The 68711-nt window shown below is 45.7% G+C and overlaps 5 protein-coding genes across 13 annotated transcripts; 4 read left to right on the plus strand and 1 right to left on the minus strand.

Moving 5' to 3' along the window:
• The first annotated feature begins 1652 nt into the window (after nt 1-1652).
• Nucleotides 1653-5234, plus strand: TUBB4A (tubulin beta 4A class IVa). Its single transcript, XM_020971443.2, has 4 exons — nt 1653-1816; nt 2719-2827; nt 2976-3086; nt 3452-5234. Exons 1-4 carry the CDS (start codon nt 1760-1762, stop codon nt 4510-4512), a joined length of 1338 nt encoding a protein of 445 aa, XP_020827102.1. The 5' UTR covers nt 1653-1759; the 3' UTR covers nt 4513-5234.
• Nucleotides 5235-8867: 3633 nt separating this feature from the next.
• Nucleotides 8868-19954, plus strand: DENND1C (DENN domain containing 1C). Of its 7 annotated transcripts, none has more exons than XM_078153963.1 (23): nt 8868-8957; nt 11413-11477; nt 11636-11679; nt 11910-11959; nt 12215-12334; nt 12616-12685; nt 12766-12846; nt 12994-13068; nt 13582-13635; nt 13766-13876; nt 14422-14522; nt 14632-14677; nt 14760-14861; nt 15636-15761; nt 16046-16147; nt 16236-16326; nt 16455-16495; nt 16645-16716; nt 17328-17372; nt 17454-17561; nt 17691-17761; nt 17832-18033; nt 18537-19954. In XM_078153963.1, the coding sequence occupies exons 4-23, from the start codon at nt 11916-11918 to the stop codon at nt 18930-18932; spliced, it is 2058 nt and encodes a 685-aa protein (XP_078010089.1). In that variant the 5' UTR covers nt 8868-8957; nt 11413-11477; nt 11636-11679; nt 11910-11915; the 3' UTR covers nt 18933-19954. The 7 variants fall into 7 exon arrangements, with proteins under 7 accessions (XP_078010089.1, XP_078010091.1, XP_078010092.1 ...); XM_078153961.1 differs by lacking the exon at nt 8868-8957 and adding an exon at nt 9606-10024; XM_078153962.1 differs by lacking the exons at nt 8868-8957; nt 16645-16716 and adding an exon at nt 9603-10024.
• Nucleotides 19955-20120: 166 nt separating this feature from the next.
• CRB3 (crumbs cell polarity complex component 3) lies at nt 20121-26674 on the minus strand. Its single transcript, XM_020971441.1, has 7 exons — nt 26593-26674; nt 23366-23455; nt 22738-22922; nt 22314-22472; nt 21415-21485; nt 21001-21144; nt 20121-20575 (listed from the first exon to the last, which is right to left on the minus strand). Exons 4-7 carry the CDS (start codon nt 22390-22392, stop codon nt 20495-20497), a joined length of 375 nt encoding a protein of 124 aa, XP_020827100.1. The 5' UTR covers nt 22393-22472; nt 22738-22922; nt 23366-23455; nt 26593-26674; the 3' UTR covers nt 20121-20494.
• Nucleotides 26675-27125: 451 nt separating this feature from the next.
• Nucleotides 27126-36042, plus strand: SLC25A23 (solute carrier family 25 member 23). Of its 3 annotated transcripts, XR_002321495.2 has the most exons (11): nt 27126-27675; nt 29910-30036; nt 30830-30917; nt 31248-31359; nt 32076-32234; nt 32429-32581; nt 32850-32957; nt 33578-33745; nt 33963-34113; nt 34262-34420; nt 35058-35147. XR_002321495.2 is itself a non-coding variant. In XM_020971435.2 (10 exons), the coding sequence occupies exons 1-10, from the start codon at nt 27502-27504 to the stop codon at nt 35240-35242; spliced, it is 1425 nt and encodes a 474-aa protein (XP_020827094.1). In that variant the 5' UTR covers nt 27126-27501; the 3' UTR covers nt 35243-36042. The 3 variants fall into 3 exon arrangements, 2 of the variants coding, with proteins under 2 accessions (XP_020827094.1, XP_020827095.1); XM_020971435.2 differs by lacking the exon at nt 34262-34420 and having other exon boundaries at nt 35058-36042; XM_020971436.2 differs by lacking the exons at nt 32850-32957; nt 34262-34420 and having other exon boundaries at nt 35058-36042.
• A 2485-nt stretch (nt 36043-38527) lies between these two features.
• On the plus strand, nt 38528-42251 carry SLC25A41 (solute carrier family 25 member 41). Its single transcript, XM_020971437.2, has 7 exons — nt 38528-38730; nt 39290-39445; nt 39634-39786; nt 40530-40637; nt 41014-41181; nt 41375-41522; nt 41910-42251. Exons 1-7 carry the CDS (start codon nt 38653-38655, stop codon nt 42110-42112), a joined length of 1014 nt encoding a protein of 337 aa, XP_020827096.1. The 5' UTR covers nt 38528-38652; the 3' UTR covers nt 42113-42251.
• Nucleotides 42252-68711: the final 26460 nt, after the last annotated feature.

Raw genomic sequence — 68711 nt, forward strand, 5'->3', positions numbered from 1 at the left:
TCAGTGCCAGACACTTCTGGGGAACCTGGGAACCACAGATATCTCATGAGGGAGGGGGACTGAATTTCCATGTTTCCTGCCCCCAGGTGGGAACCTGCAGATGGGTTTTCATCCTAACATCCCTACTAAGTCACTCTGTGATATTAGCTAAGTCCCTTCCCCTCTATGGGTCTCAGTTTCTCTATCTGTAAAATGAAGATGGGAGGGCTGAACTAGATGATCTTTAATGACCCTCTAAGCCCTAAGGACACAAAGACTGGGTGGGAAATAGAAGGCTGTGTTCTTGACTCCTCTCCTAGCACAGTGTGTCCAAAAGCAAAGTAAACTTCCCGACCCCCGAGACTTGGGGTCACCTATGAACCCTCCTCCAACTCAGGACTGGGCTGGGAAACAAAACAAAACAAAACAGCATTAAGGCCCAGCTGGAGGAGAGAACCAATAAGGTCGGAAGGGATTTGCAGTCTTTCCCAGGGGGGAGGGGACAGTATAGAGAGATGGGGGAGGAAGCATGTGTGGGACTCCAGGTGGCAGCAAGTATCTTGGGAGAAACTATGTGTCACACGTATGTTGGTTCCCCCACTGCAATACTCAAAAGAGGCTTATTGTAGAAGCATGTAGCTCTGAACACTATGTCTGTGGCACTCTGTGGAACGTGCAGGACCCATCCCCACCCTCAGCCAAGGAGCAGAAGAGCAAACGAAGGGCCTAGCTTAGCCACAGCGCTGGAGAGTGGGGGAAGGTTAGCATTAATTCTAATACTCCTTCCCCACTGGAGCCAGGGCCTCCAACACTGGTGACTCTGAGCCTCTATGAAGCTTTGATCCCCATGAGCTCCAGCACTCCCCATTCTGACCCACGCCCCCTCCCCAACACACACACACCCAGGAGCCTTTACCACCAAACCAATCTCCATGCCTCTGACTCCCCAAACTCCTACACCCTGAAGCTCTGATCCTGCTAAACCGACCCTCACCTGTAAACTGAAGGAGCGGGCATGGACTAGATAAGCTCTGAGGTACATTTCTGCTCCAAATCTTCACCTTCCCAAGCTTTCTTCCACCTCCCACCCCCCCATTACCCACGCCAAATCAACTCCACTCCAACCACTTTCTCCCAGGATCTCTGGTCCAGGAGCCTCGGGAAAGAACAGGTCCCAGATGTCTCCCCCTTCCCCAGAAGGGGAAAGGGCAGGGTCTAGAAGACGGAATTGAAAGCTAGTCCCGCCGCTTGGGGGCCAACGAGGAGGAGGAGGAGGAGGAGGAGGAGGAGCAGGAGGAGGAGAAGGGGGCTCCAAGGTCAAGTTCAGGGTTCGCAGCTAGGCCAGTCCCAGTTGAGCTGGGAGGACTTAGATCACGGCCGGGAAGGCGAGGAAGGGGCTGGACTCCGGAATGGTCACACCTCCTTCCGCACAGGGAAAGGGAGGCAGTCGCAATGCGCAAGGAGGCGCCCCCACACGGACCCACGAGGAGTCGCTTGTGGCCACGGCCACAGCCCCCGCCCCTGAGGTTGCAGGTGCAAGGAGATGGATCGCGCACGCGCCCTGGGAGAATTTTAGCTGGGCGGAACCGTGGGAGGGCAGTGAGCCGGCTCAGCAGGGAAGGAGGGGGCGGGGGGGAGAGCAAGTGACGTGAATGGTGACGCTGAGCTGCGCGAGGGGACATATAAGGGGCGGCCCGGCTGGAGAGACACACTCAGCGCGCGCCTACCCCTCCCCAGGAGTGTGAGGACTGGAGCGCGCGCGCGCCCCCCCGCGGCCACCATGCGCGAGATCGTGCACCTGCAGGCGGGCCAGTGCGGCAACCAGATCGGAGCCAAGGTGGGGGCAGTCCTCACTCCCTTCCAAGCAGCGCGTGCGCAGAGCGGGGTGCCTGGGGAGGGCCTGGGGCCCCAGGGTGGGGGGTAGGGGATAGAGAAAGGAGCAGAGCCTGCCCCCTACCCCAGGAAGGCTTATAAGGGAAACTGAGGCAGTATTGTTCTCCCTCACGGGGGTGGAGGGGATGGGAATCAGGACTCCTAATAAAGAAGGGGAGGAGGGGTACCAGGAGCTGCATGGGGGAGGGAGGGTATAGCTGGAGGAGGAAGGGTGTCCTTTGGAGGGGAGAAGTAAACGGGCCGGGGGACGACAGCGCCAGTGAGTTGGGGGAGGGGAACGTCCCAATTTGTGCGCCTGCAGCGGTGGTCACAGTGCCCGGGGGAGAGGAGGGGCTCCGGCCTTACAGTAGTGGGCCCGGGCTGCACAGCTGGCTCTTTCTGGCTCTAGCAGACCTTGCTGATATAAATAGACCCGCCCTTGTTCTCTCCGCCAACACCCTCTCCCACCCAGCACACACACACATACCCCGTTGTTGGGTCCAAGCAGCCGGGAACCCCCAGGGCGAGGGGTTTGCCAGAAGGAGCCAGCTGTTGCAGCCCTCCCTGCTTTCTCCACCTACTCTGTCCAGCTCTCTGTCTCCCCAGTGGCCGCTTGATGTCCCCTTTCACTTCTCCATGCCCCTCCCATGGATTGTCAGTCTCTGGACGCCTTCTATTCCTCACCACCCCATACAGTGTCACTGATTCTCCCTCCTTTCTCTCTTCACCTTGTATATGTAGGTGACTGAGGCCCTAGTTATATGGTGGGTGTGTTGTAAGTGTGTGTGTAGGGTGGGTTTGCTTAGGATCCTTCTTCCCTGTGGAGCGGCCCTGGCCCCACCCTCTTCATGGTTTTCCTTGCCCTAGTTCTGGGAAGTGATCAGTGATGAGCATGGCATTGATCCCACTGGCACCTACCATGGTGATAGTGACCTACAGCTGGAAAGGATCAATGTTTACTACAATGAGGCCACAGGTGAGCCAGTCTGCCAGGGGCTTAGTGGTCTGTGTCCCCAGTGGGGTGGTCTGCTCACATGGGTCCCTGATGGGAGCTGGGGTGGGGGTGGGGAATGGAAACAGGCTGAGAACATGAGTCCCCAGCTCTGAAAGAGATCTCTCCTCAGGAGGGAAATATGTGCCCCGAGCAGTGCTGGTGGACCTGGAACCAGGGACCATGGACTCGGTCCGTTCTGGCCCCTTTGGGCAAATCTTCCGGCCAGACAACTTTGTCTTTGGTGAGTCACAGAGAGACAGATGCATGATTATTATTATTGTGCTTACAAAGACCCAAGCAGCCACATGTGTCTCCCAAGAAGTAGGGGGCAGGCTTTGAGAGTCACCTTTTCTTTTTAGGGTACTAGGTTTCCAGGCTTTCCCTCTCTTCTCTCTCCCCTGTCTTCCATTGCTTCATTCTTAGCAGAAGTGAAACCAACTCAGAGGCTCTCCCCAAACAGTACAAGGCAGGAATCCTGCCTCTCAACTGCCCCTTTCCTCCTACAGCTGCTTACAGGGTAGCTGATCCATAAATATGGGCTACTTGCTTTAGGGGTCCCAACTCCCACCTCTTCTTGTGACTAAGGACTTCCTTTGTTCATTCCAGGCCAGTCTGGGGCTGGGAACAACTGGGCCAAAGGTCACTACACAGAGGGTGCTGAATTAGTGGACTCAGTCCTGGATGTAGTTCGGAAGGAGGCGGAGAGCTGTGACTGCCTGCAGGGCTTCCAGCTGACCCACTCGCTGGGTGGGGGCACAGGCTCAGGCATGGGCACCCTGCTGATCAGCAAGATCCGTGAGGAGTACCCAGACCGCATCATGAACACATTCAGCGTGGTTCCCTCACCCAAGGTGTCAGACACAGTAGTGGAGCCCTACAATGCTACCCTCTCAGTCCACCAGCTAGTGGAGAACACAGATGAGACCTACTGCATTGACAATGAGGCCCTCTATGACATCTGTTTCCGTACTCTCAAGCTGACTACGCCCACTTACGGGGACCTCAATCACCTGGTGTCTGCCACGATGAGTGGAGTCACCACTTGCCTCCGTTTCCCAGGCCAGCTCAATGCTGACCTGCGCAAGCTTGCAGTCAACATGGTCCCCTTCCCTCGTCTCCACTTCTTCATGCCTGGCTTTGCTCCACTCACTAGCCGAGGGAGCCAGCAGTACAGGGCATTGACAGTCCCCGAGCTCACTCAGCAGATGTTTGATGCCAAGAACATGATGGCGGCCTGTGACCCCCGCCATGGGCGCTACTTGACAGTGGCTGCTGTGTTCCGTGGCCGCATGTCGATGAAGGAGGTCGATGAGCAGATGCTGAATGTGCAGAACAAAAATAGCAGCTACTTCGTGGAATGGATCCCCAACAATGTCAAGACAGCGGTGTGTGACATCCCACCCCGGGGTCTCAAGATGGCAGCCACCTTCATCGGTAACAGCACTGCTATCCAGGAGCTCTTCAAACGCATCTCTGAGCAGTTCACAGCCATGTTCCGCCGGAAGGCCTTCCTTCACTGGTACACGGGTGAGGGGATGGATGAGATGGAGTTCACTGAGGCTGAAAGCAATATGAATGACCTAGTCTCAGAGTACCAACAATACCAAGATGCCACAGCAGAAGAGGGGGAATTTGAGGAGGAAGCTGAGGAGGAAGAAGTGGCCTAGAGTGCTTCCCACTGCGTCTACCTACAACACAGACCCCACATTACCCTCCCTAGTTCTGACCCTATGACATCCTCATTCTTGTCTGACACTTCCTCCCCTGAATTCTACCTTGACCCTACTATGTTCCCTCACTTTCTCTGCTCACATCACTTCATATTGTCCTCTGACCCCACCAAACCTTTATTCCCTCTAATTAATTCCCTTATACTGTCTCCCTAATTTGTCTTCAACCTCATCCACACCCAGCTTCTCTGATCCTACCCAAATTCCCTGACATTTTCCCCAATTTTTCTCCAACTTCTCTGACCTTGTATCTCCCTCATCTTCTCTGATCCCTCTAAACCTTAGCTTTCCTATTCTGTCTCTGAAACTACTCCTGAAAAGGGGGCCACGAGAGAGAGGGATTTAGACCTAGAAGAAACTTTAGAGATTACAAGCCCTTCTTCATAAAAAAGGGGCCTTGAGTCGTACACATAGAGTGAATGATGGAGTTGTGAACTGAACCCCTTAGTCCTTGGGTGTCTCCCCTCTTCCAAATAAATTTCTTCTTCTCCCAAATAACTCCACCCTATGCTATGTTGGGCACGTTTTTCATTTTTCCAAACAAGCATGCACTAACTCCCACCTTAGCTTAGTGTTGTGATTTGGATGGGGCTGGCAGGGAGGGGGTAGGGCTCAGTGAATGTCCCTAAACATTTACACAATAAAATCATGATAACACACTTGTGTGGAGAAGTCTTACTTTGGATGGAGGTGTGGGCTTCAGAGGAGGCTGCTGTAGGGGAGGAGGATCGTAGGGCCCTTGAGTAGGGAAGTATCCCTTTACCCCATTGTCCAGAGAAGTATGTGCCTGTCCCCCAACCCATATCTGGGACCTGGCACTTATGCCCAGCCAGCAGCTGGGCTAGAGAGTATGACCTGCCCCACCCTGCTCAAAATAGCCCTAGGCTGTGAATCTGGTCACCTGACACCAACCCCCAGCATGCTCTCTTAGGAGGGAGGCAGAGCTGAAAAGGGCAGAAGCCCAGAGAAGGGATATGGGACCAGCAGTCATTCAACACTGGAGGACCCCAAGTTTGCAGGAGTGGAGGCAGATAGATGCTCATAACACTTGGCTTCATACACTCCCTTTAGCCACCTGTCTTTAGAGCCAAATCCCAGCTATTGGATTATCGATGTCATAGGTTTCAATGCTGGAAGGGATCCCAGATCTAGTCTAATCCTTACATTTTACTGAGATGAAGAGACTTTCTTATGATTACACAGGTAGTCAGGATTAGAACCAAGATTCAAAGGTCCTCTGCTTCCTAACACTATTGATACCACACTTTAAAAAAACAAAATCTGAGGGCAGCTAGGTTGTACAGTGTATAGAGCACCAGCCCTGAAGTCAGGAGGACCTGACTTCAAATCCGGCCTCAGACCAATCACTTAACACTTACTAGCTGTGTGACCATGGGCAAGTCACTTAACCCCAATTGCCTTTAAAAAAAAAATCTATGTCTTTGTTTGACAGTATGAGTACTGAGAATTCGCCACAACACAACAGGTATGTTGGGTCCCTGACAAAAGGCTATTTGTCATTCAGTGGATTCTCTTTGGCAAATCCATGAAATTATGTTTGTATTCCCTATCTGTTCCTAAAGCTAATGGCTTGTAAAGAAAAGAGGATCATAGGTTTTAAAACTGGAAGGGACCTTGTAAAGGTCATCTACTCTGCCAACTTGTACCTTGGTTTCCCCACTGGCTAATGATTTACATTTCCATGCCAGAGAATCAGACTGGGCTGTGAGCAAGTGACTTTTAACTAAACAATCCACTTTGGAAACAAGAGCAAACAGATGCACACTTAGATGTATGTGTACATGTGAGTTTATGTATTGCATACATGCATATATGTGTGCATGCATGCACAGGTTTGTATATATACATGTATGTATATTGCATTGTACACTTATGCATCTGTGTATATACATGTGCATGCACACATATATTTTTGGAAGCACCAGATTGAACTGAATGTGGATGATCTGGGAGTATTCCACCTCCCCTGAAGCAAGAATTTTTTTTCTAGAATTGAATGCAATTTTATTAACACAGAGGCCAATCTTAAATGAAAAATAACGAACACACATAGATGTAACTTATATACCTATGATATTATAAGAATGTATTGGGTGGGCCTGTTTTTTGGTGCAAAGTTTCTTTAAAAAGTAATGGCTTTGATTACACTGCTACTCTTTCTTTTATAATCTGTCCCCACCATTATCTCCCCCATTGAGCTAATTAAAAAGAAAAGGCAAAATAAAGCTTTGGATACATGCATAGTCCGGCAAAACAAATTCCCATATTGACCACATCTGAAAATGTGTCTCTGTATTTTCAGTTCATGACTCCTGTCAGGAAGTAAGTGGCATGCCTCAGCATCATTCTTTTAGTTTATCTTTGTGCTAATCAGAGTTTTAAAGTTTTTCAAAGTTGTTTATCTCTGCAATGTTGTTTCTGGAATATATTCTCCTAGGTCTTGTTCACGTCACTTTGTATCAGTTCATAACAGTCTCCCAAGTTTCCTCTGAAGCTGTCCATTTTGTCACTTCTTAAGGCACAATAATATTCCATGATATTCATATACCACAATTTGTTTAGCTTTATCAAATAGAAGGACACCTCCTTAGTTTCCAGTTTTGGGCTAGGACTGAAAGGGCTGGTATCAATATTTTTTTTAACATATGGGTCATTTTCCTTTGATTAGATTTTTCACTAAATAAACTTCCCCCCTCCCCCTCTTAGGTGAATGAATAAAAAAGCATGGGTTAAGAGTTTAGAATACATCAGGCACTGTGCTAAGCGCTGAGGTTACAGATAAGTAGTGAGACTGTCTATCTCTTCAAGGAGTTTATATTCTAATGGAGGAAGACAACACAACTAGGGATATGGCTGAATGTTGACTAGAGAAAGGAATTTTGGTCTGGAAAGTTGCAGGGATTGTGATTGGAGCCATGGAGCAGTTCATTAACAGGCCCTTTACAAAAAAAGCAACAGTAGAATTGATTTGATTTTCATTCAGCGCAAGGAGTGGGGAGTATATGGGGAGGCTGCCCTGGCCTATTTGATAGGGGGAATAGCAAGATGGCCATAATGGACGTCGAGATGGGATGTGAAGCATCTAGCTAGATACAGTGAGCTAGGCAATCTTGCACTCATTCAGTTGTCCATCAACACAAGGCAAGCCCAGGGAAGGACTCCCCAAACTGAGTGGATTAACTCAAAGAAGGAGCAAGTTTTAGGGAAGTGGCAATCAATGCAGTAGAGCAAGTCCAGAGCTCTCCTTCCATCCCCCAGTCTCTTCTCCCTGATGCTCCCACCATCCAGGTTCCAAGCATGCTTCCCACCAGGACCGAGCTCTGTCTCTTTCCCTGTCCAGTCCCCAACTTTGTGCTCCCTTGCTCCCTTGCTCTCTCTCTCTCTCTCTCTCTCTCTCTCTCTCTCTCTCTCTCTCTCTCTCTCTCTCTTCAGTTCCATTCCCATCTCTCTCTAGGACATAATTTGTACATAGGTCAGTTGGAGTAAATCCAGTGCTGTTGACCACAGGGTGCCTGCTGCTCCAGAAACATGAACCCAGTCTCTGGATATGTCTATGTCACAGCTGCCTGCTTCCTGACAAATCAGTGTCCCTGGTGTCAGAAGTGTGGTGCTGTATGCATGTATGCACTCATTTCTTCTCTCCGTGAGGAACAGGAAATGGTGGGAAGGTGTGTGTTTATTTGTGTTTCTCTAAGTACCTCATTCTGTGTGTTTCCTCCCACTACACAACTCAGACTCCCTCTAGTGATCTTCCTGTACCTGGACAGAGAGGTGACAGAAGAACCACTGGGAGAAGGGACAGAGGGATAGAGATAGAGAGATGGAGGGACAGAGCAAGATGAAGGAGCCTGGAAGAAAGGGAGGGAAGGAAGCTCTCTGGATAGGTAGGAGAGTCTCAGCAAGTTGCAAAGCAATTGCAGTCAGCTATAGGAGTTCATCTAGCAGGTGACCAACTTTGCCCAAATGGTATAGATGTGATGCTGGCCTCTGGCTACTTCGGCTCTGATCTGGGCCCAGAGACCACAACTCAGCCCCACTTCCTCATGGGGGAGACTAGAAGGCAGTGTGCCTGGGTTCTGCAAGGGAGGGGAGAGTTGCCTCCGGGGACGTCACCCAGCAGACTTCCTCTCTAAGCCACACAGGAAGAAGAAAGGGCCCAGCACCCAGCACCCCTGGCCCATTGCCTCAGCACAGGTCCCAGTCGGGACCCCCAGGGAAGCCTGTCCTGGCCACACTGGGCTGCACCCATTCAGCAGGGGGACCATGGGATCCAGTATCAAGTAAGGCCCAGGCATCTCCCTATACCCCTCAAATATAGCCCAAGGGTGAGGACTTGAACCGAGAGAGCCCTTCTTGTTAAGGTAGGGGGGCAACAGGGAAAGGGAGGGAACAGATCTCATGATGAGGAGGAGAGTGAACTGTCTATAGCCCTAAGGAAGAAGAACAGTTCACTAAAGCCACCTCAAAACCTTCCTGTGCAGCCTCCATCACCTCTGGTCCCCTTCAGCCTGTCTCCAGGTCTGTCTCTATCGGCTTCTCTCTGCTGGTCTGAGTTTCTGTGTGTGTCTCTGTCTCCCTGTCCCGCCTTCACTTCCTGTCTGTCTCTCTCTCCATGTCTCCCTCTTTTTGTATTTATGTCTTTCTTTGTTCTCTGCCTTTACCTCTCCATCCTTCCTCACTTCTGTAGACTCTTCTGACTGCTATCCTAAGAGGTGACTGAAAGGGATGGATAATGGAGATAAGAGAACCCAGGTGTCTTGTGCCATCCCAGAAATACAGTGCAGTCAGTGAGAGATTCTGTGCATGAGGATGGAAAAAGGCACAAGAACAGAGACAGAAGACCCCCAGAGACCCAGGGACATGCACCAACCAATGAATCAATCAACAAACATTTATTGAGTGCCTACTAGGTATGCCAGGCATCTGTTAGGCACTGGTATACAAAAACAAAACTATCCCTACCTCAAGAACTTACATTCCAAAAGGAAGACAATGCACATATGTAGCTATTTATACAAAATAGATTCAATAAATGCACAACAGCTTAGGTGACCCTGGAAAGGCTTCATGCAAAAGATGACAGGAACCAAGACTAGAAGGAAATTAGGCATTCCAGGACATGGAGGTGGGGAGAAAGGGCATTCCAGGCATGTAGGATAGCCTATCCAAAGAGATGGAGCATCAACTGTGAGGAACTAGGAGAAAGCCAGTTTGGTTGGACTGAAGAGGGAGTAGAGGGGAGTAATGTGTAGTTGCAAAGGGCTTCATCTTTAAGGTTATAAGGAAGCCTGTGGAATTTATAGAGTAGGGGAGGGTGGCCCAATCAGATTCATGCTTCAGGAAAATTATATTGGCAGGTTTGTGAAGGTTGAACTGGAATGAAGAGAGACTTGAGGAAGACCGGTGGGGAGGCCTTTGAAATAGCCAGGTGAGGGGTGATGAGAGTCTAAACTTGGGAGGGGGCTGTGTGATTAGAGAGGGACAGATACAGAAATAGACCCCAACACAGGAACAGGGCCCAGGAGTTGAGCTTTAGAGCTGAAAGATCATCTAGGCCAACCTCCTCACTTAGCAGATAAGGAAACTGAGGTCCCAAGATCTGAATCCTTCCTGTTTACAGAACAAGCTTGATACTTAACCTAATAATATCTAAAGGGAGCCTTTGCTCACTTTGCTTTCTATACCTGGAAACTCCTTGTTCACACTCTCTCTCTCCACCCATTGACCTCCTACTTATCCTATAAAGCTCAGCAGTTGCCTTCTCCACGAACCTTTCCTGATTCTTCTTGTTAATAATCATTTTTCATCTTGGTTTGCACTTCAGTCCTTTGTACCTCCAGTCTTTAATTCACTTATCAAGTATTATTTGTGCTATTATTATTTATATGTAAATCATATCTTCCTACTAGACCTTAAGCTCCATGAGAGTAGGGGCTGTATGTTATTTAAACTTTTGTTGGTCACCCAGAGCTGTATGCAATGCTCTGTATAAAGTAGGCAATTAATAAATGTTTAATGGATTAAATTTTTTAAAAATTGGGTCAGCTAGGTGGTGCAATGGATACAGCACTGGCCCTGAAGTCAGGAGGACTTGACACTTACTAGCTGTGTGACCCTGGGCAAGTCACTTAACGCCAATTGCCTTTAAATAAATAAATTTTTTAAAAAGTTTTTTAAAAAATTGCCCGGGGTCATACTAGTAGTAAGTCATAGAACTGATACAGAAACACATAAAAATATGTATATAATATTTTAAGGTTTACAAAGAGATTTATAAGTGTTATCTCATTGAATCCTTACAACAACTTTGGGAGGTATATACCATTATTATCCCCATTTTACAGATAAAATAATAACATTTCTATAGTGCTTACTATGTGCCAGGCACTAGGCTGAGTGTTTTACAATTATTGTGTCATCCGATCCTCATGACAACCTTTAGAAGTAGGTACTGTTATCATCCTCACTTTACAGATGAGGAAACAGAGGCAAACAGGGGTTGCGACTTGCCCAGGGTCACAGAGCTAGAGTTTGCGGCTGGATTTGAACTCGGGTCTTTTGCCCTGGCTTCAGGCCCAGGCCCCCTAATTGTTAATGTGAGAGAGGTTAGATGATTTGCTAGGCTAGTATAGGTTCCAACTCAGGACTTCCTGACTTCAAGTCCAACATTCTATCCAGTGTGTTACCCATAGATAAGCAGGTGAACACACACACACACACACACACACACACACACACACACACACACACACTTGAGGTACCCAAATTCCCGAGCTGCTGGAGCTCTAGCCCTCCCTACCCCTCTTTGTTCCCCAGGGAGGATCCCAAGAGCACATTTGCTTGGTTCTTTGAGGCTGCCTACCCCACCTCCCTGCAGGACGGTAAGTTGAGGGAGTTCCATCTAGTCAGGTAGGGTCAAGATGAGGGGTAGAAAAAAAGAGTATAAATGGTGAGGCCCTTGAGCCGAGGCTGGGGGTGGCAACAGGGGAGTCTGGGTTGTTTGGGAGGCCTTGAGCTCACTAACCAGCTGTCCCTGCAGCACCCCCCATCTTGCGCCAATTCCCTAAGGATTTCTCTGATGAGGTATGTACCCATCCCTGCCCCAGAAGCCAGGGTCCCAACCCTACTATCCCTTCCCTCCTCCATGGGGGCCCCAACCAAAGAGAGGGATGGGGGAGGAGCAACAGAAGCCTGATGTCCAGGTCCTGATGAGGGGATAAAGAGGCCTCCGTGTCCAGGTCTGGACCTTCTCCACCCCCAACCCCTAACCCCTGCCCCTGGCCAAGCTGCTCTGCCTTTGTTTTCATCCCTAGGAATTAATGCAAACAGTACCCAAATTCTGTTTCCCTTTCGACTTGGAGAGGTGAGAAGAAAGAAATGGAGAAAAACACACAGAGAGACAAGGGAACACCAGGACACAGAGACATGCACAGTCTGAGACACAGAGATACAAGCACAGAGGAAAACAGCAGGACAAAGACACTGAGGCTGGGAGGGAAAGAGGAGAGACTGATAGATGGGATGGATTTGCACTCTGCTAAGGGGGAGTGGGCCTTGGAGCCTGCATGAGGTGGGTGGGGGCATTGAGCAGCTTTCCCTCTCTCCCCACATTCACCAGGGCAGGCCACAGTCTAGCTGCCCAGCACTTCACCTTTGTCCTAACCGACTTGGCTGGGAGCCGAAGATTTGGCTTCTGTCGCCTGGGGACCAGCGCCAGGAGCTGCCTCTGCATACTCAGGTTGGGGGTGGGGGAGACAGGGAGTGAGTGGTGGGCTGGAGGCCAGCAGGCCTAGATTGTCCCATGTTCTGTCACGGATTAGCTGTGCAACTTGGGTAAGTTCCCATCCCCTCTCTGAGACCCATCTGTCAAAAGCTAGAGGGTGGAGGGGAGCATGCCCAAATGACATACTCTTTAAGGTTCTTTCCAGCTCGAAAGTTCTATTCTAGCCTGGCTACCCAGGGATGGAAGGGGGATGGGATCCTGCCCCACACCGAGCCAGCTGCCCCTTTTTCCCTCAGTGATCTGCCCTGGTTTGAGGTTTTCTACAAACTGCTCAACAGTCTTGGGGACCTGTTAGCCCAAGATCAGGTGAGGTCCCTTTTCCTCTCCCCTCTCTCTCTTGCCTGCTTGTCCCATGCTTCCCTGAGCCCTCTTACCTCCACTCACAGGTCTCTGAGGCTGAAGAACTTCTTTCTACCCTATATCTGCATCCAGTACCTGGGCCAGAGGCCCCTTTGGGACTGTCCCTGGTATGTACCCTCTTCAGAACCCCTGGGTCTCCATTACTTCAGGGTTCCATCTGGGGGAGGTCAGCCTGGTAAATCAGCCTCTTGGGCTGGACAGGAAAAACTCATCAGCTCTGTTCTTCACCCCTACCTTTCCATTTGGATCCTCAGGACCCACAGGAGAGCAAGCTAAGAATTACCAGTCACCCCAGTTCCCTACCTCCAGCACCTGGGACCAACCAACTGGTAAATAAGGAAAGGGTTGGGGTGGGAACTAGGGTCTGGGGGCAGGGAGTGAAGCATCTAGGAAACTGCAGAGAATAGAGGGGACCTCAGGTAGGATCCAGTTACCTATCTTGTCAGGAAAACTGGTGGCAGAATCCAATGTGGATCTGGTCAATGTCAAAAGGGGACCTAGTAGGGAATCAAAGTAGGTTTTACCTCTCTTACCATTAATAGATCCAGTGGGATCTAATGAGGTATTTTGATGAGAATCTAATGTATTACTCGTGAAACTTCCTGGGAATTGTGTGGAAATTGTTGAGACTGGTGTGCTTCTTTCTGAAGTTGGTGTTGAAAGTCAGTAGAGATCAAGTAGAGGGCTCAGGTTAGTTTGGAGGGGGGTGGGGAGATCTGATATCAAATACCAGGAGTAATAAAGAAGGGAGTGGTGAGAAAATTATGGGGAAGCTAGATTCCTTTACATATCTGGAAGTCAAGAACCAAGATCTGAAACCCTGATATTCCTCCCCACCTCAGCTCTCCTGCTTCATTGCTCCAGATTCTGGACGCCTGCCCTCCATCCCAGAAAATGTGAGTTGAGGTCCAATCAGGGAGCAAGACTGAGATGAGCAGGGGTGAGGGCAGGAGCTTGAGCTGGCCAGAGGCAGAGGCTTCAGGCCCAGCTGGCACTTCTGTCCCTTGTGTATTCAACTGCTCACAGAGGAACCTGACAGAGCTGGTGGTGGCTGTGGCTTCAGAGAACATCGTGGGCCTCTATAGCTCTCTGCTCAGTGAGCGGAGAGTTCTGCTTACTGCCAGCAAACTCAGCACGGTGAGGCCCAGCTCTATCAATGGCATCCTAAAGACCAGATGACTAGGGATGAGAATTCAGGAATGGTGGCAGTGGCTCCAAGGTCCCTGAATCTCTAGGGTGAGAGGATGAGGATCAAGGCTCCTTTTGGTGGAAAAGGGAACACAAAGGATGGGTTGCTGGAGTCCAGTGGGAACCTCTGGACTAGAAGGAAAGGTCCAGAGGCCAGGAATTAAGGGTGGAGGGATAAGAGGATCTCTGAGGGTAGGAGAATCTGATTTAGGAATGTGAACAAGGGTGCTTGTATGAGGGGTCTAGGAATAGGGGCACGTATGAGAGGAAGGAGTATCTACAGATAAGAAATTAACTGGGTGTAAGAAGCTGGGATGATAGGGAGTAAATGTGGAGTGGAAGGAGTTCAGGTCCAGAAACACTGGAGAAAGGGACTGGAGGATAGGAGGGCCACGGGAGTCCTGTGTGGGAGGACCTCAGAGTCTGTGGGAGCCTGTACAGTTGGGCAATGGGCCCATAACTACTTCCTCTCTTTGGATCTCCATCATTCCCAGCTGACCGCCTGCGTCCATGCGTCCTGTGGCTTGCTGTATCCTATGCATTGGGAACACATACTCATCCCCACACTACCCCCTCACTTGCTGGACTACTGCTGGTGAGGAGTCAAATGGGGTGTGGAGGCAGGCACGCCTGGGGCATGGTGACCTCCTGGAGCTAGCTTTCCCTGTCTTCCCTTACCTGAGTCATTCTTCCTCTGCCTGCAGTGCCCCTATGCCTTACCTCATCGGTGTTCACACCAGCCTCATTGAGGTGAGTGAGTTTGGGAAACAAAGAAGCAGTTGGCTCTCTTGGCCCCAGAAATTAGAGGGCAAACCTGACTCTTTCCCCTCAGAGAGTGCGGGACAAGGCCCTGGAGGATGTGGTCATCCTGAATGTGGACACAAACACCTTGGAGTCACCATTCCAGGATGTGGACACACTGCCCCCAGATGTGGTCAGTCCTTCCCCGCCCTATGACCTTCTTCAAGGCTCCCTGTGTCTCTTTGACAACCATTTCCCATCTTGTCTCTTATGCCACTCCCACTCTGTCTGGGCAGCAGGTAGATCACTCTCCTTTTACAGATAGATGAGCACGATGGAAAAATTCCCAGGGACCCCATCTTCTTGGTCTCCCCTCACATTCCTAGAAAATGAGGCACTACCTAAGAGTTGTTGAAATAATAGACCAGGAGTCTGGAGACCTGAGTTCTTGCCCTTCTTTGTTCTGAACTCGAAGTGTGACCTTGAGTAAATCACTTGTTTATTCACACCCTAGGCCCCAGCTTCCCCTTCAGTAAAATATGGAGGCTGGATTTGATGAGGGAAGTATGGTGTGGTGGATAAAACACTAGAGTCAGGGAATCTGACTTCAAATCTTGATTTTGCTACCCTGGGTGACCTTGGACACTTCCCTTAACTTCTTGGGGCCTGTTTCCTCATGCGCAAAATGAGGGTGTTATATTGGATGATCTCCATGGTCCTTTACAGCTCCAAATCTATGAAGATGCCTTTCAACTTGACATTCTAGGCTCCATGTTCTGAAGTCTGTCCCAGCTCTGTCATTCCATGTTCTGCATAAACCACCCCCCCACCCAAAGACCCTTCATTTGGTCTACAGATACATTGTGGTCATATTCATGTTCTGGAGGGCTGAGTCCCTCATGCACCTGCTGGGGAGAGGAAGGAAATGTTCCTTCTAGGTCCCCTTATTCTACCTCTCCCGGAACAGGTGTCTCTCTTGAGACTAAGGCTAAGAAAGGAAGCTTTGGCGGCTGGTGAGGGAGTATCTCGCCTCTTCCTGAGGGCCCAAGCTGTGCTCTTTGGTGGCTACAGAGATGCCCTGATCTACAGTCACGTGAGCAGACATCTAGATGCACAGGCTGTGGGGGAAGGGATTAAACTACTGGTGCTTGGGGGGCACAGAACTCCTGAGTTGCTGAAACCACTGGGGTATGGGCATGGATGCAGACGGAAAAGGATTCTTGGGTTCTGTTACTTAATTTCCTTTTTAGTCAGCTCAACTAGGTGGTGGTGGTGATGGGCTGGAATCAAGGGTTAGTCCTCTGTGGCTGGGGTGGTGGTCAAGAAGGTGAAAGTATGAAGATAGGAGAGACATCTTAGGATGCAATGGCTCTCCAGGGACAGCCCATGAAGTTCAGTGAGGAGGCTTTTCTGGCTCAGAAGCCAGGACCCCTGCAGGCCTTCAGACAAAATGCCATCCACCTGCAACTCTTCAAACAGGTATGTCCAAGTCAAGGTCATGGGCCCTGGGGTGCTGATGTTCGGGTGCCAGGGCAGGCCATAAACCTGCCTGATTCTCCCTCCCCAGTTCATTGACGAGCGCCTAGAGAAGCTGAATTCTGGGGAAGGCTTCTCAGACCCGTTTGAGCAGGAAATCACTAGCAATGGGCTGGCCTCAGGTGAGACATTAGGCTCACAGCCCCAAGGCGATCCCAGCCTCTGACAGGGGGTGGGAGAGAGGGAGGAATAGGGAATAACAGATCAGTCTGGAGACCCATAGCTAAAGTCTCTTTCTCCCCCAAACCAGGAAGCCATCGATCCTATCAGCTCTGGGCAGACAATCTGAAAGTAAGAGCAATACCCCCCACCCAGGGCCTCAATTATCTATCATCTTCCTACCAATTCCTGTAAGACCAAGTCATTCCTTTCCTCCCAGCCCTCTTCCCCCTTCCCCCCCAACACTCCCAGCAACGAGCCTTTCCTGTGTCCATCCCCAGAAAGGTGGAGGAGCCCTCTTGCATTCTGTGAAAGCCAAAACCCAGCCAGCTGTGAGGAACATGTACCGCTCTGTAAGGACCATCCAGGCAGGAGGTGGGGGTGGGGCAGCAGAGACCAGAGCTGTGTGCCAAACTGGGTGGGGTGTGGGGGCAGAGAATCTAAGGAAGAGTACGGAGAGTGCAGCTAGGGCTCAGGGGCAAGGAGGGACCCTGGGAGCCCAGGCTAGGTAGGGAGGTCACCTGATAGGCATGGACAAAGGACAATCTGGTAACATTCCTACTAACTAGTTTCAAAGTCGGTTCAAGTAGTGAAAGTGTTTCCACAAAGGAAATGTAACATTTAAAAAATGTACAGCCCATTGTTACATTCTTGAACCCTCTAAATTTTGGTGCTTGAGGCCTTTCTGACCCAGTCCTAGGTAGCTTGGCTCAAGGAACAGTACTGGGTTGGGAACCAGGAAGATCTGGGTTCAAATCTCACACCTAAGACTCAGGGCAACTAATTTCACCACTTGGTTTCCTCATCTGTAAAATGGGGATGATACCAGTAAACTTACTTCCCCCTGCCGTGGGGATCTAACGAGGGAATGTAATTGACTTTGCAGACTTTAAAAAGGGCTTCAGAAAAGGCAGTCAGTATTAGCTAAGAATCCCCTCCAACAACATTCTTTTTCTCCTCCCAGGCCAAGATCGGACTCAAGGGAGTGCAAAATCGACTAAGGTACAAGGTAAGACAGAGACGGATTGATTGGAGGTCCTGGAAGTGGGTCTAGGAGAGATTCTCTGCTTACAGGCCTCCCTTCCCCCAGGATAGTGACCTCTTGCTGAAGAGGGGGGGTTCTCTCAGGGTCCCAGCCCTTGACAACCGCTCAGAACGTCTCCAACACCGTCTACCCATCACCCACCACTTCGGCCAGGTAAGGGACACCTCATTACCCCTACATATACCAAATTATCACCTGGATAGATGATCAATACCCAAGACCCACTTTGCACCCTGAAGAAAAGTGTCTGGGAATTGCTAACCCTCCCAATATACCTTTCAGTCCAGGCCCCTTCGTCCCAGGAGGTCCCAATCCCACTTTGAGGACGAGGCACCCCAGAGAGAGGAACAAAGGTAGGTTGGATTCCTCTGGGGCTGGGATTCTGGATTTGGGACTAGAAGCAAGTCCTCTCTCCTCCCTTAGGGAACCGCTGTCTGGGCCCAAGGAACCCTGGGGACTAGAAGACTTGGACAGCAACTTCCTGGGCTCAGGAGAACTGGACTTGCTTGGGGAGATTCTTGACAATCTTAGCATTGGAATGTCTGGGCCTGGAGAATCCCCTACTCTGCACCCCAGCCACAGCTTGGACAGCTGCCACTTGGGTCGGGGCAGCTGTTTCAACTTGGTGAGCCCCCTTTTAAAGTCTCCAGCTCATACCCACTGGACCACCCACTTCAACTAGTGGGGGCTCTCTAAGATGGGGGAAGGGCAGCACTGACTCCTTAGCTCCAACAGACCTCTAGGGCACTCTCCCCAAAATATCTGGACATTTCTCTACAACAATATATATCATAGCTATTAGGGATTTTACTACATCTAGCCAAACAAGAAACCTCCCTGATTTCTACTACTTAGTAAATGTGACCTTGGACAAGTCTTTCAACCTCTCTACACCTGACTCACCTGTAAAATGAGATTGGATTAGGTGACATCTAGACTCTCTTTCATTTCTAAGTCTCTGGTCCCCAATTAGTAGTCCTCTAGTTTTTAACTTAAAGACCTTTCTCCAGGAAGCCCATTCCATGGCAGGGAAATGCCAAGTTAAGAACTTTGGTTATATCTCAAGTGCTCCATCAAATCTGCCAGTACATCCATTCAGCTGATTTTTCTCCACCCTCTCCCCACCAGATACACCACCTAGAGGAAGAGGAAACTTCAAAGAAACAATTGCTATCCCCCATAGTCCCTGCTGCAGCTCTTCCCAGTCAAGGGTCAGAAGCAGCCAGGGCTTCCCAAACCTCTGTGGAGACTGAGGTTCCCCGAGCCACTTCTCCAAGTCATCTGCCCTTCCTGGCCGAGAAAGAAATTCCAGAGTCAAAGTTGCTGGCCCCTGGGATTCTTGATGTACCTCAGTCCTCCCAAGTGTCTTTAGAACTTAAGACTCCCAATATCTGTGCTGAATACAGGCCCCCCAGCCCTGTGCATATTCCCCAAAATACTGATAGAGAGGTGCCCCCAGGCCTCAGAGAGAGGGTCTCCATTCAGCCCAGGGTGGCTCAGCTCAAAAAGCAGTTTGAGGGTTAGGGGCGATTCCTTTGGCCAGGCCAAACTGAGAGAAAAAAAAATCCAATGACTAATTTGGGTTTCCTCCCACTTCCATACAATACCAATTTCCCTTGTATTACCAAGCCCCACATGAGTCCTTGATGCCTCCCCCAATAAAACCATTTCTCCTGTGCCAGTGACCTCCATCCTCACTCCCTGGGGAGGCAGGATTTTTCTATACATATACCAGGCTCTGCCAAGTTTGCACCCTTCAGATTTCCCCAGCCAGACTGAGTTAGCTCCCCCAGATGAGGGACTTGCTGGAATCACTGAATGAGGAGTCTGGAAATCTGGGTTTGTTTCAGCTGTCACCTAGGGCCAAAGGGTTTGCAGCTGGTAGATGCTGTTCCACTGTGTCCAACTCTTTATGAACCCATTTGAGGTTTTCTTGGCAAAGATAGTGGTTTGCCATTTCCTTTTCCAGCTCATTGTACAGATGAAGAAACTGAGCCAAAAAGGGTTAAGTGACTTGTCCAGGGTCACAAAGCTAGTGTTTGAGGTCAGATTTGAACTCAGGAAGATGAATCATCCCCACTCCAGGCCTGTGCTTTGTGTAATACTGCAACCTTTAGCAGCCAGCTAGTAGATAAGCTGGCTTTTTAGATCTGAGGAAACAAAGACCCATTTTCTGGGTTTGGAATCTGAGCCCTACAAACCAAATGGGTTGGCATAGTGCACTAGACCAGGAGCCAGGAAGACCTAAGTTCAAATTCTGATTCTGACAATCAATAGCTAAGCTACGAGTGCAAGCAGAGCAACTGAATATACAAACCTGTCTTTTCTGTAAAATGAACGTTAACACCTCTGGTCATGGGGTTGTGGGTAGGTTTAATGGAGATCATGTAAAGTTTTCATGTGGCAAACTTTAAAAACACCAGAGAAATGGCAATTACTATTCCCATCTAGCTAGTTATGGGACCCCTCAAGGGTCTCAGTTAAGTGGGAACAGTACTAGCTTGGGATTTGGAATCTATGTAAAGCATTAAACCCTAGTCACTAAACCTCTTCGGGACTGTTTGCCTTCATTAGTAAAAGAATCAGTTTAGAGCAGAAAAGGACTTTAGCAACAGGTGAGCTAAGGTGGATGCTTAGAAAAACTTAATTACTACCCCACCATTACCCTAGGGCATCAGCCCCACACCCCAACCACCATGATAAAATACAGGGTTTGACCTTATGACCATCTTTATAAAAAATACAAATCAAGCAGCCCCTCCCAGGGACAGTTCTAGGGAACTGGAGGTAGTGGCAATGGAAAGGGAGAGGAAAAAGGGACCAGGGAGAGGAGGAAGTTTCAGAGAAAGGAGGCAGGTGGGGGGAGGTTTTCCAGAAGGGGCAGAAGACTTTTCCAAGCACCTCCTTTTCAGTTCAAATACCTATTATTATTCACCCAGAGGGGAAGATTAGTCCTGAGAGAGTTAAGTGGCCACTGGGAGGGTGGAATGTTAATCAAATAGCCTGGGGAGGGGGACGGAATGCTCAGTAGAAGTCTCTGCCCCTCCCCACAAAGGGGAAGGGGGCCCAAACCTTTTTCGCCCACCCTAACCCCAGCAGGACACCCAGCCCCACGCCTTGTTCTTCGAGTCCTGGGGACCTGGGGCTGCCTCAGCCGCGTGGGACAACTGAAAGGCAAGGAGACCAGAGTTGAAAGGCGGGAGCAGGCCATCAGGGGAGAGGGCCAGGTGGCCACCACAGTTTAAGTCAGGAAAAGCAGAAGTAGCAGCCGCCAGTCCCAGGCCAACGTCCACAGACCAAAGTCAGAAGTCTGCAATAGGCTTGGTGGTGCAGTGAGGGTGGCCACGGCCAGCAGCTGAGACAGCAGCCCTTGCCCACTCCCTGCCAGCCCTTAGCATCTGAGGCCCTCACTGTTACTCCAGATGCTCCCTGAAGGGGGTTGTCAAAGTGGTTGAGTGCCCAATATCAGGCAGGTCCAAAACCAGAAACGGGCTGTGAGGTTATGTGCAGGAAGAGGGGGATGCAGTGCTCAGATGAGCCGCTCCTCAGGGGGAAGCTTCAGGTTGGGGGGCGGTGGAGCCCGGGCACCCACCTGCTCTTCACTGCTGGGCCGGTAGGTGCCCTCTGTCTGGCGTTTCTCACGAAGCTTCCGGCCCAGCAGGCCCAGTGCCACTACCAGGAGGAGGATACCCAGGACTGAGAATACAGTGATGATGGCAGTGACTGCACCCTGGGACTAGGGGGAAGGAGGGGAGTCACCCACTGAGAAGGCATGCTCAGATCTTCCCTCATTCCCCTCCCCACAGACACATACCCCTCCATTTGCCACACATGGACCTTCTCAGGTCGGAAAGGACATTATAACATCGAACAGTGTGAACTACCAGGGAACATTAAGTCCTACTTTACAGAAGGGGAGACAGAGCCCAAAAGAGAACTAAAATCCAGATCTCTGCCTCCCATCACACATTTACTAGGGAAACCATCCCTCCCCTCCCAAACTCACCAAGGCCCCGCTGTCCGGTGGTGCTGTGGAAGGGGCAGTCGTGTTGTTTTCATCCCTAGAGTAGCCAGTATCTATAGGGGAGGGGGGGAAGGGAAAGGAATAGGTTCCAGCAGTCACACTCAAAACTAACACCATTGCCCCCTCCCTCTTCCCCCTCAGGCCACATCAACCCCAGGTGTGGGCATGGCCTTTACTACTTATTTAGACCGGGAGTGCCTGACTCACCAAAGTCCCCCTCCCCCAGGCTCCCGAAACTAGAATGATTTGAGCCACTCCCCAAAAAGGCTCCAGCTAGCTTAGGATCCCTGAATACCTATGTCCAGTTCACGAGCAGAAGCTAGATTTTCCCCTACCCAGTCTCCTTAGCTCTTGTCCCCCTTCAAGCTCCACCCCTTTTCCTCTAAGGGACTTTGCCCAGATACAGTATGGGTCAGAGAGAACCCAGGCGGGCAAAATCTAATCCAACTCTGGCATCCTATTCCCCCAGCTCTGAATACCTTCCCCCTCCTCGCCCCAGGTATCCTGGTATCCTGGCATCCTGCCCTACCCACTCTCAGTACACAAGCTCTAGGACTTTTCCCAGGAGGGGATCCAAATATCCCGGCTCCCAGCTGGTTTCTCCAACCTAAACTTATCCTTCCTAGGAATCCCAGCTAGGACTACCTCCCTGCTCTCCCGGCATCTGGTATAGACCCCCAGGCTACATTCACCCCCCTCCTAAATAAAGGATCTATATCCTTGGGCTCCAGTTCTAAACATATATCCTGAAAGGTATCCCCACCGGAATCCTTACCTCTAATCTGTCCCCCTCCTCTCAGGGCTGAGGACCCAAACACCCTGGCCCTCACCTCTGACCAGGAATATAAAGAAGCCAGGCACCAGTACCTGAAGTTACTTACTATGGGCCAAGGAGGGCTGGGGGTTCAATAGTTGCAGGCTCAGTGCCAAGCACAGGCCCAGGCCAGGGCTGCTCGCCATGGGCCCCTGGGGAACCGAACCAGGCCTATGCCTCGGCTGACCTGGCTCCCGACCTCCGGTGGCTATTGCATCTCAGGCTACTGTGAAGGGGAAAGGAGAGGGGAAGAAAGGAGAGAACCTAAGGCCCAGGAGGGGAAAGGGAAGGGGAGGGATAGAGCCAGGATCCCAGCAGGGCAGGTGCCCCTAGCCCAGAAGGAACTCAGGAGTCCCGCCTCCCAGCTCCCCCATCCGCTTTTCCCAGCTAGGAATTAACGATTAACCCAGCTTGGCCCGGAAGAAGGTCTGGGGGTCGAGAAGGGAAACCAAAAGAAGGGAAGAGTTGGGCTGAGCTGCCCCACCCCCTACCTGGCGCCAGCTTTCAGCTCTGGTCCTCAGTCTGGCAGTCAGTCCTACTGTCCCTCAGTAGTTTCCAGCCGGCTCCACCCGCTCACGTGACCCGGAAAGTTTAGTCACTCACCTGGGAGGGGGAGCGCACTTCCTGTCTGTGCACCTGAGCCCCAGGTAAGGGGGCAGGGCTAAGCTGGACACACCTGTAACAGAGAACACACACCTGTAAGGTGGAATGACTGTATTGGAGTATATAACCCTGTAATAGAGGATACATCTCTAATGGAAAACACCTGCTAAAGAGACATACTGTTGGAGGGTGGGGGGAGAGAGACACATACCTAATGGGACATACATCTGTAGGGGGAATCATGCCTGTAGCAGGACAAATACCTATTGGGCAGCATACACTTGTAATGGGATATTAAACCCATGGGGAGATACATCTACAATGGGACACACATAAGAGGGGAGGTATAGACTTGTATTGGGAGAATACACACCTTTAATGGGGTAAAAACATAATGAGGGACACACTACTGTAACTTAATAGGTAGACACCTGGTGAGGAGACATACTTTAAATGGAGACAAATTTTTAGGAAAGACATTTGTAATACGGGATGCACCTGTTGACAAGGACAAACCTGTAAGGGGGCCACAAAACTGTTCTAGGAGTCACATCTTTTAGGGGGACTCCTATTGGAGAAATATGCACCTTTTGGGAAATCATACACCTGTAATGGAGGAAGCAAAAACCATTAATGGGAGTAAACCTATCCTATTAAGGAGGTCTGAAGGAAAGCTAGGTGGCACACTGGATAGAATGCCTAGCCTGGAGTCAGGAAGACTCATCATCCCGAGTTCGAATCTGGCTTCAGACACTACCTAGCTGTGTAACCCTGGGCAAGTCACTTAACCTCATTTGCCTTAGTTTCCTCATCTGTAAAATGAGCTGGAGAAGGAAATGGTAAATGGCTCCAGTATCTTTGCCAAGAAAACCCCCAAAAGGGTCATGAAGAGTTAGACATGACTGAAAAATGACTCAAAAGGAGAGGGAAAACATGAAGGAAGTCACATTTGTAATGAGAACATAATTGTTGGGGGAAGCACCTAAAATAAGGGACAGACTTGTTAAGAGGAACCACATACCTGTTGGGGAAGACCCACTTGTTATGAGGGACATAGTTTTAATAGATGGGGGACACACCTGTAATTTGAATGAAACACCTCAGTGAGTAGGAACATATCTGTAAGGGGGAACACAGCTATATGAGAAAATGCAGGCAAGATTTATCTGACTGAGGATTCACTAGATTCCACCAGTACTAGGAAATCACCAAGGCAGCAACTGGATAGTTAATGGATGATGATAAAGAGAGAGGGGAAAAGCCTCTGAGCCATACCTGAAAGGAAGGGGAAATTAACTAGAAACACTCCGACTTGGAAATATGACTTCATGGGAGAACACCTGTACAGAGACACATCTATATGTGGCACATAGAATCACAAATTCATAGATGTTGAATAGAGCTTGAAGGAACCTCATCTACTCCAAACGCTCATTTTACAGATGAGGAAACTCAGGCCATAGAGGTTAAAATGACTTGCCCAACGTCACACAGGTGGTGGCAGGGGTGGGATTTAGACTCGAGTACTTTAACTCCAAATTCAATATTTATTCCATGATATCATATTGACTCTCAATCTGTAGGGGCACATCTGTATGGGAGTACACACAGTGGCCTTCCAAAACTATCTGAACTGAGTTGCCTTAAGATCTACATGGCCCCTCTGCTCTCCTCTATTAGCCATCTCCAACTGGATGTCCTATAGACATCTTAAATTCAACATGTCCAAAACAAACTCATTATCTCTCCTGCCCCAAATGCCCCTCTTCCTAACTTCCCTAATATTGTCAAGGGCACCACCATCTTCCCACCCTTGGAAGCTGGAAACTTAGATGCATTCTCAACTCTTCACTCTCATCTCCCATATCCAATTAATTGTTAAGTCCTGTTGTTTCTATCTTTGCAATCTCTCTCAACTATGCCCCCTTCTCTCCCTCTGATACAGGCCCTCATCACCTCACACCTGAACTATTGCAACAGGCCACCAATTGGTCTCCCTGCTTCCAGCCTTTCCTTACTTTCCACCACTCACGTTGTCAAAGTGATCTTAAAGTTCAGGTCTGACCATCCCACCCTTCCCATCCCACCCCACCCCCCACCTGATTCAATAAACTCCCATGCATCCCTATTACCTCTAAGATCAACTGCTTAGCATTCACAACCTGGGCCCTTCCTACCCTTCCAGTCTTAACTGGAAAGTTTATTCCCCTAACTTCACCTACTCTTCAGTTCCATGACCTCTTGGTGCTCCTTTAAAAAAAAAAAAGACAATCCATCTCCAGATTCCAGGCATTTTTTGCTGGCTGTTTCCCATACCTGGAACACTCTCTCTTATCATTTCTGTCTCCTGGCTTCTTCTCTTTCCTTCAGGTCTCACCTAAAGTCCCACCTTCTGCAAGAATTCTTTCCTGAATCCCCCTATTCATAGGGTCTGACAATCCTCCCCTCCCCCCATTTTATTCTGTGTATAGCTGGTCTTTACATAGTTGTTTGCAAGGTGTCTCTCCAATTAGACTGTGAACTCCTTGAGAACAGGGAGTGCATTTTGCCTTTTCAGGCAACGTCTAGAATGCAGTAGGTGCTTAATAAATGCTCTAAATTCTAAACTGACTCTAAACCCAAGGAAATTGTCCAGGTCCTTCTCATTTTATAAGAAACTGCTTCATTACCCTAGTTCTCACTGAATCGAATCCTCCTACCGACCCTTACCTAATTTTCCCCAACCAAGCACGCCTCCCTAGCGGTGGAGATGAGAAACTGCATGGGAAATTTGGGACCGAGAGGATGGATATACTCTTCGTTCTGGGAGCTTCCATCAGATACGAGAGCAATGCGCGGCCAACATTTGGTTGAGGTGGAGAGAGCCTTGGATACGCTCAGACTCCGGGTGTACATGGTGGGTCAAGGCCCCTTTAAGGAGTTCCGGAGCCGGGCCGAGCCTAATAGTTTAGGCTCGTGCCGGCAGGAGGTCAGCGGGAGGAGGCTGAGCTCGGCCTTGGGAGTCTAAGCCAATGGTGAGCCGGAGAAGGAGCCGCGGCCGAGCTTTGATCTTGTGATTCTCGGCTACAGCTAGGCCCCGGAAAAGTGCGGGCGGGCTCATTCTCAGGCGACAAGGCACCTTTTAACGAGACTAGGGGAGGATTAGCGGTTAAATCAGGTTGAGGCCCCATGACCCTAATCGGTTGAGGGGAATTATCCGACTCTAGACAGATTCTGGAGCTCTTCCCCCTTACACACTGCAAGTGGAGGGGGGTATCGATTCCCGGGAAGGTGGGAAACTGAGTCACACAAAGGGTTAGGGCACCTAGAATAGCAACTTGCCTCCAGGCACCGGGTTGGTCGTTAGCTTCTTCCCGCGCCCTCATTTTCTGAGTTTGGAAAGAATCCTGGTGTCTGGTTTCCCCTGTCCTCAGCATGTCTGCTTTCCGACTCCCAAATGGTCCTTTCCACCTCTCTTCTGGTCTCATGCGCCAAACCTAGAAATCCTGACAGCACTTCCCCCACACACACACACACACCCCGCCCCACTTCTACCCGCGCCTGCACACACACACCACACACTCTCCTTATGATCCCCATCTCTCAGCCATCTCTCTGCTCCTTAGGTGATGAGAAGACCCAAAGCCCAGCAATCCTTCCCCCGCCTAGTTCCTCACTTTCCTAGTCTCTACTCCTTCAAGACTGGGATGGAGGGGAATAGGTCCCAGAACCCAGGGATCTCTCCCTCTCACACAGCTCCTCACCATCCCCTGATCGCGGTGACTAGATGATCTCGGATGCCTCGTCAAGCTCAGAATCTATGATCCTATGATGCCCCGGTGCTGGAAGAATGGAGGACCCAGAACCCAAGAGTTCTCGTGTCTCTGTTCTTCACCACCCCTCTGCTGTCTCTCAAAATTGGGTCTTGCCTTCTTGTCTCCTCACACTCCCTGCTCCCACGGGGCTGAGAGGAGGGGAAGACCCAGAATCCAGGAATCCCAGCCCTTCGCTATCCCCCGCTCTCGCTCCAACTGTGTTGGGGAGGGAGGACCCAGGAGTCCCTGCCCCCGAGTCCTCATGATCCCACGCTTTCTGTAACAAGTTACCACCGGGTGGGGGGGGGGGCAGAAGTCCCATTCCTCACCACCCTCTCCCACGTGGCTAGAGAAGGGAGGGGAGTATCCCAGAACCCAAGAGTGTTGGCTCTCCAGCTCCTTATCATCCCCCGCTCTCTGCTCCCATGGAGCCAAGGGTAAGGGTAGTGGGGGCGGGGAGGAGGTGCCAGATCTCCGCCGGGCGGCGACGACAAGCAGCGAAAGCCTGTCTGCTTGCCTGACTGCCTGCCAGCCTCTCTCCCTGCCTCCCTCCTCCTCCCGGTAGCTCTCCCAGCCCCCGGGCGGTTGTCTGGGATTTAGCCGAGGGACACGGCTGTTGCTGTGGAGCAGTCCTCGCCTCAATCCCAGCCTGGCCCGGCCTAGCTGGTGCCGGTGGGCTGGGGGGGGGAGGGGGGAGGCTCTCAGCCCCAGCTGAACTCGGGCCACCCCCTCCCTTTTCCCTCCCTCCGTCCCTGTATCTCCCTCTCCCCTCCCTCAAGGGCCAGGGAGCCGGGCCCGGTAGGGGCATGAGGCAAGCGGCCACTGGGTCAAGCTCGAGGTGGTAGCCACGGTGCAGCCATGGCCAGGGCCAGCCCGGGCCGCAGCACCCCTGCCGGGGACCCCGAGCGCCAGCAGCGATGGGGCCTCCTTTTCGATGAGCTGGACAGCAACAAGGATGGCCGCGTGGACATTCACGAGCTGCGCCTGGGGCTGGCCCGGCTGGGTGCGAGGACCCCGGACAGCGCCGGCCAGGTATGGGCACTCCTGTGGGTGGTGGGCAGGTGGGCAAAAGGTCAATGGCATCCCATTCCCAGCCAGGGAGATCCTATAAGCCTACATTGACACCCGTGGGACAGGTCCTCCACGTCCTCCTCCACCCTAATATCTTAGTGGTACCAGTCTGCCCTAGCAGCACCTGCCAAAGGCTGGAATCACTCCCTGGTGGTGTCCATCCCCAGCCTAGCATCTCCCTGGTAGTGGCCTAGTTGAATGGAACTTAGCCCCAGGCAGTGCTCGTCAGGATCTGGAATCATCCCATTTACCTTCTCTTGTTTGGCATGTCCCTGCTGGTACCTCCCAAAGGTGGGAAGACCCTGAGTAGTACCCCAAAATTACCCCAGGGACAGTACTCACTGTGGTGCCTGTAAATGCTCTCTCCCAAGCAGTACCTTCCCCCAGTCTGGCATTTCACAAGTCTCTTCTCACGGTTCTCATCAGAGTCTGGAATCATCCTAGGCTACCTGCAGAAGCCCCTTGGGAGATAGAGTCCTCTCCATCGTTGCCATCCCTAGCTTCTGATGAAATCCACTAGGTCAGGGGAGGGAAAGCAAAGTGTATGTCAGTATTACCAGCTTGGTTCAGACAGTTGGCCCCAGGTGACTCACACCAACATATCTGTGAGCCACAACCCACCAGCACCAACTGAGGGGCAGAGACCCCATCATACGAGCATTTACATGGGGCTGGAAGGGTCTTTAGAGACATTCTAGTCCAGCCTCCTCATTTATCTGGGCCTGGACGGAGGCCCAGAGAAGTTGTATAAGGGTTACCATTTTTAAGACCCAGGGGCTTGTCCAAGGTCACACTAGTAATCAGTTGCCAAGAATTCGAACCTAGATCTTGACTCCAAATCCAGGGTTCTTCTCACCATATTGTACTGCCTCTCCAAACTGGGTCAAATGTGGGGGGTGGGGCAACCTTTAGTGCCATCTAAAGACTGATGTCCCCTGGGGCATTTAACTCTTCTTAAGGGCCTCCAGAGACCCTACAGTTTAGCCCTTCCTTTCCTCCTTTCTTCAGTAATCAACAGGCTACTGTTGGAAGATAGCTGAGCTGGTCCCGTCTAATAAGAACACAGTTCCCTGGGGAAGCTGTGCCCACTTGGCTTTCCCTTCCTTGAGCTTTTTGGTCATGGGACTTAGTGAGCCTGATGCCTGGAATGTAAACACAGAGCTGGTTGGGGATGGGGGTGGGGGTGGGGTGTTGGGCCACCCTGCCTAGCTTGCATGCAAGACTGTGTGTGTGTGTGTGTGTGTGTGTGTGTGTGTGTGTGTGTGTGTGTGTGTGTGTTGGAGGTGGGGGTCCAATCCTGTCCTCCCTCCTTCCTGCTAAGGAAAGGCTAAGGCAAGGGCAGGATCTCCCAGAGAGTGCATCTCTCATGAACTGGGCTTCATCCCTGTGTATTCTTAGAGAGCGGAAGAGCCTAGCATCAAGTTGTTCAAGGACTGTTATCCCCATTTTGGAGGCCCTGAGATTTGTTCAAGGCCACTCTGGTAATAATTTGCAGAGCCAAGATTCAAACTCAGGCCTTTTAACTTGAAACCTTTTCTGTTACAACATATTGTTCCTCATTTTTATCCTCTCTCAGTCAGTTTCCTCACCTATGAAATGGTATTACCTATCTACCAAGACAAGTACTTTGTAAACCTTGAACTACTAGAGAAATGAGAATGATTGTTATTTTAACTCAGGCCTGTTTCTGCCACTGAGAGTGGGAATCTAGCTGTCCGGAGAGGGCTGGGGGACTTGAACATCTGGGTTTTGGCTCCCAGGATCTGGGAAAGGGGAAGCTAGAGTATGCTAACCTTAGTCCTCCTCAATCTCCTCCATCCCCCAAGCAGAAGGAGGAGAAGGGTGGTCTGCTGTGCTAGCTGATGGCCCAGTTCCCAGTGACATTCTTGTAGCTCTAGAAAAAAACTAGAAAGATAGTGGGAAAAGCATGGATTCAGAGTCAGAAAACCTTCGATCAATTTCTGGATCTGCCGTCTGCTACCTAGGTGACCTTGGGCAAGTCACTTCCACATAGTGGATCTGTCTTCTCACCTAAAAGGATTGGTGATCCTAATGAGATGATCTCTAAGATCCCTTTCATGTCTAAATCCTAGTGATTTAAGTACAAGGCAAGAGGGGTCCCTTCCTATGAGCCCTGTGTTGACTGTTTCCTTCCCTTACAAGCCCCATCATGATTATCTCCCCCCCATCCCCAGGACATTCTACAGGAGGGAGACATAGACCAAGATGGGGGCCTGACTCTTGAGGAATTCACCCGCTACCTGCAGGAGCATGAGAGAAGGCTTCTGCTCATGTTCCACAGCCTGGACCGGAACCAGGATGGTGCGGCTAAAACTGGGTTGGGCTGGGCTGAGAATTCTGATACGGGGGACTCTTCTCTGCCCCTTTCCCTTCTGCCCCAGCCCAGGCTTCAGGGAAGCCATTGGTTGGGCTCAGGCAGGAGACAATCCAGGGTGACAGCCCTGGGGGGAGAGAAGAAGGGGGGTGGCTTCTTCCTGGTGACTCACAGACTATTTTGAGAACAGCCCTTGGGGCCCTTCCTTTCCTCCTTTCTTTATTCTCTCCCTCCTTTCCCAGAGGTTCCACCTACTTCTTTGCTTCCTGCGATGCCCTAGGGCCCTAGTTCCTAGAGCTCATTAAATCCCACATGCCCCTCAGTCATGATCTATGGCTCCCCCTCAATCCCAGCATGTGAGAAGCAACATGGTGGAGTAGACGGAACCTAGGGTTTTCCATCAGGAAACTCTAGGCTCAATTCTTTTCTCTGCCTTTTCTCACTCCCTAGGTGACCTTAGACAAGTCCCTTCTCTTCTCTGGGCCTGGTTTCCTCATCTGTAAAGTGAGGAGGTTGGCTTGCAATGTCCCCCTTTATCCCAAATATTTTGGTCCTTTAATCCCCTGTCTTGGCTAGTTGCTTACTATTCAGTCCCAGCCTCTGGTCTCCTAGGCCCTTTCTCCTAGGTTCCCACTTTGATCCCAAGCCCCTGGGAAAAGAGTCCTTCCTACTTTCTTTTGTGACTGTCATCTCTTCTAATTCATCAGTCCCTACTTTCCTCTCACTCAAGATCAAGTGAATTCAACCCATGGAAACCTCTTTTCCCTATTACCCTCCCAGGCCATATAGATGCCTCAGAAATCCAACAGAGCTTCCAAGCCTTGGGTGTTTCCATCTCTTTGCAGCAGGCTGAAAAGATTCTGCACAGGTGAGTGTCCTAGGTATCCAGAATCTGTGTCTACACTCCCATCCCCACCACCCTGAAGCCAAGTTTCTCCCTCCCCCCCAAAAAAACCCTCAATCTGTGCTGTCTTCTCCACCTCCACCATCCTAAACCAAGATGTCTCTTCCCTTACCCATACACACATAGCCTGAACCCATGTTTCTGGGTCTCCCTCTAGCCTGAACTCAGGTGTCTGCCCTCATCCCCAAGCACACACACACAACCTAGACCCAGGTGTCTACCCTGCAGCCTGAACCCTGGCATCCACCCCCTCCTCCCAATCCCCAGCCCGCCCTCCCCTCCCTCCCTTCCCAGCATGGACCGTGATGGGACAATGACCATTGACTGGCAAGAATGGCGAGACCACTTCCTGCTACAGCCCCTGGAGAACATGGAAGACGTGCTGACATTCTGGAAGCACTCCACGGTGCGCTGCCTGGGGGCACGGTGCCTAGGCAACTAGAAGGAAAGGGTCAAGGTCATACCCTGGGAGGGGAAAAGAGTGCTCTGAAGAGGGGGAGGACCAGAAGCTGAAAAGTCAGATGCCCAGGTTCCCAAAGAAAGAGAGCTAGGGTCACACAGGACAACTGGACCCCAGAGAAGGAGCCATTCTAGGTCAGATTTCCCCTTTCCTCCTCACTCCCCCCATCTCCAAGGCTCCTCAGGCCCTAATCCCCTTAGAGGATTTACCATTCTTCTCTGTTTCATTCGGGCATTGAGGAACAGAGTTCAGAGGCACCAGGACTCTCAAGCTGGCAAACCATCTGGGGAAGGCCCCAGGGTGTGAGGCCCCCTCCTACTTCCCTGTAACCTGGGGCAAGGGCAAGGATATCCCTGGGCAGGATCCCCATCTGGGGTTGGGGCAGGGGATGGTGGTGGAGATTTGGTTGGCACTTGACAGTAAAATCTGGTAGGGTCCCTTGATTAGGATCTGTCAGGCTGAGGTAGCCCCTGAAAGACTCAAGTGGGAACCCGTAGGTAGGATCCAATAGTGAGATCTTAGCAGATCCTGGAGTTGAATGTCCTGGGCAGGACTCAAGGGGGCTCTGCTGGGTAGCAATCTTTAAGTGATGGATCCCATGAGAGAGGAGGATCTCCTTACCAGAGCGACACACCTCAATTCCTCTTCCTACCCCTGGTCAGGTCCTGGACATAGGTGAATGTCTCACAGTGCCAGATGAGTTCTCAGAACAGGAGAAGCTGTCAGGCATGTGGTGGAAACAGCTGGTGGCAGGAGCTGTGGCGGGGGCTGTGTCACGAACGGGCACAGCTCCACTTGACCGGCTAAAGGTTTTCATGCAGGTAAAGGCCAACCCTTCCCCTGATAAAGCCCATCCTCAGCCAAAGTCAGGGAACATCCTTTCTTCCCCTAACCTAATTCCCCAATCATTAGGCATGGAGGCCTTAGATCCCAATCCTGGGTCCTGTGTCCAAAATCTTTTGGAGAGCCCCCAGGTTGGGAGATTTTAAAGTTGGCCTTGCCTTCCCCTTGTCAGGTTCATGCTTCCAAGACCAACCAGCTGAATGTCCTAGGGGGGCTTCGGAGCATGGTCAAAGAGGGTGGCATCCGCTCTCTGTGGCGTGGAAATGGCATCAACGTGCTCAAGATTGCACCTGAATCTGCCATCAAATTCATGGCCTATGAGCAGGTGAGTATAGATAGGGGCACATGTGTGATTGCTGTGAGCAAGTATATAGTTGGATTGTGGGGATGTGATTGACATAGAGAAGCATGTTATGGGCATGAGAAAATATGTGATTGGCATGAGGGAAGAGGTATCTGTTCCCTTGCTTGCTGCCCCTTGGCAGGACATTGTCTCTCCAGGAGCTGGGCAGGGAAAGAAAGAGGGAGGGCCCCTCCAAAGGGATGGTTGACACAGATGCCAGAATCCTGACAATCCCCTGTGAACACCTCAGATCAAGTGGGCGATTCGGGGGCAGCAGGAGACGCTGCGGGTGCAGGAACGCTTTGTGGCAGGGTCCCTGGCTGGGGCCACAGCCCAAACCATCATCTATCCCATGGAGGTGAGAGAGACCAAGGCCAGGGAAAGGATTGGGCTTTTCACTAGGGAAGGCTGCCCAGGGGGGCATTAAGAGCAAGGCACCTCTAGCCACAGGCTCCCTGGGAGGTCAGAGCAGCATTGGCGGGGAGGTCTGGGTACCATCTTCCCTTCTGGAGTCTCTGACTGTAGTTATTCAGGAGAGTATCAGCTTGACTACCACACAGCAATAGGATACTGAGGTAGTCGGTCTTCCAGAATATGGCTATTCTCGGGGATAAGTCATGTGTATGTAGTTATGCTGGAGTTATCTGTTTGAGAAAGTAACTGTGGCAGGCAGAGCTATAGGGGTAGCCATTGGTAAGGAAGAAGGGGGTACTTAACTAATTGAGGACTGTCTCAAGTTTGGCTAATCTAGGATGTAGCTGGCCTGGGGGATCTGACTCGGTTCTTTATAACTGTCCCAGGGGTAGTTGTTTCGGATGTACCTGTTGTGGGGCTACCATTTGTCTTAGGGCTAGCTGTTCTATGTCTGTTCCAGGGATACTTGCTGTGGGAGTAGTTCCTTCAGGACTAGATTATCAGATTCCCTGTCTACTTGTTCTGGACAGAGCTGAACATAGCTGTTCTGGGGCCTCATTGCAGGTGCTGAAGACACGGCTAACCCTCCGTCAGACTGGCCAGTACAAAGGACTGCTGGACTGTGCGAGGCAAATCCTAGAGCAGGAGGGGCCCAGAGCCTTCTACAAGGGCTACCTGCCCAACGTCTTGGGCATTATCCCATATGCAGGAATCGACCTGGCCGTCTATGAGGTCAGTCGGTCCCTCCCCTTCTCTATGGAGCTAAAATCCCCTGGATACTATCCTGGACCTCCCCTCAGCCAAGGACCCCCTCACTATCCCCCTCAGGGCTCAATGCTGCCTCAATTTATCCTCCAGTAGCACAGGAAGACATAACTCCCAGGGAAGGCCCATGAATTGGGCTGTAAAGGCGCTTTGAGATCCCCAGCTCTGGGTCCTCCTTCTCCAGACTCTGAAGAACAAGTGGCTCCAGCAGGACAGCCACCACTCGGCTGACCCAGGGATCCTCATCCTCTTGGCCTGCGGCACCGTTTCCAGTACCTGTGGCCAGATCGCCAGCTATCCCTTGGCTCTGGTCCGAACTCGCATGCAAGCTCAGGGTGAGTGAGGCCCAGAGGGAGGGAGGAAGGACAGAACAGAGGATTCACCCACCTTGGGGCCAGGGTGGACATCTTAACCTCCTGGGGCTATAAAATCATAGTTATAATATAAGAGCTGTAGGCTAATCTCTCAGTCACTTTTTGCAAGCCCGGGTCATGGAAAAGACAAGGTGGAAGGACAGGGCTGGAGGAAGTCAATAGGTTCCTGGTTCTCCTGGAGGTTCTCCTGGACTGTGGAATATCGTTCTGGCCCCTCCATTCTCCTTTCCCACCCACTGAGGGCTCCTGGTGCCTGACAGTCAACAGGGTAAAGAAAAACAAAATCCAATAGAACCCCTGGGGCTCCTTAAGGCAGCCCGGGCAGCACCCAAGGGCAGCAGGGCTCTCCTAACTGCTTTGTTCTACTTCCAGACTCTTTAGTGGCTGGCGTTTGGGGATTGTCTGTGGGTTTAGTTTCAATGTTTTTTGTGGGACTTGGGCTTGGGGGTTATCCATGTATTCCCAGTTTCAGGCTTCTTACTTTTCTGAGAACAGTTATTATGGGTTTGCATTTTTAGATTATCTGCTTATGCCTACACTTGGTGGTGCGTCACCCTGAGGTTTCCTTTTCTCAGGGTAGTGTGTCCGCCCTACTTCCAACCTTTCCCTGTAGGCACAACTTATGGACGATTATTGAGGGCCAAATAGGAGTCTGACAGCTCACTGGGTCTATCTGTGGTTTCTGAATTTTCTCTGTGGGGTATCTGTCCCCCGGGCCTAGCTGCTGCTCTCAGCCTGTTAGGTCCTGACTTGAATCTAACCTCCCTCCATCTAAGGCTATAGCATGCATGCCACCCTCCCCATCCACCAGTCCTAGAGTCTGGCCCTAAGGAAGGTCAGGGAGGGGTTGGACCTGAATCTCTGAGCAGAATCTGACTGCTGCCCTTACACTGCCTCTCTCTCAGCTTCTGTCGAGGGTGCCCCACAGCTCACCATGCTGGGCCTCTTCCGCCATATCCTTTCCCGAGAGGGGGTATGGGGCCTGTACCGAGGCATCGCCCCCAACTTCATGAAAGTGATTCCAGCTGTCAGCATCTCCTATGTCGTCTATGAGAACATGAAACAGGCCCTGGGGGTTACAACCAGGTGAGGGGCTGGGGGTTCCCCCCTTCCTCTCCCTGCTGGATCCTGTCCCTTCTCTTCTGGATCCTGGTGATAAGGCCAACCCCCTGTGCCAGATTTCTTGGCTGCTCCTAAAGCCTGCAACCAGCTGATCTACCCCAACCTGGTCACTGACACTGGATCACCGGAGGAACCTGTCCCAGGATCTGCTCTGCATGGCATTGGCATTGGATTCCCAACCTCTGGTGGAGGTGGGGACGGTGGTGGCACTTTACCCCTACCTACCCACTGCACTGACTGGGAATGATCTGGTCTTCTCCCCAACCCTCTCCCTAAACCCCTGCACTGCAGCACCACTGGTTCCCCAATGGCAGTGTAAATTCCCTGGACCCTTCCCCTATCCCCTGGCTCCCTCCCATGGTAGTGACACTGTTGTGCTCCAGCCCTGACTCCTCCCCTGTCACCACAGACAGATCAGCCCAACGCATCTGTGGGGGAATATAACATGGGGGAGATATACTAGCCAATCCCAGCTAGAGGGAGGGGACCCTATGGCCCCAGGCAGAGACCCTCCAGGAACCCAGAGCTGAGGATGAACCTTCCACTAGTTTCTCTCACATCCCCTTTTCTTTCCTTCTCCCATTCCTCAGCCTTAGGTAGGAGATGAGTTTGAATAGGGTTGAAAAGGGACCCAGGATAGGGCTAGGACCTCCTGCTGAGCCATACTTAGGTCCATGTCCCTCTCTCCAGCATCCTCAAAACACACACATTCCAATCATGCAGAAAGATAGATAGAGAGAGAGAGAGAGAGAGAGAGAGAGAGAGAGAAGAGAGAGAAGAAAGAGAAAAAGAAGGAAGAAAGAAAAAAGAAAGAAAGAAAGAAAGAAAGAAAGAAAGAAAGAAAGAAAGAAAGAAAGAAAGAAAGAAAGAAAGAAAGAAAGAGAAAGAAGTCTTAAAATCATCTGACCCAGGTCTATTTTTCTATTGGGGTAAGAAACAGCTCTTCTCCCAACACACACACACACACACACACACACACACACACACACTCTCTCTCTCTCTCTCTCTCTCTCTCTCTCTCTCTCTCTCTCTCTCTCTCTCTCTCACTCCACACCCTTCCGCATCCTCTAGGGAATCTCTGTAGAGACTGCATTTTATAGGTGGATTCTGAGGCTGGGGGTGGAGGTGAGGTCTGAGAATCAAGGTATTAAAAGGTCTCCTCCCTGTGAAAGCAGAGAATCTAGTACCTGTGGAGAGGCAGTATCCAGAGACCCCTCTTCCCTTACTCATGCTCCCTAACCCCCAAGTCTCTCTGCCTGTGTGTACATCATTTCAAAGGGAAACAAATGAATACATTTTTCTAAGTCTCCAGGGCCAGCCCGTGTGGTGTCTTTTTTTGGGAGGGGGAGGGAAGAGGGTTCAGTGGGGGCTTCAGCAGGAGCTTCTGTGAAAAATTTACCATCCCTGGGGCAGAATTGTGCCTGAGGCAATGTCATGGGCCAAAAGAGGTTTGATAAGAGCAGAGGATTGCCTCCTGCCTCAGGTACAGTTGATGTGAGAAAAGAGATAGTCTTCCCCAGAGAGTCTAAATCAGGGATGGGGAACCTATGACTTTGAGGCCACATGTGGCCTTCTAGGTCTTCAAGTGTGGCCCTTTGACTGAATTGATTTGACTGAATCTATTCAAAGGGCTATACTTGAGGACCTAGAGGGCCACATGTGGCCTCAACCACCGCTACTCTAGTATATACCCTTGCAGCACAGCCTACCCCTCCTCAAACCCAGAGCCCTTCTTCAGGAAGAGGCTGGTGGTACACGTGTGTGGGTGATGTCAGTCTCCCTCCTCCCTCTGCCCCAGAACTGGGACCTTTGAGCCAGTAAGGCAGTCAGTCTATCTGGCCTCATTGCATAGGTCTGCAGACAGACTAAGGCTCAGGACCATGGGCTGGAGGACCCTGAGAGGCAGAAAGCACCATGCTCCCAGATGTTGGTATCCCAAGCCCTAATTATTTTGCCTTGAAGCATAGATAAAAGCTAGGGGAGCCTCCAATCTCTGCCTGGGGAAGCCTGTGATGGGGTGGAGTGGAGCAGAAACATGGAAATGCCACAAAATGTGGGAAGAGCATCACATAAACTGTGGTAAATAGCCCCTTGCACTGTCTGGGCCATATTTACTCATCACTGTGAACCCCTGAACTAGGAGTCAGAGACTCAAAGAATGTCCTAGCTAGAAAAGATCTCATTGACAATGTTTCCTCAAAGATGGGGAAACTGAGGGTCAGAATCAGAAAAGAATATTCTCGAGGAAGGTCATACAGTGAGTTAGGAGCAGAGATTTGAACCCGGATCTTCAGATTTCAAGTCTAGTACTTTTCACCTATCTAGGAGATTAGACCTGGGTTTAAATCTCAGTTTATGCCTCGTAGTTGGGTGAGGTCAGATAAGCCTCTTTGGCCCTCAGTTTCCTGACCTATAAAATAAAGGGGTTGGACAAAACTGGAGGTTCTTAACGTACAGTCCATGGACCCTTGGGGGTTGTTGGATAGATTTCAAAGGATTCATTAATTTAGTTTTTAAAAAAATATTTTGGTAACTATTTCAATATAATTAGTTTCCTTTGTAATTCTATGCATTTCATTTTATGCATTTAAAAACATGATTCTGAGAAAAGGTCTTTAGGCTTCATCAGACTGACAGCCAAAGCTGGGAGGGGAGGGGAGGTGGTGTTCTGGGACACACACAAAAAGGCTAAGAACCTGTCTAGGTGATCTCTAAAGGCCCTTCTAGAAGCTGGTGGTAAATTATTGTGTAAGCGGCACCAAGAAAATAGAAGTTCAAATTCCCATTGTCATTTGATTTTTACCAGCTGTGTGAATCTGGGGCAGGGTACTTGACCTCCCTAAGCCTCAGTTTCTTCTTCTGTAAAATGGGGATGGTAGTCCCCGTAGCACCTACCTCACAGGGTGATTACAAGGAAAGCGCTTTGTAAATTTTAAAGCACTAAACCTCAACTATTATTAACAATATATGACCCATTTTAAAGGGAAAGGAATAACATTTATGATCACCTGGGCTGGCCCAAGAGGCTTATCAAATTTTAATAATACAATTTATTGATAGTATTATTAAATATTATAAATAAATATAATACAGTGAAGTTGGACTGACTTTTTCCTAACACCTCAAACATTCTATAGGTCTGCAACTTTGGGGAATTTTACTCCCTCAAGTTAGATATCACTCTAGTCCCCAGGGTAACAGAATTCGGTGACTTCACCAATGATTCTGTGACATCATGCCTCCTCCCCAGGGAGGGGGCCAGGGTTCCAAGGGGTCCCTGACTTCCTGTGCTCCAAAGTGGCCAAGTGATAGCAAACCAGAGCCCTGGAAGGAAACCCACTGTCCCAAGCCTCTCCTCCCCCTCCTCCCCCGGCCACCATGGACACCCATGACAGGGATCCCAACACTTGCATCCAGAGCTTTGGGCCCCACCCCTACCACCAGGAGAAACAGCAGGTGAACTCAGGGCCAAGGCCAGACAACGGATCTCCAAAGCACCCATTCCCAGGGTGGGGGGGTTGGGGTGGCAAAGGTCACATTGCCATGCCCTCTTCATAGATGTCTTCTGCAAACAAACAGTGTCTGGTTTTGTTTTTTGTTTTGGTTTGGTTTTTTCATGAGGCAGTTGGGGTTAAGTGACTTGGCCAGAGTCACACAGCTAGTAAGTGTTATGTGTCTGAGGCTGGATTTGAACTCAGGTCCTCCTGACTTCAGGGCCAGTGCTCTATCCACTGCGTCACCTAGCTGCCCCAAGCAGTGTCTAGCTGTCTGGCTAGGTCCCATGAGGGAAGGAAGGGACTCATGGGATGGTTCAGAGCATAAGACAGGATGGCAAAACAGGGGCCAGGGCCAGGCTTTACATCTCAGTCCAAAAATGTATCCTAGAAGAGGTAGCCATTGAGGAGATAACCAATCAGGGTCCTCTCAACCCCAGTGATTAAAGTCTAGGGGACCATTTTCTATGGGTTGGGGTATTGATCCGGTTTATGGAGACCCTGGGACTTGGTCTGACCAGGTGCTAGACACTGGTGAACAGCTGATGGTCCCTGTAGAAGTGTTGCAGGAGAGCGACCAAGCAGCCTGGTGGAAGTTCCTGGTCTCAGGGGCTGTGGCTGGCGCTGTGTCACGTACTGGGACGGCCCCCCTGGACAGGGCTAAAGTCTTCATGCAGGTGCGGACAGCCCAGGGATACCTACAGGAACTGGTCTGGAGGCAAGGCTGGAGAGGGAGGAGGGCAGGATAGCAAAGTGGATGGGGTTGGTGATGAAAGGCAGACTTCAGAACTGATTTGGGAGTGGGCATGGGGATGGGCCAGGGACTGGGCACGGGAATGGAGACACCTTCTCCCTGTGTACCCAGGCCTATGCCTCCAAAACAAACATCATGAACTTGCTGGGGGGCATGCGAAGCATGATCCAAGAAGGCGGAATATGCTCCCTGTGGCGGGGAAACGGCATGAACGTGCTCAAGATCGCACCCGAGTACGCCATCAAGTTCTCCGTCTCTGAGCAGGTGGGCAAGAGGCTGAGGCTCTTCCCACATGCCTTCTGAAGACCCGGACTCTGACCCTGACCTAGGCCCTCCCTCCTGCACAGACTCTGAACTACACTTTCACCTCTTCTAGACCCCAAATCTGTACCTGATCCAGGTTCTGACCTTCACTCCCAATCTTATTTTTATCCTAATTCTCACCTTGTTTCTGACCCAGGCCCAGTCACTCACCCTCACCCTCATGTGTGTACTATCCTTCACTCAACCCCGACTCTGACTCTGAACCAGTCCTACACCCCTCTTTCTTTCTTTTTTTGGGGGGAGGGGTAAGAACTCATATTCTTTACTGACATTGCAAAGAAAGGCTAAATCTTTTTTTTTCCACTTTTTGGTGAGGCAATTAGGGTTAAGTGACTTGCCCAGGGTCACACAGCTAATGAGTGCCAAGTGTCTGAGGCCAGATTTGAACTCTATACCTCTCTTAACAGTCCTCCAAGTGCCCACCCTTTTTATCATCCCCTTGTCCAATAGTACCCACAACATGTCCATTTCACCTAGGGTCCACTTCTACCCTTTCTTCTGTCCAGCCTTTTGTGGCTAAAGGAGCAAGAGGTTACAGGGATGGCCCTGAGGGTTTGGGAGGTCAAGAAAAAATTTTGGGAGGGGACTCTGGGAAGGAATTGGGAGAGGGTTGAAGGGTAGGGATAGAACTATTGGCTCTTCCCTTACCCCCTGTTCCCCTGTCACCTCCTCACTTCTCATAGTATAAGACTCTCTTCTACAACCAGAAAAACCCACAGCCCTTTCAAGAAAGAATCCTGGCTAGCTCCCTGGCAGTGGCTGTCTCCCAGACTCTCATCAACCCCATGGAGGTGAGCTCCTAACCCATGGTTGCTTCTATCTAATTAGGCAGGATGGACTGACTGGGGGACAGAATGCCTGGGACCCATTCCCCCCCAGAATCTTTCAGATCAAGCCAATTTCTCTGGGGCTTTGCATGACAAGGCTAGGGGACAGGATGTCCAATTCCTTCTGAGTCACATGTCCAAGGACATTCTCCAGGCCTAGGCACCTCATAGAATCACGAGATTTTAAGCTGGAAGAAACTTTAGGAATATCTAGTCCAACGTGAATATTTTATAGATGAGGAAACTGAGGGCCAGTAAATGAAGGGACTTGCCCAGAATAACATGGCTAGTAAGTAACAGAGCATGGATTTGAATCCAGATCCTCTGACTCCAACTCCAGGTACTGAAGACCCGGCTGATACTCCGGCGGACAGGCCAGTACAAGGGGCTACTTGATTGTGCGTGCCAGATCCTAGGGCGTGAGGGAACCCGAGCCTTCTATCGGGGCTACTTGCCCAACATGCTGGGCATTGTGCCCTATGCCTGCACCGATTTGGCTGTCTATGAGGTCAGGGACCCCGGGCATAGGCTGCTGGGCCTCCTAGTGATGGGATAGAGGATCTCTGAGGGAGTGGGGTCTCAGTGAAGGGATGGGGGTTCATTGAGGGCAAGGAGAAGGGCTTAGAAAGGAGAAGGACACTCAAGGACACAGAAATCTTTTGGCCCAACACTGCCCCCTCTACTTTTTCCCCTCCTTGTAGTCGCTTAGGTGGGTCTGGCTCTACTTAGGGTTCGAGTCAAACAATCCCAATGGGATGATCAGCCTATTGTCCATCACACTGTCCAGCACCTATGGCCAGATGGCCAGCTACCCCCTGACACTGGTGCGGACAAGGATGCAGGCCCAAGGTAAGACATCCTCTAGTTTGATCTCTACCTCCCCACTGTTAAAATACCCACTTTTTCAAAATTCCAGTGGGTACCAGAGGCTCAAAACATCTGTGCTGTAGAAAGGGACTTGAGATCCCTCCAACATCAGAAGGAAGCTGGGGGTCCAGGAAAACAGAATTGTGGAAGGGATGGACTTCCAAAGTAGGTCATAGAGAGGAAGCACCTGAGGGTGGGAGATTAGATTGGCTTCACTTCCCCCTTGCTGTGGATTGGCCACCTCTTGGGACCCTGCTAATCAAATCCCATTTCTACTTATTCCCTTTGGTGGGGCACAGAGAGGAACCCCTGACTATATATGACTTCTTGCCCTGATACTGATCCTACTCCTTTGCCTATACTTCACAGACACCGTGGAGGGCTCAAATCCCACCATGCGAGGTGTCTTTGGAAAGATCCTAGCCCAGCAGGGCATGCCTGGCCTGTACCGGGGGGTGACTCCCACCCTCCTGAAGGTGCTGCCAGCAGTGGGCATCAGCTACGTGGTATATGAAGCCATGAAGAGTGTTCTGGGGGTGGCTAAGAGCCTTCCCTCTTGTCTGGAGGGCTAGAGGGCCAGAGACCCCCAGAAGGGGCTGGGGAGGATCTAAAGGATCAGGCCCCCCACCCAGGGAGCCTGGCAGGGTTGGGCCAAGTAGATTCTAGGCACATGAGGCCAGCTCAGAGTCCTTTCCAATGCTCTTAGCCCTGGAGCGTGAAAGGCAGGAAAGACTCTACAGTGAGGTCCATTTCCCAAATCTTCCCTGGGGGTTGGATGGGATTCCCCAGGCCCAGATTCAGGTTTGGAGAAGACAGTGAAAGTGGTGATAAAGGAGTAAAGTCAACTTTTGTGTGGCATCTCTATATGTGGCTGAGCTGTGGGGTGCGGGCCAAGTGTACCTGAATCATAGGAGGGAAACTGATGACCCGTGATGGCTGTGGGACAACACTAGAGCCTGGACCTCTGTGCTGTGTCAGGGGAGATGGAAGCCCAGGAGGCCTAGGGTTGTGGGAAGAATGGTGGCTGAGGACAGCTGGACTACAAAAGGGGTGCTAGTGTCCAGGTTACCTGGAACGTGCAAGGGAAAATGGAGCCCAGAACACTTGGGTTGTGGGAGGGAAGCTGGAGGCCCAAGTCACAGCCTCTCATTTCCATTTTCAGCAGGGTTTCTAAGACTGATTGCATCAGGGTAATTCTGTATCTGTAGTTTACCTCAATTTTTAGCAAAGCATTGGGCAAGGTCTCCCATTCTATTTTTGTGGGAAAGATGGAGAAACACGGACTTGTAAAGATCTATGAATTCAGAAATAGTTGAATGGTTGAGACCCAAGAGGAATTATTAATGATTCAATGTAAATTTCGAAGATAGTCTCCAACAGACTAGGGATCTATGTGGTTGAACATTTTTTATCAGTGACTTGGGTAAAGAGATGATACAAAAGTGCTTAGGAAGAGCTAACACTGGATAACAGAGGTGGGATTCAAAAAATTCCCAACAGGCTAAAACTTTGGGCCTAATCTAATAAGTTGAAATGTAATAGGTAAGGATGAAAACTTAAAAGTCTTATATTTGGGAATGTTGGGGGTGTACTCATAGGTATTGTCCTGGCTCCTCTTTGTCACTTATTGATGAGGCCTTTATGATGTCACCAATGTCACAGGATCATAGAATTAGAGCTAGCAGGGATCTCAGTCACCATCTAGTCTGACTCACACCCAAAAGAAAACCCCACTATAGCATACCTGATCATCTAGCCCCTGCTGAAGACCTCCAAGGAGGAGGAATCCAGCACTGAAGCAGCTCATTCCCATCTTGGAAGTTTTTCCTGACAATCTGTCTAAATCTAGCCTCTTTGCAACATTGCTCCTAGTTCAAACATAATCCTGCTTCTAGACATGACAACCCTTTATATACTTTAAGACAGCTCTCATGTTCCCCCTTTCACCTTTCCCCCGAGTCTTCTCTTTTCCAGGCTAAGAAACCTCTGTCCCTTCAGCTGATCATCATATGTCAAGGCCTAAAAACTTGACTTTGGTTACACTTCTCTGTTACACTCCAGTTAATGAATAAATGTCCTTAAAAGATGTTGCCCAGACCTGGACACAGTACTGTAGGTGGTCTGTCAAAGGCAGAATATGGTAGGATGATTACTTCCCTTTTCCTGGAAGATATGCTTTTCTATTCAGCCAAAGATCAAATCAACTTTTTGGGCTGACACATCACACATATTGAGCTTTCAGTCCACTAAGATCTGTGGTTCTTTTCCAGAACATTTGCTGTCTAATCATTCATCTCCCACCTTATACTCATAAAGTTAATTGAGATGGGATGGGAGAAGCAAGCACAAGGCTTTACATTTATCCCTATTGTTTCATCTTAATAGATTCAGCCCAATGTTTGTGCCTGTCAAGGCACTGTTATGTAGTGTGTTAGCTTTCCCTCCCATTTCTGTGTAATTTGCAAATTTGATGAGCATACCATCAATTCCTTTACCAAAGTCATCTATTAAAAAGGTTAGCCACAGTGGATAGAGCACCGGCCCTGAAGTCAGGAGGACCTGAGTTCATATTTGGCCTCAGACCAATCACTTGACACTTACTAGCTGTGTGACCTTGGGCAAGTCACTTAACCCCAATTGTCTTAAAAAAAAAAAAAAAAAGATTAACCAGAAATAGAGCCAAGCACAGAGCCCTGAGATTTTCCAAAGGAGACCATTGCCACATTGATATTAAACCATGAATAATTAATTACTTTGTGAATCTAGCCATCCAACCAGTTCTAAATCTTTCTGATTGTATAATCATCTAGTCCCTATCTATCTCCTCAAGAATAGTATGAGAAACTTTATTTTAAAAAAACCTAGGTAAATTATCTTTAAAATCTAGATAAATTATCACCACAGCATTTCACTCATTTAGTAATCCTGTCAAGAAAAAAAAAAGGAAGTGAGGTTTGTCTGGCATAACCTGTGCTTGATGAAGCCAAGCTGGTTCTTTGTAATCACTGTTTCCATTTCTAGATGTTCACTAACCATCTCTTTAATGATACATTCTAGAACTTTCCCAGGAATTGTATTCAAGCTCACTGGCCCCTACTTTTTCAGACTCTGTTTTTCTCTGTCTCTCTCTGTCTCTCTCTGTCTCTCTCTCTCTCTCTCTCTCTCTCTCTCTCTCTCTCTCTCTCTCTCTCTCTCTCTCTCTTTCTCTCTCTCTCTCTCAATTAGGATATCTGTTCTTCTGTAATCTTGTGTTACCTCTCCTATTTTCCATCATCTTTCAAATATCATTGACAGTCTCTAAGTAATCAAAAATGCCAATTCTTTAGGGACCCAGGAAGATAGTTCATCTGGGCTAGGTGACTTGAATTCACTGAATTCATTCTTCTACTCCTTGAATCACAGCCTGTCTTGCTGTCTCCTTCCTTATCTTGGGTTTCAACTCCCTATTAGTCATTTTTATTCTGTTATTCCGTACAGAAACAATTAAAATAAGTTAAGCAGCTCTGCACTGTCTCTTTGGTAAATTACCATCATCCTATCCAGCCCTAAAGATCCATCCCCTCTTTTATCTTTTTCTTCCACTACAGCTAGAAAGCAAACAAACCAAACCTTGGTATGTGACTTAATGGATAAAGAGCTGGGCTTGGAATCAGAAAGACCAGCCTCAAATACTTCACTACCAGGGCAAGTCACTTAACTAAACTCTGTCTACCTCAACTGTAAAATGGAGATAAAAACAGCATCTACCTCATAAGGTTTTTGTGAGGATCAAATGAGAATATTTATTTAAAAAGTACTTAGCACTGTGGCTGGCCCCGAGTGATGCTATATAAATGCTTATTCCTTCTTTTTTGTAGTCTATGGCTTCCCTCACCAGCTTCAACTCACTCTGAGCTTTAGTATTCCTGACACCATTTTTACAGGCCTGTGCCATGTTCCTCAAGCCACCTTATGTTACCTGGCCTTATTTCTATCTCCTGTACACATCTTTTTTTCCCCTTTTTTAAACTTTATTAATCTATTTTGATTTATCAATGATCACTTCCACAAGCTTTTGAGTTTTTAATTTTCTTCCCCCCTCTCCCTAAGATGGCATGCAATCTGATATAGGCTCTAATATTTCTATTCTATATTTTCACATTAGTGATGTTGTAAGGAAGAATTAGAACCAATAGGAGGAACCACCAGAAAGAGGAAACAAAACACAACAGAAGAAAAAAAAAGGCAAAAATATATTTTACTCTGCATTCAAACTCCATAGTTCTTTCTTTGGATAGGGATAGCATTTTCCATCATGAGGCCTTTGGAGATGTCTTAGATCCTTGCATTGCTAAGAAAGGTTAGTCATCGTACAATGTGGTTGTTACTGTGTACAATGTTCTCCTGATTCTGCTCACTTCACTCTACATCATACCATACAAGTCTTTCTAGGTTTTTCTGAAGTCTGCCTGCTCATCATTTCTTACAGCACAATAGTATTCCATTACGTTCATATATCACAACTTGTTTGGCCATTCCCCAATTGATGGGCATCCTCTCAATTTCCAATTCTTTGCCACCACAAAAATAACTTCTATAAATATTTTTGTACATGTGGGTCCTTTGTCCATTTGTATGATCTCTTTGGGATATAGCCCTAGAAGTGCTGGGTCAAAGGGTATGTACCTTTTTCAAAATTTTTTAGGCAATTGAGGTTAAGTGACTTGCCCAGGGTCACACAGCTAGTAAGTGTCAAGTGTTTGGTCTGAGGCCAAACAGCTGCAGGAAGATTAGCACAGTGTGCTAACATAAATAAGAAGGTAGCAGGAGGACACTTAGATGTCCTTAGTGAATTCAAGTCCCCAAGGCCAGGAGTGTGGTATTGTAGCAGAATGCTAGACTTGGATCCAGGAAGACTTGAGTTCAAATCCTGCCTCTGATGAGCTGTGTGACCAGTGGTAATTCACTTTCAACTTCTCTGACCTCTCTGAGTTTTCCTCATCTTTACCTCCCAGGTAAAGTATGGTAAGACTCAAATTACAATGTGACTCTTCAAACTTTCAAACACAAAAAATGTTTGTTATGGTGATGGTTATAATCACATCCTCCTTTAATCATGCGTTCAAGGAACTGGCAGAGACAATTGCTGAGCCACCGTCTATATCTCTTTGGGATATAGCCCTAGAAGTGCTGGGTCAAAGGGTATGTACCTTTTTCAAAATTTTTTAGGCAATTGAGGTTAAGTGACTTGCCCAGGGTCACACAGCTAGTAAGTGTCAAGTGTTTGGTCTGAGGCCAAACAGCTGCAGGAAGATTAGCACAGTGTGGGAGGTGGGGGCCTATAAGAGGGAAGAAGAGTTTGTCTGGATTTGGGTCTAGATACAAATATTTTCTGTTTTGCTTTTTTTTTTTTTAATAAAGCCTGTCTTATATTTGGTATGTTGTTAGCCTGAGTGCTTACACAGGAGCTGAGAAGGTATTTTCTTCCTTTCTTTTTTTTTTTTTTGCCTTTCATATAGACACCTAGAAGTATGCCAAATTCTTATGTTCCCAAAAAAAAAGTCTGGGTGGGGGCACTAGCTAAAGAGAGTATTACATGTTTAAAAAAAAGCACCATAAAATTAAACCTAGTCTGTGCAAAACCAGTGATATGATTCCGAATTATGATTTAGAAGTTCAAAAAAAATCAATTTTACAAGCATTAGGTGGAGAAGGCATGGCTAGAAAGCAGCAATTCCTTTGAAAAGGATCTGGGGATTTCAATGGATTACACATGTGCTCAATATGAGTGGGCACTGTGATATCAGCAAAACAACTTGCAATACAGCTGCAGGAAGATTAGCACAGTGTGCTAACATAAATAAGAAGGTAGCAGGAGGACACTTAGATGTCCTTAGTGAATTCAAGTCCCCAAGGCCAGGAGTGTGGTATTGTAGCAGAATGCTAGACTTGGATCCAAGAAGACTTGAGTTCAAATCCTGCCTCTGATGAGCTGTGTGACCAGTGGTAATTCACTTTCAACTTCTCTGACCTCTCTGAGTTTTCCTCATCTATTAAATGTGGAGAGTAATACCTAAAGTACCTACCTCCCAGGTAAAGTATGGTAAGACTCAAATTACAATGTGACTCTTCAAACTTTCAAACACAAAAAATGTTTGTTATGGTGATGGTTATAATCACATCCTCCTTTAATCATGCATTCAAGGAACTGGCAGAGACAATTGCTGAGCCACCGTCTATGATAAGTGAGAGATATCATAGCACTGGAAAAGAGCAAATATCCTAATTTAAAAAACAAAAGGATTAGAATATAAATTAATAGTCTTGTGAACTTGACTTTGCTTCCTGGAAAAATTCTAAAATGTATAATAATATCTATAATGTGTATAATGCTATTATGTCACCGTTTAAGGTTTGCAAAGCATTTTTTTATGTTTATCTCATTTTATGACATTATTAAAGATATGGTCAGTGACTAGTCAGAGAAGGGAAGCACAATCACATAGAATAGCTAACACACTGGATGACAGATTTGTTGTCATTGTCCAGTCATTTCAGTTGTGTTCAACTCTTTGTGACCCCATTTGGGGATTTCTTGGCAGAGATAGTAGAATGGTTTGCCATTTCCTTCTCCAGCTCATTTTACAGATGAGGAAACTGAGGCTAACAGGGTTAAGTGACTTACCCAGAGTCACATAGCTAGTAAGTGTCAGAGGCCAGATTTGAACTCAGAAAGGTGAGTCTTCCTGACTCCAGGCCAGGCACTCTTATTCACAGTGCCACATGGATTGAGAAAGATCTTGGCAGTTAAGTGAACTGGGCTGAATCTAACCAGATGAAACTTAAGAGGGAAAAACACAACGTCTTACCCTTGATTTCAAAAAGTCAACTGAAGAAGTACAAGCTGGAGGTGACATAGTTAGACTATAGCTTTTTTGGAAAAGACCTGCGAAATTTAGCAGAATACAAACTCAACCTAAGTCAAGTGTGACATGATGGCCACAAAGCTAATGTAATCTGGGGCTGCAAGAGAAGCATAGATTCTAGGAATGAAGAGGTGACAGTTGTTCTGAAGGACATTGATAAATCAGAGAACATTCAGAGAAGGGTAACCAGAATCCATGCCATTATGAGGATCAGTTGGAGAAACTGGAGATATTTAGCCTGGAAAAGAGAAGACATGGAAGTACATGATAGCTGTCTCCAAGCATTTGAAAGGTTCCCGTGTGGAAGAGGAATTCATTTGGCTTTGTTTGGCCCCAACAGACACAACTAGAAGAAATGGATACAAGTTTCCAAGAGACAAGTTCAGATTTGAGGTAAAGAAAAACTTCTTAGTCAATTCAAGATTGATTGAAATAATAACTTGGTCAAAGTTGCAGGATATAAAATAAATTCACACAAATTGCAAACGTCTGTACATTGCTAACCAAACAACAAAAACAGAGAAATTCCATTGAAAATACCTATAGAATATATAAAATCTTATCTACCCCCCCAAAAAAAGAACTATATGAATACAACTATAAAACTTGATAGAAATAGAGAGTTAATGAATTGAGAAATATTAATTGCTCACAGGTGGGCTAAGCCAGTGTAATAAAAATGAAAATACTACCTAAATGTTTTTATTCAGTGCCATATCAGAGGGTTACTTTAGAGAACTAGAAAGAAAGTAACAATTTATCAGGAGGAACAAAAGATCAAAAAGCTCAAGGGAAGTAATAAAAAGAAGTTGGAAGGAAGCGGAACTAGTAGTATCCCATCTCAAACTATATTACAAAGTAGCAATCACACAAAAAAATGGAAGTTATTAAAAAAAAAGTAGGTCAATCAGTGGAACAGACTAATGACATAATGTATAAAAACAAAACCTAGTAACCTAGAATTCCATAACCCAAAGGACCACAAATATTAGGATAATGATTCATCATTTAAAAAAACAAAAACAAAAACAAAACTGCTGAGAAAACAGGAAAGCAATTAATCAGAAATTAGGTTTAGATCAATACCTCATACCATACAGCAAAATAAGCTCTAAATGGATACATAAGTTAGTTATAAAGGGTTACAATACAAACAATTTAGAAGAGTAAGGAAGAGACTCCCTTTTGGATCTATGAATAAGGAAATAATGTATGACCAAGCAAGAGAGAAAGAGATTCACGGAAGATAAAATAGACAACTTTGATTCCATATCAGAAAGCTTTTGCATCTGAAACTGGAAGGAAAAGAATTAGAAAAAAATCATTGCAGCAAGTTTTCTAGTAAAGACCTCATTTTTGAGCTATATAAGGAATTGATTCAGATTTATATGAATAAGAACAATTCCCTGATTAACTGTCCAAGGATATGAGTGGTTTTCAAGGCAAGAGGAAGGAAATGAGGATGTATATACTTTCTACTATGTGCCAGGAACTTGCTAAGCACTTTACAAATATTACCTCATTTGATCCTCCCAACAATTCAGTGAAGTAGGTGCTATTATCAACTCCATTATACAGTCGAAGAAACTGAGGGAAATAGAGATTAAGTGACTTGCCCAGGGTTACACAGCTAGTAAGTAAGTGTCCAAAGCCAGATTTTAACTCAGGTCTTTCTGACTCCACGCCCAACATTCTATCCCGCTATACTACCAGCAGCCTCCAAGAGGAAGGGGGAAAATAAACTATCAGCAGGCATATAAAAATGTTGCAAATCACTAATATTTAGAGAAATGAAAATTAAAACAAGTCTGAGGTTCTATTTCATACCCATTACAATGGCAAAGATGACAAAAAGGAAAGTGATAAATGTAGGATGACTGAATTATGCGAAAACAGGCATATAAGTGCACTATTGGTAGAACTATGAATTGATGCAGCCGTTCTGGAAAGCAATTTGGATCCATAGCTCTGAACTAAAATATGCAGACCCTTTGACCAAACAATACCACTATTAGGCCCAGGGCCCAAAGAAATAAAAAAGGAAGAGGGATCCACATGTACCAAAGTATTTATAGTAGCTTTTTGTATTGACAAAGAACTGGAAACAGAGTGTGTACAAGAGTGGAATAAATTCATGTATACATATATACATATATACATATGTATGTACACACACATACATACACACATATATACATATATACACATACATATATACGCACATATATACATATGTGTACACATGCATGTATATACATATACATACATATGATGCTATACTATTGTGCTATAAGAAATAATGAAGGGGATAGTTTCAGAACAACTGGAGAGGTTGATACAAACTGATGCAGAGTGAAGGGAGCAAAACCAGGGGAACAGTTTATATAATAACGCCAAAAAGACAAACCACTCTGAAAAATTTAAAAGCTGATTAATGTGACGGCCATTCATGATTCCAGAGGACTGATGCATGCTACCTACTTCCTGAGAGAGATAATGATACGTTTCTGGACATGGTCAATGTGGGAAATTGCTTTTACTTGATTGTGCATATTTGTTCAAAGGATTTTGGTTTTCTCCCCCCACCTAAGGGAGCTGGGAAAGAAAATAAATGTTGCTAATAGAAAAAATATAAGAGAAAAACTATAAAACTAGAGCTGTCCAAAAGAGGAATGGACTGACTTATGTGGCAGTTTCCCCTCATTAGAGGTCTTCAAACAGAAATTAGATGACTACTGGTTGGATGTGTTGTATTGGGTATTTCTTTTCAGGTATAGGTTGGACTATAAGAATTTTGAAGCCTCTTCTAATTTTAAAATTCTGTGATTGTGGAGATAACCTATATTCTGTACAGATAATCCTTCTATAATCTTCCCCCATCAGAAGACCTCTGGAGCACTGTTTAGTTCTGGTGCTTAGCATAGCACTTGACATATAGTAGGCGCTCAGTAAACGCTTATTTTCTTCCCCTTACGAGGGCTACATTTTAGGAAGGACATTGATAAGCTACAGAGTGTAGGATCTTAAGATGATGTTGTGTGAGTCAATGAAGAGTTAGGAGAGATGAGATCTGTCTTCATGTGTAAGCGTGATGCTCCCCTCTCCCATTCTCTGATCAATTTGAAGAGTTTATCTATCTTCCTATAGAAATATGTAGATATAGAAGTTTCCTATCTCAAGAAGACAGAGAACTTGTAATTAGATTTCAGAAACTCAACCTTCCCTAGATGGTTTGGCTGGTTTGGAGCTACTCTTTGGCCCTTCCTAGGGCATGAGGTTCAGTGACTGCCTTTGCATGTGGGATGATTTGGTAGGTTAGAACCCAAGAGGACTGCATCTTAATGGAGGAGTCATCCCTTTGCAAGAGCCTTTAAAAGTGAGCTATTTAGCCTCTTTCCTCTTTCTTCCCTTGTACCTTTCTTCCAGAATGCAGTAGGGTGGGGGAAAGCATCTGCCTTCCCACTCCTTCTCCCCGAGTAACTAATGATGACTCTAGGCGAAAGCATGTAGCAGATGCAGGCCTGTGCTTACTCACAAAGCCAGAGAGGAGAGTTCCTGAGAATGGACATTCCTAACCCAAGATAAGTCACCAATAAGGATTGTTATGAAGTATCAAGAGGTCTTACAGAAGCACATGGCAGAAACTGTCATGTGATTATCCCTGTGGCCTGAGAAAGAAAAATCTTAGACAATGTTCTTGAACCCCAATCTCTTGAGTAGGAAAGGCAGGGAAGTTTATTCCCTTGGAAATATGATACCAGACCCTGGAGGCAGCTAGGTGGTGCAGTGGATAGAGCACTGGCCCTGAAGTCAGGAGGACCTGAGTTCGAATCTGGCCTCAGAGCAAACACTTGACAGCTGTGTGACCCTGGGCAAGTCACTTAACCCCAATTGCCTAAAGATAATAAATGAATGAATGAATGAATGAATGAATGAATAGATAAATATGATACCAGAACCTAGTTTTCCAACTGGAGAAGAAAAATTTCTTGGGTTGTACTAGTCTTGTGTGTTGCCTTATGACAAACCCAAGTCCAAGAGGTCCTGAACAGCCTATCTCTTGGAAAAAAGAGAATCACCATGTGGTTGCTACATCTAGAAAGCAGTAAGGGACTTAAAATCATAATATAGTTGAAAGAGATTGACACCTTGCCATCCTCCACTATTACAATAAATTATCCATATAATAATGCAGCTCTGATTGGAGGAAGTTGCCTATCTAACAGTCCCAAACCATGTTTGTCTTCTACTGACAGTGCAAATCACAAAGAGCTCTGTAGATTTGGGAGTGACATTTCCGGACATGGACAATGTGGGAAATTGTTTTTGCTTGATTGTGGATATTTGTTACAAAAGAAAACCTGGGACTTAACAGACTGTTGGATTGTCGCCCTGCTAGAAGCCCCGAATTTAGTTCCTTCTCGGGGGAACTACTGCGGGTACTTTATGTATTTGCTATATCTACTTATGTGTTCTTGTCAATGCTTTTTTTGCCTGTCAGTACATTTTCTGCAGGGTGAAAAATTCCTGTCCTATGTCTGGTATAAATTTATTAACTTGAGTGCTTTTATGGAAACTGAGGGCCCCTTTTATGCTCATCAGAGGAAACTATACATGTGAAAATATTCAGAGACTTTACAGAGAAAATAATGAGTGGGAGCCCAAGAGGGAAAAGAGAAAATGATTCTTTGAAGGTCAACCCTTAGAACAGTCCAGGGGGCAGCTAGGTGGCACAGTGGATAGAGCACCAGCCCTGGAGTAAAGAAGACCTGAGTTCAAATTAGGTCTCAGACACTTGACACTTCCTAGTTGTGTGACCCTGGGCAAATCACTTAACCCCGATTGCTTCAAAAAAAAAAAAGGATAGCAATAAAAATTTAGGGGGCAGCTAGGTTGTGCAGTGGATAGAACATGGGCTCTGGAGTCAGGAGGACCTGAGTTCAAATACAGCCTCAGACACATTAAAAACTCACCAGCTGTGTGACTCTGGGCAAGTCACTTAACCCCAACGGCCTCACTAAAAAATAAATAAATAAATAAATGAATAAGAAGAATACTGTTCTCAAACAGTCCATATGAGCCCAGGCACTGGTGCCATGTGTTATACAATTATTTGAAGGATTGTCAAATGGAGGAGGGCTTCTGTTTTGTTCCCAGAGGACAGAATTAGGAGCAGTGGGTGAAAGAAGCAAAGTGATAAATTAGTACCTTAACATTTAGATCTAATCCTAATACAATAAGCAGCCTCAGGATGTAGTGGCTTTCTTCTCATTGGAAGTCTCCAAGCAAAGACCAGCAATGCCATTTATTAGTTTTTTTTTTTAAAACATGAGTTTTTAAAAAATGTTCAGTTCTAAATTCTCTCCTGGCCCCTCCCCCATCCACTGAGAAGACAAGCAATATGATACCTATTATACATGTGAAGTTATGCAAAACATATTTCCATATTAGCCATGTTGCCAAAGGAAAAAAAAAGGCAAGAAAAAGAGAAAGAAAAAAAGCTTCAATCTGCACTCAGAGCTCATCATTTCTCTCTGGAAGTGGACGGCATTTTTCCACATGAGTTTTTTGGAATTATCATGGGTCATTGTATTGATCAAATTAGTTCAGTCTTTCACACTTGATTATTATTACAATATTGCTGTTACTATGTTCTCCTGGTTCTGTTCACTCCACTTTGCATCCATTCATATAAGTCTTTTCCAGTTTTTCTGAAACCATTCCCCTTCATCATTTCTTACAGAACAAGAGTATTCTATCACAATCATATGTCATAACTTGTTCAGCCATTCTCCAATTGAAAGGCATCCCTTCAATTTCCAATTCTTTACCACCATAAAAAAAGCTACTATAAATATATTTGTACATATTTGTGCAAAGAACATAGGTCCCTTTTCCTTTTTTATTCTCTTTTAATCTCTTTGGGATACAGACCTAGTAGTAGTATTGCTGGATCAAAGGGTATGTACAGTTTTATAGCACTTTGAGCATAGTTCCAAGTTTATTTCCAGAATGGTTGGATTAGTTCACAACTCCATCAACAATGCATTAGTGTACCTATTTTCCTATATACCCTCTTGCATTTGTCATTTCCCTTTTTTATCATGTTAGCCAATCTGATGGGTGTGAGGTGGTACTTCACAGTTGTTTCAGTTTTCATTTCTCTAATCATTAGTGATTTGGAACTTTTTTTTCATATGATTATTGATAGCTTTGATTTTTTTTCCTGAAAACTGCCTGTTTGTACACTTCGAATATTTATCTATTAGGAAATAGCTCTTATTTTTATAAAGTTGGCTCAATTCTCTATATATTTGAGAAATGAGACCTTTATCAGAGAACCTTGCTGTAAAATATATTTCCCAGTTTCCTGCTTTCCTTCTAATTTTGACTGCATTGGTTTTGTTTGTACAAAACCTTTTTAATTTTATGTAATCAAAACTACCCATTTTACCTCCCAGGGACCTCTCTGTGTCTTCTTTGGTCATGAACTCTTTCCTTATCCATAGATCTGAGAAGTAATTTTTTTCCCCTAATTTACTTATGATATCACCCATTTCTTCTAAATCGTATACCCATTTTGAGCTTATCTTGGTATATGGTACTTGATGTTGGTCTATGCCTGGTTTCTTTGAGACTACTTTCCAGTTTTCCCAGAAGTTTTTGCAGGAGTGAATTCTTGCGCCGGAAGTATGGATCTTTGGGTTTAACAAACATTATTATCAAACACAAAGTACTGTAGCCATTCACTTCTGTATTTTGTGTGCCTAATCTATTCCCTTGATTCATCACTCCATTTCTTATCCAGATTGATTTGATGATCACCACTTCGTGATCGAGTCTGAGATCTGATACTGCTAGTTTTTTTTATTGATTCTCCTGATATTCTTAACCCATTGTTCTTCTAGACAAATTCTTTTATTACTTTTCCTAGCTCAATAAACTAATTCTTTGTTAGTTTAATTAATCCGGCATTGAGTAAGAAAATCAATCTAAGTAATCTTGTCATTTTCATTATATTGGCTCAGCTTACCCCGAGCAATTAACATTTCTCCAATTGTTTAGATATGTCTTTATTTGTGTGAGAACTGTTTTGTAATTGTGTTCATATAGTTCCTGTGTGTGTCTTTGAAAGTAGATTCCCAAGTATTTTATACTGTCTTCAGTTATTTTAAATGGATTTTCTCCTTCTTTCTCTTCCTGTTGGGTTTTGCTGGTAAAATACAGATTTGCTGATGATTTATGTGGATTTATTTCATATTCTGAAACTTTGTTCAAGTTGTTCATTGTTTTGAGTAGTTTTTTAGTTACTTGGCTATGCTTTATTTTTTTTTTATTTTGCGGGGAGCTAGGCAATGGGGTTAAGTGACTTGCCCAGGGTCACACAGCTAGTAAGTGTCAAGTGTCTGAGGCCAGATTTGAACTCAGGTCCTCCTGACTCCAGGGCCAGTGCTCTATCCACTGTGTCACCTAGCTGCCCCTTAGTTATGTTTTAAAGGCGATTCTTTTCCAGGTAACTAACTGTTGGACTAGAGGGCCTCTGAATTCCCTTCCCACTCTAAGATTTTGTGATTCTGAGACATCTTGCTCAGAGAGGGGTTACGGAGTCAGTTCTCATGGATTGGGTGAACCAAGCTCAGCCCAGCACTCTAGAATTATAGGAGGGAAAGAAGATACCCAGAATAGCTAGTTAATAGAGAGAAGCTGGAATCCAAGGGTCCTCAGTTGTAAGAAAAGACATGATGAATCAGAATGTTTGGGTTACAGAGATGCTGGAACTCAAGATGTTTGGGTCACAGAGCAGACATGGGCCCAGGGAGGGGCTGCAGGAAGTGAGCTAGGGCCCAGAAGACCTGCATTATGGAAGGGGAACTTAGGGGCATGGGATGTTTAGGTTAGTGACAGAACACTGTAGTTCAGAACTTCATGGTTGTAGGAACAGAGCTGGAGCTTACTTTGTCTGGGCTGTGAGAGAGGAGCTGTGAATCATGATGTCTGGCTTAAGGGAGGGAATCTGGAACTTAGGACGCCTAGATTTGAGAGGGGAGCTGTGTACAGGACACCTTGATTGTGGAAGGGGAACTGGAGTCTTTGTGGGAAAGGGAATTGTTGAAGTTAAGCTGAAGGAGAAGGCACCGTGAAAATTATGTGGAGGGCTTTGGAATTGTGTCAAAGGCCAAAGGCTGAACTTGAGGATGGGAAATTTGAAGGGATTTGAGAAAAAGGACTCAAGCTGAAGGAAGACTAAAAGGAAGAGAAGGGTCAAGATTAAAGGAAGAGTAGGAATTGGACTAATGAAGAATTTAGCTCAAGGGACAGGAGGATACAAACTAGACCTTAGGAGAAGAAGAAACAGGAGGACCAGGTGAAGAAGGTAAAGGACCTGAGGAGGAGAAGGAAGAGGAGGGAAAGGAGGAGAATTCCAAGGGGAAGATGAACTGAAAGTGAGGACCCAAGGAGGAGACAGCAGCTGATAAGAATGTAAATAATATAAGGTAAATTAAGCTAAGTAAGAAAAGCTGGAATGACAAGCTTGGTAAGAGCTTACTTAGAGAGGAGAAGGGAAATTGGGTGTGACTGTTAAGATGCTAGCAAGGTGAAAAACAGTAATTTCTGGCATTGAAGACTACTCCAAAAGCAGTTTGTCATAACAACTCTCCAAGGAAGTTACTAGCAAAAATGGCAAGGAATGGTGATCTCACACCCCATAAGTATGGAAAACAGGGCTGATTTTACTGTGACCTGTATTAAATGTATGATGTTTATATATCTGTCACCACCAAGTAAGTGATTGCTCCCTATGCTAAACATGCAGGCTGGTCTCCCTCCTAGAAGAGGTCAGGAATGTTTTTCCATCCGCCAAGTTATCCAGAAAGATGACGTATTCCTTTAAAAAGTAGAAGAAGGGGAGGCAGAGCCAAGATGGTGGAATAGCAAGAAGTAGAGCCTCACTCTTCACTCCCAAGTCTTCCACAAAGATCTGGAAAATGAGCCAGACTGAATTCTGATGGGGAAATCTAAGAAAAACTCAGGTTGTTATTTTTCTAAGCCAAGGAGCCCTAGGGATACAAATAGGTCTTCAGACTTTGGGAATAAGGTCTGGTGAGGAACACATAAAGAGTGTTTCAGTACCCAGGGACTTAAAGAGGGCCAAGACTTAGGTTAAGAAGCACCAGAGCAGAAAGAGATCCCAGGGGATCCCTGAAGTAGTGCAGGGTGAAGGAATAGGTGTCATCTGGCAGGTTGATTGCCCACTATTTAGTTATGAGTCACAGATCTAAAGCAGCCTGAGGAAAGGATCTGCACGTAGAAGTGGTGGAGAGGAACGATCTGGGCCCTAGCTGCGTACTTGTGCTCTGAATAAGTTCAGGAGCAGACAGTAGCTATGTGGCTCTTATTCCAGAAGCAGAGCAGAGACTCGATTCTATCCTGTAGTCCAAGCTGCAGTGGAATAATCAGGGCAGTAATCCTAGATCAAAGGAAAGCTTGTATTTAATCACTATGAACCTGCAGAGTCTCCCAGAGGGCTGATAGTGCCTGAGTCCAGCAGTAGCCTACTTAAACTTCCAACTAGGGACAAGTTGACAGACTCAAACTATGTCAGGAACTTCGAGATCTTAGAATAGGAAGGCAGTGACCAGACTTTGCCCTCAGATCACGTCACTTTGGGAACACTGGAATCTTGTAGGTCTCCAGCCAGAGCTGTGAAAGCAGATGGATATGAGATGGCATAAGCTCAGTCTGGAAATGCCCCCAGAAGTGCACAGAGCTCAGCCCTAACATAATGTACAAAATCAAAAAGTAGTCTGGAAGAATTAGCAAACATAAAAAGAATCCTACCATAAAAACCTATGGTAATAGGGAAGCTCAAGACACAAGCCTAAAAGAAGAAAATAACTGTAAAATATCTACAAGCAAAGCCTCAAAGAAAAATGCATCCTAAACACAAGTCCAAGCAGAATTCTCAGAATGAAGCAGCTAGATGGTGCAGTGGATAGAACACCGGCCTTGGAGTCAGGAGGACCTGAGTTCAAATCCAGCCTCAGACAAAACACTTGACACTAGCTGTGTGACCCTGAGCAAGTCACTTAACCCCAATTGCCTAAAAATAAAAAATAAAATAGATTGAAGAGAGATAATTTAAAAATTATTGGACTACTTGAAAGCCACAATGAGAAAAAGAGCCTAGATATTATATTTCACAAAATCTTAAAAGAAAAATAATTCAGATCTCTTAGAACCAAAGAGCAAAGTCGAAATTGAAATAGTCTACCAGTCATCTTCTGAAATAAACCCCAAAATGAAAACTTCCAGTGATATGATAGCCAAAATCCACAGCTTCCAGGTCAAAGAAAAAGTACTGCAAGCATCCAGAAAAAAAAAAATTCAAGTACTGAAAACCACAGTCAGGATCACAAAAGATTTAGCAGCCACCACTGTAAAGAAGCAGAGAGCTTATCATATGATATTCCAGAAGGCAAGAGATCCAGGCTTACATCCAAGAATAACTTGCCAAGTAAAATTGAGCATAATCCTACAGAGAGAAAAATAGAGACTTTTAATAAAACAGAGGACTTCCAAGTATTACTGATAAAAAAGACCAGAGCTGAGTAGAAAATTTGACAAACACAGGAGCCAAGAGAAGCATAAAAAGGTTAACAAGAGTGAGCAATCATAAGGGACTAAAGATAAAATTGTTTATATTTTTCTGGAGGGAGATGATACATGTAGTTCCTCTGATCTCTATAGTCATCAATGGTCATAGAGGGAGTATAATTAGACAGAGGGCTTATAAGTAATTATGTTATGTTTTAATGATTTGGAAAAAAAAGAATAGAAAGGTCAGAAAAGAGAAACATTGTGAAAAGGGAGAAAAAGAATGGGGAAAATTATCTCACATAAATGGGATGTGCAAGTTGAAATCTATACAATAAAAAAGATGGAATTGGGGGGTGGTGTGGGGGACAAGCAACACTTAAACCTCACTCTCATCTAAATCAAGCAAAGGAGAGAAAAATATATGCATGTACATGTGTGCGCACACACATGCACACACACCGAGTTAAGTACAAAAATACATTTCACCTGCCTGGGAAACAGAAAGAAATTTGAAGGAGACTTAGAGGGAAGGTAGATTGAAGGAGAAGTTAGTTAGAAGAAAAACAAATGCTTAAAGAGAAGAAAGAAACAAAAAGAAGGAAAAGCATAAGATAATAAGATGGAGGGAAATGAGTTCTTAACAATCATGATTTTGAATATGAGTGGGACGAACTCACCAATAAAATGGAAGAGTTTAGCAGAAATGAGAATCCAACAACAGATCAATGACAAAAAAAAAACTCAAAGCAGAAAGAAACACACAGAGTTAAATTAAGGGACTGAATAATAATCTATTATGCCTCAGCTGAAATAAAAAAGGGTAGGGGTAGCAATCATGATTTCAGACAAAATAAATGTAGACCCAATTAAAAGAGATAAACAAGGAAACTACATTTCACTGAAAGGTACCATAGAAAGTAAATATAGTAATAACCACTGTACCACCCAGCTACCCCTGTAAATACAAAATATATATGCACCAAATGGCATAGCATTGAAATTCTGAAAAAGAAAAATTAAATGAGTTACAGGGAGACATAGACAATAAACTTACAATAGTGGAATACTTTAATTACTCCCTCTCAGGCCTAGATAAAGAACCCAAAAAGAAACAAATTACCTGAATGAAATTTCATAAAAGATAGACATGATAGACCTATGAAGAATATTGAGTATGAATACAAAGGAGTATACCTATATTTCAGTCACACATGAAACCTTCACAAAAATTGAGCATGTATTAGGGCACAAAAAAATCTCACAAACAGATACAGAAAAGCAGAAATATTAAATGCATCCTTCTCAGATCATAATGTGATAAAAATTATATTCAGTAGAGGGCCTCTTGAAGCATAGATTAAAAATTAATTGGAAACTAAATGATCTAATCTTAAAGAAGAGTGAGTCAAGGAACAAATCATAGAAACAACAATTTTATTAAAGATAATGACATCAATGAGACAACATATCAAAATTTGTGGGATGCAGCCAAAGGAGTACTTAGAGGAAAATTTACATTTCTAAACACATCAATAAAAAAGAGAAAAAGTAGATCTAGGAATTGAGTGTACGGTGAATAAAACTAGAAAAAGAACAAATCTAAAACTTCCAAACACCAAGATAGAATTCCTTAAAATCAAAGGAGAGATTTAATAAAATTTAAATTGAAAAACTTATTGAACAAATAAAATTAAGAGCTGGTTTTATGAAAGAACTAATAAAATAGATAAACCACTGACTGATTTTAAAAAAAGAAATAAATTAAATTACCAGTATAAAAAATGAAAAAGATGAATGCATAACCAATGAAGATGAAATTAAAGCAATTGCTAGGAGCTATTTTTTTCTAACTATATTCCAATAAAACTGGCAATCTATATGAAATGGATGAATGTTTACAAAAATTAAAATTGCCTAGATTAACAGAAGATGAAATAGAATATTTACATAACCCTATCTTACAAAAAGAAATTGAACAAGCCATAAATGAGCTCCCCTCCCACCCAAAAAAACCCACCCAGGACCAGATGTGGATTTACAAGCAAATTCTCCCAAATATTCAAAGAATAATTAATTCCAATATTATATAACTGAAAAAACAGGTAGAGACCTACAAAATTCCTTCTGTAACACAAATCTGATTTTGATACCTAAACCATGGAAAGAAAGAAAACTATATACCAATTTCCCTAATGAATACTGACGCAAAAAAAAATGTAAATGCCATAAGGAGATTACAGCAATATATCACAGAGATCATTTATTATGACCAGGTTAGATTTATAACAGGAATGCAGGGCTAGTTCAATGTTAGGAAACTATAACTATTAGGAAATGATTGACCATTTCAATAACAAAAATAACTAAAATCATATAATTCCATCAATAGATGCAGAAAAAGATCTTTACAAAATACAACATCCATCCCTATTAAAAACAGTAGAAAGCACAGGAATAAATGGAGCTTTTCTTAAAGTGATAAGTAATATCTATCTAAAACCAAAAGCAAGTATTATCTCCAATACGGACAAACTAGAAATCTTTCCAGTAAAAACAAGGGTGAAATAAGGATGTCCATTATAACTTTATTATTCAATTTTGTAATGAAAAGGCTAGCTATAGCAATAAGACATGAAAAAGACATTGAAAGAATAATCATAGGGAATAAGGAAAGAAAATTATCATTCTTTGCAGATGATATGATGGTATGTATACTTAGAGAACTTTTGAGAACCAACCAAAAAGCTAGTCAAATTTTAGCAAAAAATCTTTAGCAAAATTGCAGGATATTAAAAAAAAAAGCCCACACAAGTCATCAGTATTTCTGTATATTATCAACAAAACTCATCATGAAGAGATAGAATGAAAAATTCCATTTAAAATAACAGCAGACCATATAAAATATTTGTCAAGACACATACAGGAACAATACAAATACAATTATAAAACACTTCACACAAAGAAAGGTCAAAAAAATGGAGAAATATTCATATTCATTGCTTATGGGTAGTCTGAGCCAATACAACAAAAAAGACAATACCACCTAAATTAATTTACTTATTCAGTACCATGCCAATCAAACTACCAACAAATTAGTTTATAGAGCTAGGAAAAAATAAATTCATCTGGAGGAACAAAAAGTCAAAAACATCAAACATGGGGGAAAGATGCGAAAAAAGGAGACCTAGCACTACCAGATGTCAAACTATATTACAAAGTGATAATCATCAAAATACTTCAGTATTACATAAGAAATAAAGTGGTTAATGAATGGAATAGATTATGTGTGCAATATACAGAAGCAAAAGAGTGCAGTAATCTAGTATGTGATAAGCTCAAAGATCCCAGTTATAGGGGCAAAAACTCACTACTTAATAAAAACTGCTGGTAAAACTGGAAAGCAGTCTTGCAGAAACTAGGCATAGATTAGAATCTCACACCATATACCAAGTAAGCTCAAAATGCTTGATGAATAGAAAAGGGGTAAAATAAGCAAAGTAGGGGAGCATGGAAGAAATGATTTGCCTGATCTATGAATGGGGAAGAGTTTATGACCAAATGAAAGATACAGAGATCCATGGAAGATAAAATGGAGAATTTTGATTAAATAAAATTTAAAGATTTTTTGCACAAACAAAATCAATGCAGGCAAAATTAGAAGAAAAGTAGGAAACTGGGGAGGAGGGGGAGAGACTTACACATTTCTCTGATAAAGGTCTCATTACTAAAATGTATAGAGAACTGAATCCCATTTGTAAGAATACAAATCATCCCCCAAATGATAAACAGAGGCAGTTTTCAGATGAAGAAATCAAAGCTATCAATAGTCATGTTTTTTGGGGGGAAGGCAATTAGTGTTAAGTGATTTGCCTGGGTCACACAGCTAGTAAGTGTCTGAGGCCAAATTTGAACTCAGGTCTTCCTGACTTCAGGGCCAGTGTTCTATCCACTGCCCTATTTCACTATCCCTGTCATATTAAAAACATTCTCTAAATCACTATTGATTAGAGCAATGCAAGTTAAAACAACTCTGAGGTACCACCTCACCCCTATCAGATTGGCTAATATGGCAGAAAAGGAAAATGACAAATGTTGGAGAGGTGGAAAAATTGGAACATTAATGCATGTTTGGTGGAGTTGTGAACTGGCCCAACTACTGTGGAGAACATTTTGGAACTATGCCTAAAGGGCTACAAAACTGTGCATACTCTTTAACCTAGCAATATCACTACTAGGTCTATATCCCAAAGAGATTTTTTTTAAAAGGAAAAGGACCTATGTGTATGCAAATATTTATAGTAGATTTTTTTTGTCATGGCAAAGAATTGTAAATTGAGGGGATGCCCATTAACTACGGAATGACTAAACAAGTTGTGGCGTATGAATGTAATGGAATACTAATGTGCTATAAGAAATGATGGGTAGTTTGCTTTCAGAAAAATATGAAAATGTTTACATGAATTGATGCAAAGTGAAGTGAACAGAACCAAGAGAACATTGTACACAGTAACAACAATATTGTATGATGATCAATTGTGAATGACTTAGCTCTTCTCAGGAGTACAATGATCCAAGACAATTTCAAAGGACTTATGATGAAAAATGCTATCCGCCTCCAGAGAAAGAACTGATGGAGTCTGAATGCAGATCAAAGGATACTTTTTAAAACTTTCTTTTTCTCTTCTTTCTTTCTTTTTTTTTTTTGGCTTACGTTTCCTTTCACAACATGACTAACTCAGAAATATATTTTACGTGACTGTACATGAATAACCTAGATCAGATTGCTTGCCTTCTCACTGAGGGCAGAAGGAAGGGAGACAGAGAATTTGGAATGCAAAATTAAAAAAAATAAATGTTAAAAATTGTTTTTATATATAATTGGAAAAAATAAAATATTTGACAATAGAAAATAAAAAATAAAAAATACTATATATTATGTAGGATGCCTTTCCAGGAGATGGAGAGGGAAGGATACTAGGGATAAATATGATGATGTAAGAAACAGAAGATATCATTAAAAACTTAAAAAAAACTACAGATAGTATAAAATTCTTAAGAGTCTACCTAGAACTATAAAAAAAAGATACAAAGGAACTATATAAACACAATTACAAAATACTCTTTATACAAATAAAGACAGATTTAAATAATTATAGAAATATTAATTGCTTATGGGTTCATGGGTAGGCCAAGTCAATATAATAAAAATGACAATACTACCTACTTCAGTTTAACTTGCTGAGTACCATACCAATTAAACTTTATATATAAATCTTTATAAAGATTGCTTTATAGAGCTAAAAAAAATAATAAAATTCATCTAGAAGGACAAAAGATCAAGAATATTAAGAGAATTAATGAAAAAAAGTAGAAAGGAAAGGGGCCCATCAGTACTGGATCTCAAACTTTACTACAAAGCCATAATGATTAAAAACAATTTGGTACTGGATAAGAAAAGGAGAGGTTGAGCAGTGGAACAGATTAGGTGCAGCAGTAGCCTAGTGTTTGATTAACCCAAAGATCCTAGCTTTGGGGACAAAAATTGCTGGGAAAACTGGAAAACAGTCTGGCAGAAACTAGATGTAGACTTTACGTCTCACACTGTATATCACAGTAAGCTCCAAATGCATGCATGACATAAACATAAAGGATACCATCATGAACAAATTAGAGGAGCATGGAAGAAATTACCTGTTAAAGCTATGGATAGGGGAAGAGCTAATGACCAAACAAGAGAGAGATGTTCATCAAAAGCAAATTGGATAATACTGATTATATAAAATTAAAAAGGTTTTGCACAAGCAAAACCAATGTAGCTAAAATTAAAAGAAATAAAATTGGTAGAAAAAACCAGTGCAACAATTTTCCCTGATAAAGGTCTCATTTCTAAGATATGTAAGGGAACTAAGTCAAATTTATAAGAATAAGAGCTATTGGGGGCAGTTAGGTAGCACAGTGGATAGGGCACTTGTCCTGGAATCAGGAGGACCTGAGTTCAAATCTGGATCAGACATTTATTAGCTATATGATCCTGGGCAAGTCACTTAACTCCAATTGCCAAATAAAAAAGAATAAGAGCTATTAGCCAATTGATAAATGAGCAAAGAATATGAAAAAGCAATTTTCAGAGGAAGAAATCCAAGTTATCAATAGCTATGTGAAAAAAATGTTCTAAATCATTAATAATTAGAGAAATGTAAATTAAAACAATTCTCAGGTACTATTTCACATCTATCAGATTGACAAAGTTGACCAAAAAAGAAGGAAAATGGCTAATTCTGAAGGGGATATGGGAAAATAGGTACACTAATGCATTGTTGGTGGAATAGTGAACTAGTCCAACATTCTAGAAAGCAGTGCTTTCTAGATATGCCCAAAAGCCATTAAATTGTGCACACTTTTTGACCTAGTGGCACAGCTACTAGGTTTATACCTCAAAGAGATTTTTTTTGTTATTTTATTCTATTTTATTTTGATTTATTTTTAAAAATATTTCCCCATTATATGTTTTTTTTGGCTTTTTTAATTACTTCATTTTTAGTTTTCAACAATCACTTCCATAAGCTTTTGAGTTTTAAATTTTCTCCCCCTCCTTCCCTACCTCCCTCCCCAAGATGGCATGCAATCTGATATAGGCTCTACTTATACATTCCCATTACACATGTTTTCACATTAGTCATATTGTAAAGAAAAATTAGAATCCATAAGAGGAACCACAAGAAAGAAGAAACAAAACAAAATAAGGGGGGAAAAAAGAGCAAATAGCATGGTTCGATCGCATTCAAATTCCATAGCTCTTTCTCTGGATATGAGTAGCATTTCCCATCACGAGACTTTTGGAGATGTCTTAGATCCTTACATTGCTGAGAAGAGCTAAGTCTGTCAAAGTTAATCATTGCACAACGTGGCTGTTACTGTGTACAGTGTTCTCCTGGTTTTGCTCACTTCACTCAGTATCAGACCATACAAGTCTTTCCAGGTTTTTCTGAAGTCAGCCTGTTCATCATTTCTTATAGCACAATAATATTCCATTACATTCCTATACCACAACTTGTTCAGCTATTCCCCAATTGATGGGCATTCCTTCAATTTCCAATCTTTGGCCACCACAGAAAGAGCTGCTAAAAATATTTTTGTACATGTGTGTCCTTCTCCCATTTTTATGATCTCTTCAGTATACAGCCCTAGAAGTGCTATCACTGGGTCAATGGTCAAAGAAATTAAAGAAAGAGAAAAACAATGTGTACAAAAAAAATTATAGCAGCTCTTTTTGTGGTGTAAAAGAAGTGGAAACTGAGAAAGTACCTCAAGTGAGCCCTCACTGCTACAAGGCAATCCTTCTGTACCTCCCTTATCAACTCAGTATTCCACTCTCAATAGCTCTTCCAAACATTTTCATCCATCTTCCAACCTCCCATGGCTCCCCCAATTCCAACCCTTTCATCTGAGAACTTGTCTTATATTTTATGGGAAAAAATTCAAGTCATTAGCTGAGAGCTCCCTCTTCTCCCCACCTCCTCATCTCACATCACTCAGATCACTATGTCTTTTCCTTTCTAACATGGAGAGGTGGCCCTACTCCTTACCAAGGCAAACCCTTCTATTGCACAAGCAATCCCATTCTATTCCATCTTCTCCAATAGACTACTCTTTCTGTCATCCCCATTCTCTCAGGAATCTTACACCTCTTTCTGTCTACTGCCTCCTTCCTTACTGCCTACAAACATGACTGTGTCTCCCCTATCCTCAAAAAAAATTTCATTTGATTTTTCCATTCCCTGCTAGTACCCTATATCTCTTCTCCCTTTGTAACTAGACTCCTTGAGAAAGCTGTCTACAACAGGCACCTCTACTTTCTCTCCTCTTGATTGAGGATGGTATCTAGACCCCAAAAAGGAAAAACCCTGGACTTTCCCAAGTGGCCAAATCTCTGGCATTTGCCTAATGCTATAATCCTATCAACTGGCCTTTTTTTGTGGCTACACCCAATTTCCCAATTCTCTGTTACCCTTAACCTAGCCTAGCCCTCCATTTTTTTACCTACCTATGTCCCAGCCACTTCCCACCCTTAATCCTATCTAGGCTCCATTCTCCCTTGGCCACCCCTGGAGTTCTACTACCTCATAGACTACTTGGCCACTCCTAGATCCCTCCAATACTCTTTCTGTATACAAAGTATATCTTGTCTCCATTAAGATGCCTGGATTCTTGTAACCTAGCACTGCTTAGATTTTAAAATCTATCCACTGCTCAGATTCTTATAATCTAGCCAATAGTTTACTAATGTTCAAACTCCTTAAGAATCTGCCCAGTATGACAGATGTTCTAATAAACCTTGCCTTTGGCTGAAAGAAGGCTTGGGTTGAATTCTTTTGAGCAGCATCCACATGTTGTGATTTTGCAGACCCAGTACCCCTAAACCTCATCACTCTCACTCTCTTCTTAACCCTTTATAATCCAGCTTCCAATCTTATCATTCCACCAAAACTGCTCTCTCCAAAGTCACTGAAGATCTCTTAGTTGCCAAATCCAGTGGCTTTTTCTCAAACTTCATTCTTCTTGACCTCTCTCTCCTCCTTGACACTCTCTTTTCTCTAGGTTTTCAGGTCACCACTCTCTCCTGGTTCTGGTCCTACCTATCTCACAGCTCCTTCTCTGTCTCCTTCATTGGATCTCCATCCAAATCATTTGTACTTATTTTGGGTGTCCCATAGACCTCAGTCCTGGCCAGAGTTATCTTCTCCTTCTATACTACTTCACAGTGATCTCATCAATACCCATTGACTTAATTATCATCCCTATGCTAAAGGTTCTCAAATCTACCTATACTGCTCTAACATATCTGCTGACCTCCAATTTTACTTCTCCAACTACTTTTAGGACATCTTAGGTTATATATTCAGTAGATATCTTAAACTAAATATATCTGAAACCGAACTCATCCTTCTCCCTAAAAAAACATTGCCCCTGCTTTAAACTTCTTTTACTGTTAATACCACCAGTCTCCTCTTCCTCTAGGCTCACAACCTAGGTGTCATTCTGGACTCCTTACTATCTTTCAGCCTCCATATCCAATCTGTTGTCAAGGCCTGTTGACTTCATCTTTGCACTATCTATTGAATGCTGTGCTGTCTCTCTGCCCCACCCCCTCTACCTTTCTCCTCTGATACTGCCATCACCCTGGTACAGACCTCACCACCTCAAGCTTGGACTATTGCAATAACCTGCCTGCTTGCACTCCAATCCACTCTCCATTCAGTTGCTAAAGCTTAGGTCTGAACATGTCATCTCCCTACTTAATAAACTCCAGTGTCTTATCACCTCTAGCATCAAAGTAAAAAAAGCCTCCGTTTGGTATTCAATCCAGTGAAAATGCCATTCTAGGAACAAAACCCTCTATCTCTCAGCTCCTAGCCTTTTCTCTTACCTTTCCCCCGCCTGAAATGCTCTCTCTCTTCATCTCTATCTCCTGGTTTCCCTGACTTCTTTCAAACCCTAACTAAATTGCATCTTATATTAGAAGCCTTTCCCAACCTCTCTTAATTGTAGTGCCTTTCCTCTGCTAATTCTTTCCTATTTATCCCTAAATAGCTTGTTTGTGCTTGGGCGGAGTTTGCTTCTTATCTCCCCTTTATATTGTGAGCTCCTTGAGGGCAGGGACTGTCTT

The sequence above is a fragment of the Phascolarctos cinereus genome, unplaced genomic scaffold, assembly GCF_003287225.1.
Source record: "Phascolarctos cinereus isolate Bilbo 61053 unplaced genomic scaffold, phaCin_HiC Scaffold_4;HRSCAF=312, whole genome shotgun sequence".
In the NCBI taxonomy this organism is placed as follows: Eukaryota; Metazoa; Chordata; class Mammalia; order Diprotodontia; family Phascolarctidae; genus Phascolarctos; species Phascolarctos cinereus.

Excerpts from the sequence above, each read along its gene's own strand:
- SLC25A23 (XM_020971435.2), top strand. The coding sequence starts at position 27,502 with ATGGCCAGGGCCAGCCCGGGCCGCAGCACCCCTGCCGGGGACCCCGAG. Across the intron at positions 31,360-32,075 it reads CATTCTGGAAGCACTCCACG|GTCCTGGACATAGGTGAATG; the intron begins GTGCGCTGCCTG and ends ACCCCTGGTCAG. Across the intron at positions 32,235-32,428 it reads GGCTAAAGGTTTTCATGCAG|GTTCATGCTTCCAAGACCAA; the intron begins GTAAAGGCCAAC and ends TCCCCTTGTCAG.
- DENND1C (XM_078153961.1), top strand. The coding sequence starts at position 9,975 with ATGAAGAGAGACTTGAGGAAGACCGGTGGGGAGGCCTTTGAAATAGCC. Across the intron at positions 14,678-14,759 it reads TTCACACCAGCCTCATTGAG|AGAGTGCGGGACAAGGCCCT; the intron begins GTGAGTGAGTTT and ends CTTTCCCCTCAG. Across the intron at positions 14,862-15,635 it reads ACACACTGCCCCCAGATGTG|GTGTCTCTCTTGAGACTAAG; the intron begins GTCAGTCCTTCC and ends CTCCCGGAACAG.
- SLC25A41 (XM_020971437.2), top strand. The coding sequence starts at position 38,653 with ATGGACACCCATGACAGGGATCCCAACACTTGCATCCAGAGCTTTGGG. Across the intron at positions 38,731-39,289 it reads ACCACCAGGAGAAACAGCAG|GTGCTAGACACTGGTGAACA; the intron begins GTGAACTCAGGG and ends TGGTCTGACCAG. Across the intron at positions 41,182-41,374 it reads CCGATTTGGCTGTCTATGAG|TCGCTTAGGTGGGTCTGGCT; the intron begins GTCAGGGACCCC and ends CCCTCCTTGTAG.
- CRB3 (XM_020971441.1), bottom strand. The coding sequence starts at position 22,392 with ATGGCGAGCAGCCCTGGCCTGGGCCTGTGCTTGGCACTGAGCCTGCAA. Across the intron at positions 21,486-22,313 it reads CCAGCCCTCCTTGGCCCATA|ATACTGGCTACTCTAGGGAT; the intron begins GTAAGTAACTTC and ends CCTCCCCTATAG. Across the intron at positions 20,576-21,000 it reads GGCCCAGCAGTGAAGAGCAG|TTGTCCCACGCGGCTGAGGC; the intron begins GTGGGTGCCCGG and ends CTTGCCTTTCAG.
- TUBB4A (XM_020971443.2), top strand. The coding sequence starts at position 1,760 with ATGCGCGAGATCGTGCACCTGCAGGCGGGCCAGTGCGGCAACCAGATC. Across the intron at positions 1,817-2,718 it reads GCAACCAGATCGGAGCCAAG|TTCTGGGAAGTGATCAGTGA; the intron begins GTGGGGGCAGTC and ends TCCTTGCCCTAG. Across the intron at positions 2,828-2,975 it reads TTACTACAATGAGGCCACAG|GAGGGAAATATGTGCCCCGA; the intron begins GTGAGCCAGTCT and ends ATCTCTCCTCAG.